A 72,089-nucleotide genomic window follows, 5' to 3' on the forward strand; every position below is an offset into this window, starting at 1 on the left:
ACCTTTCTTTTGGCCTAGCCTCAGTCATTTGGTCTTTCAGAGGTTATGTCCGACATTTTCAGGCAACAGGAGAAGGTCATCTTCTCCCAAGATGAGAACGTGGTCTAGGGCAGTATGACGGATGAGCACAACCTTCTCTTGAAGTTGAAACAGATCTTGGACTAGTTGTTGGCAGTAGCCTTACCAATGCGTAAGTACAAATGCAAGTTCTTACATCAGGAGGTAGAGTACCTAGGATACTCCATCCTCGGAGGCGGTAAAGCCCAAACCTAATCTTGTAAGTGCCATCAAATCTTGTGAGTGGCATCATTAAAGCTACACGTCCAAATTACAAACTTAGACCGTTTATGGGACTAATAGAATGTTATGCAAAGTGTGTCCCTGATTTACTAATATGACTGAGAACCTATGGGTCCTTTTATGCAAGTGGAAGAGGTATGAGTATGGTGAGGCCCAAATTAAGGCATTTGATGACATTAAAGCTGCTATTGCTGGTGCCTGACTGTTATCTCCTTCTGATGTGAGTAAAAGGACTATAGTTGCTGTTGACGCAAGTGCAATTGAAATTGGAGTTGTGCTTTCCAAGTACACAGAGATGGTGAGAAAATCATGGTGTTTGCCTTCCGCTCTCTACAGCTCTGAACATAACTACTCGCACATCGAAAGACAAGCACTTGCTGCTGTCTGGGGTACTGAGTACTTCCACAGTTCTATTTGGGGACTCAACATACTCCATTGGACTGATCATAAGCCGTTATTGAAAGTTTGGAGCCTGTGGTGTCTGCAAAAGTTCTGCAAGACTGGCTAGACAAGTGGCCAGGCTTCAGAGTTTTAATTACTTTGTCTTATATGTATCTGAATGATGGAATCCCGTAGCTGACTTGTTTGTCTCGCTTACCTGATGTCAGTAAGACTGGGGCAGAGTTGGAGTGTAAGGAAGTTACTGCCAGTGTTAGTGATGTCATGGAAGGCCTCATGGGAGGTATGGAAAGCTGTCACGATGAAGGGTGAGGTACTGAAGGTGGTGGTAAGTGTTAGGAGAAAGGAAGCTGGAAGAGAGAGTACTGTGCCCGAGTGTGCAGTGCCTTATTTTAAAGTTATGGTTACATTTACATGATGAAGTGATTTTGTGCTTATGCCTCCTTTCAAGTGAGGGCGAAACGCTTGAGACAGACCAATGAGGGACATTTGAGGAAACATCTAAAGGAAAGCTTCTGGTAGCCATGTCAAGATGATCTGATGGAGAGATGGGTTTTGATTGTCTGGTATGCAAACAACAGGAGAAAACATTGAAAGTGGGCCTCAGATCTCCTGTAGACTTTTTTCAAACTGTGATCCTGGAGCACCTAGGGTGAACGATTATTTACATTTTATCGGGCGGTCGAGTTTTTTCCAAATCATTTATGTCATGCAGTTGTTGTGGATGTGCAGTTCAAGTTGTTTGAAGTTGTGTATCTTTTTTTTTGCAGAGTGTTATTCCCTGCATTCATTGTTACCAAAAATGGGACCCAATATACTTTGTTTCAAATGCGAAATGTATCAGATCATTGTGGGATCAAAAATATCAGAACAACCTTTTATAGTACCTAATCTAATGGCCAAGAGAAGAGGATGAATAGGCTGATGAAAGGCACATTGGAAGTGGTTGTAAAGGCTGGTTTGCATGCGAAGAATACCATTGGTGATAAGATTTGAGCCTATCACACTGCTGTCCATGAGTTATCAAGGAAGGGCCCTTATCAGTTGGTCCGAGGCTGCACTGCTGAATAAAAAATGGTTCCAGGTTTGTTGAGGTGTTTTTATCTCAAGTAAACACGAGGCCCAACGGGTGTTGGTCAACCACCCAGAAATAGCTCCATAATAAGGATTGTGTAAAAGTCAAGCCAGGTATGGTTTAAAGAGGCTTCTCAAGGTTTAGAGGTCCATTTAAGGTGTAGTCTCTTCCTGTTGATTACCTGGAACTGGAGAATGAATTAAGCTGGGAAAGGAAGCAGGTGACTCTTTATCAGATAGGGGGGGGGGTGTCGCAAAGAAATAGGGGGGTAGTGTGTGATATTTATGTCTGATGTGTGGTGCAGGGAGGGCAAGGGATGTGGCTAGTGGGAATATTCAATATAACAAAATGTTTGGTCATCTCATGATACTGCTGATGATGTTCCTTCTGTGGGAAAGAAGGAGATGTGAGAGTTCTGTAGCACTCACTGGATTGTCCCAGGATTCTACAACCTCCTCGCTGATGGGAGGATTACTTGTTGAATTGAATAGTTGGGAATTTCTCTCTTCTTCTCCTAATGTTGTTTCACTTTGATTCTCCTTTTTTATTTCTTATTTTTATTTTATGTTTTATTATTTAAATGGGGTGATGTGTTGTAAGCTGTTGGAATGTCTTTATATTCCACATTCTCTGTATCCTTGGTGGGCATGTTCTAGGTGAGATAGTTACATAGAGCTGCTTGCCCTTAAGGACCACCACAGCGTTATGTTCTTAATAAAGCTGCTTACTTTATAACTGTGGGTTCCTCCTGTATCTACAACAAAGAGCAGGGAGTAAAGCAAGAAATGTTTCACCAAGGTGGGGCAAAGTGTAGGTAAAAATTAAAACTACTAATAAACAAATTCTTAAAAATATTTTTATGATTAATATTAATGTAAACACCTTTTAGCTATTTTACATGAGGAACACAATAACACAATACTACAGAACTATTATCTTAATGTTGAGTTCTATATTTAATTAATGTAACTATATTAAATTAAGTTAAAATACTTTTTAAAGGTTTATTGCAAAAAAATCCCATCTAAAAATGTTTGTATTTACTTACTGTGTATTAGAAATTACAAGTTATATATTGAATTAATTGAAATGAATGGATTTAAGTTTTAAATTAAAGTTATATTTATTTTTAAATTCAAAAAGGCTATTCAAATACTTTATCATTAAATATATATTTGTAATTTACCATCATTTCCTGTGGGAATCTATTGTAAGTCCCTCCCTCCGTTATTTTCTATGGGAGGGTGTTGCAGTATCAGTGGTTGGCCATTTGTGGTGCTGGACTTAACTACTGCCCCTTTTTAGTTGTAGCAACATGCACTCGTAAATCCAGCTTCACCTCCTGTTTCAAGTGGGTAGAGGCATGTAAGTCTTCACTTTTAAGTGACTTTACAATTGTAAATGGTGAATAGCCAACATTAGTAAAGTTACTCCAAAGAGCAAGAGTAAACTTACATGTGTAAATTAATCCAAAGTTCAAGTTACCTTGTGACTCGGCCCCTTTCTGTATTGTTTAGAAGGAACATGGAAACAAATCCAAGTATTTTAGCAGAATAGCTATGTTTCAAAAGAAGGGATTTTTGTAGGATCAGAATGCAGCAATGAGCTTATTTAAAGAAGGTCTAAACATCTTAGAACAAAAATACTTTTTCTTATAAAAGAACATTTACTGTACCTTGCAGTTCTACACGCTGTAAAAGGTACAATATTTAATCGTACAATAGATTGCCCTAAGGTAAAAGAAATGCATTCACATTCAAACATGGTCATCATGCATGCTCCGTTTAACTATCGCAGCTTTGGCATATTTATTCCTCTTCACTGTTGGAAATCTATTGGCTAAACTCACATTCAATTTGTAGCTTGTACCAAAATATTTGTCATGGAAAATGAAGTATGCTAAAATATGATAAGATGAGAGGGCCATAACAGCAGAGTACATGGGTTTCAAGACAGGTATATATTGTGCTGTGGTTGGAAACAATAAGAAATTCTGGTTGGGGGAGGTGAAACCGTACTCAAGCAGAACCCACAATTCTTGTCAGGGTGAGTTACAAGCAGACCCCAAATTAACTTGAGCTCAACCCTGTAGTAGATTGTCACAGAGCTATCAGGCTTAACTCAGAAGCAATGTGTAATGTATTTGTGTGAAACTTCAAACAGTTACACAATGAAAATACACCGCAAAAGGATCCCACACCAGATTAGAAAAATATTCATTTTTAATAAATGAAACAAGACCAAAACAACATAAAAACAATCAGTAGAACCAGAGATATATGAGTTTAAAGATTTCAGTAAATATAGTGTCAAAGATCACAAAGCACTAACTGTGGAAATCTGGTCATGCCAGACCAAAATAAAATTACAGGTCAAGGCTACAGGAACCAAGCTAGGCCTGTTGAACAAGAGTACCTTAAATCATGGTTGTGGAGGATTGCGAAGTTCTGAATCGAGGATGCGTCGTGAAGCCGAGGTGATGGGTTGGTTTCAAGGAGCTGCAATGCGAGGTCCTGCATTGTTGAGGAGAATCCTGTTGATGAGGGCTTGCAATGTGAAGTCCAGCATCAAAGATGCGTTGTCCAGTCAAGGTGGTGCGTCATTTTTTAAAAGCTGCAAGGCTGCGATTTGAGGACCTGCGTCATTGCTGAGGCTGACGCCAATGAGGGATTTGTGAGGTGAGGGTCTGCTTTGACGAAGCTTCCCTCAGCAGCAGGTCCAATACAGTCTGCAGAGTCCTTGTGCTGGGAGAACACTCACAGCAGAAGCAATGCATCAGTTCTGAAGATGAATGGTCGATCAGCAAAGACGATGTGCCGGTTCTGCAGGAGATGCGCTTTGCTAAAGAGGAGATTAGTCAGTTCTGCTGAATCCACAGATGAGCTGGCAGAGCACCTGCAGGCCGTCTTCCATGGGTCCCGGACTGGGATGGCACCACTTGGCAGGGTAAAACAGAGATGGCAGAGTCCAGGTGCTAGTTTCAAGGTTGTTGAAGCTTTCTCTTGCTGAGGCTCTTGTCGGGGGCCAGCCAACTAGCTCTTGAAGTCACTTTAGGGTCCTGGGTTCAACAGATGCAGGCCCAGTCTCCTTCTCAGCCAGAGGGAAGCACAGCAGAGCCACAGTCCAACTGAGTGACCATAAAGAAGTGGGGAGCACAGGAACCGATTTATACTATTGGCTTACATGTGCAAAAAATATATTTGATTGTAACTCACAAAAATGAATTGTGTGAAGTTAAATATATTAAAGTAACTGCCAGATATCACATATCTTTGTGCACAACTCTGAGTGTGTTTATTTTTGTATTATGCATTTGGGGATGTTTAATAGTGCAAAACTATAAAAATACATTTAGGCAATCACAAATGGACAAAATGAATTTTTACAAACAAATTGATATATAATCACAAAAAAACATATATGTATTCTGTGGTCATTTCATGCCTGTTCCAACCACAGTTTTAGGAAATTATGGATGGTATTTATGAATTGACTCGGGGTGGGCAGAACTCGCGGAGTTTCATCTCCGCAATATTCTGTAGAGTTCCACCCACCCCTAATTCGCTACCATTTCCATCTGCAAAAACACTGCGCTCGTTTTCATGTTTCTGAGAGTAAACTGAATTAGCAAAACCCTAACAAAACGTGTTTGAAGAATGATGTTTGTGATCCCAATATGAAGTTTCATCACCTATAAAATGCTCCCTTGATAGATTAACAATAAAGTGAATTCCAATATAAGCACTTGCAATGAGTCTTGTTGCCCTGTGCAGAACTTCCCTCTCACAGTAGTAAACCCCCGCTCCCTTTGCACCGGGAGAATGCATATAATGAAAGCGGAGCTGCCAAAAGTATTATATTAGCCGGACCAACAGATATTTTCCCCAAATCAAGGTGCTTCGTTCCCAATGTGAACATGCACTTACACACACTTTTCGCCCCTTACGTTCACATATGTTTTCATGAGCCTCTCAAGTGATTCACATGGAAAGCTTTCCAAATCCCCACCACATTTACATGCATGTGCTGGATTCCTCTTGCAACGTGCAGTGCTTAATTTGAGCAGTTGCTTTCAGGTGCTCAGCACTGGCACTTCTTTTACAGGGCCGGGGCTACAATTTCTGACCCTGCAGGTGGTGGTCTCAATATTAATTGTTCAAATTCAAAATAAAAAGAATAACAAACATTGCATGGTGACTGGCTTGTAAACGTTCATAGACAGGCCAGCATACCCCTGTCCAGGCAGGCATGATTGTGTTTCACCATGTAAGTGATGACGGAATCATGCCAATCACAAATCCAAGAAGTCATCGACAAACTATGGCTTACATTCTATTCCCTGAGTCTGCTGCACCCTGCCACTGCCTGAGCCTAATTATCCCATTGGATAATTGTAACTGGGGGCTGGCTCATGACGGAGTTGAGGCAAGGAAGCTGCGAGAGGGCATTTGGAACTTGGAAGTGAGGGCTCTTGAGGAAGAATAAATGAAAGTAAGTGTGGACTTTCTACTTGCTGTCTAGCCAGAGTAGCATATTCTGCAGCCCTGCATTGCTGCTAACCTCAACATGCTCGATGCGGCTGTGGCCCAACACAACTTTTGTGCGCCATGACATCACCTGTAGAATCTGTGCGCTGCACCCCAGCATGGTAATTTCTGAGCATGCGTGATTCCAGTAGGCACCACACCCATACTTACCGGCATCAGCAGCATTATGGCTGGGGCAATGCCTGTGCTGTAGCAGGCACGGTCACCGCAAACCGAGCAGTGGATGCCGATGCCGTTGCCATCCCTGGACCTACTAATTACAGTCAGCAGTAGTAGTGACATCACCTGCTGTGCTCGAGCAGCCACCTGTTCTGCAAATAACCCAGGTATATACTGCACTGATTAATATATGCAAAAAAGCATTTTCATTTGGTGTACATTTTGTTTTTGCACACAGTGTAGGTAAGAAAGTAAAGCACATCTCATCTTCCTCTTCTTTAGGAAAGACAATAGGAAAACTCAGAGTTCAAAATAGCAGGGACATGTACAGGCTGACAACAGGGGTCACAGGCAGCAGCAGTGTTATAGATGAGAGAGAGAGCAGGAGTAAAGAAGAGAAAGAAACAACAGGAGAGGAGTGAGATAAGACAAAACTGAGTAGAAGAAAAGGAGAGCAAATCAGATACAAAGATAAAGCAGCCATGATGTGAAGAAGAGAGCATTCGGAAGAGAGAAGATAGAATGAAAGGACGTAGAGGACAGGACAGAGGAAAAAAGGAGACAAATGATAAAAGGGAGACACAGCTAATCACTGCTAGAGGGGTGATCGTAAAGAGCCAAGATCGAGGAGAGAGGGAGCAGAGCAAAGACTTAGGGGACAGACAACAGATCAAGGTTAGAAGATAGAGACTGAGGCAGTGAGAGTGTTGAAAGTGGGGCTCACCGGAGGAAAAAGTGAGCTGTGGCCTCCTTGGCAAACGTTTCAGCACCTGCACTTCTTTTTTTACAAATTAAGCACTGGCAACGTGTGTTCCTGGGCAGATCGCTCTGTCGCATAGCTCTGTTCCCCGTCTCCCTAGAGCTGTCACTCTAAGAAGAGGGGTTACAGCTTAGGGGTTGGAATAGCTATAGAGTTGTGGACATTAACATTCCAGTTATAACTCTGCACTCTGTTCCCCTTCAATAAGAACATTGAAGCACTTACAAAAAGCAGTGCGCTCCTACAGATGTTGACAATAAGGTTATGTTATACTTACTGAGGATGTATCCAGAACATGGGGAGCAGACAAATTATAAAAATAAAAAATAAGACTATGAACCGTAAGGACCCCCAAAAATATCTCTAGAAGCAGTGCAGATTGTTAACAAAATCACTGGGCATCTTCAAGATTAAGGGCTATATAAGCAATGTAATATAATGCATCAGGGGGGGACAGCTTAGCATGCGCAGAAGGCATCTGGAGACTGAGCTGACAATTTCATATGTACAATAGGTCCAAAGGAGTGCCTTTGCAGCAACATGGACCAAATTACGTTTACAAAGCTTAGGCTTGCACAGATAAACGGTCAAAAAAAGAAAACCACTAACAGGTGCAAAAAGATGAGGGCTGGTGTAAATTACGTTTCTGCGCTGGGCTATTGGAGCAAATGTTGAAGCAATTACACTGCCCCAGGGCAAATATATGTAACATCTTTCTTAACACTTTGTTTAACCAGGTAGATACGACTTGCTTGGAGACTAGGCAAGAAAAATATATTTTTGGTGAAACTACATTCAACTTCACTGTGCGCACCGCACACTGATCTTGCTCTTCTCTTCAAAGCCATTTCCCAGGAAATTCTAAACTGGTATCAACAAGACAAAGCCATGTAAAATCAAGGGCATCGTGCTGTAGTGTGCGCACAAGAAATGTGGTGTCAGCATAGCCAAAGCGTTTTTGCCCAGACATTCATAGACAAGCTGACTGTCACAGTTGGCATAGTGAACACACAAGCGCAGTAGACTCAAGGCGCTTAAAAAAGCAGGCCCTTGGTAGTATTACTGAACTGGACTGCTGGGATAGACCTCGGGAGGGCAGTGGGGTAAGTAAGGGGTGAAAGCGCTATATAAAACTGCAGGAAGAGATTTGTGAGCAGGACATGGTGCCTTGAAGTTCACTCATTCAGGAATGGGAAGCCAGTGCAGGGATGCTACTCCCTAGGTAATGTGCTCTCGCTGAGAGTCGCAGAAGTAGTGTACCATTAGCTACAGCATTTTCAATTAGTCTGTCTAGGAAGGTTTGGAATGGGTCTAAAATTACTGGCATGCAAACCTTGAACACACAGATATGTGTACTTAGACTTAGGGGGCCCTCTTAGTTGCAGATTGGTTTAAGGAGTGCCCTCCTCTGATCTGGGTTAAGTAAACTCAAAACTGCTGCTGTAACTAGTCATAGCCTATGCGGTCAGTCTCTAGAACTTATTCGCCAAGCTGGGCGCAACGCTGAAACTTGCGTAGTCGGAAACTGCTCCACATGCCTGTGGCATAGGCTCCATGTCCAATCCCATCACGCAGCCTTGCACTCCCAAAACCGCACTCACATAACCCAGAGCATCCCTCCTGCCCAGCAACCAGATGTAATACGGAATAGAACTGAGTATGTGAAAGTAGATGGGTGTTTCTTTAGAATCCAGTCACATCACTACAATGAGTATGATGGACACAACCGATTTGAAGACGAGAAAGAGGCTTAAAGCGCAAAGTTCTGGTGTGACATAATGACTTTACTGATCATGAAGGCGGTGGGTGCCGTGAAGTCTGCTACGCCACGGTGTTACTGTAAGACGGTGGGAGCAAATTTATTCCCAATACTTTTGAAAAGGGTTTTCAGTTGCATCTACTACTTGTAAGGAGGTTAGTGACCAACCTTTTTCGGGCTTGTGGGAATCCAGACAAACCAACGAACAGTAGAGTTTGAGGCTTCGACGCTCATTCACTTCTAAAGATTATTCATGATCAAACCTCACACCTTGGAGAGCCTGAGGGCCCACTGTCTCTTAATCACCAGCCTAATTCTGTCATCAATCGGTGCTCTCCACCTTCTCTTGTCCTGATGAAGACCCCAGGCTAAGGAACCAATAAGCTTTATTCCACATAGGGGTCGAAATGTCAACGGTCCTTCACTGTTTTTCAAGCATAGTCAACAGAGATTAACTATCTGTGTCTACATAATGCTATATTTATTGTGTATTTATTTGCCTTTACTAGGCTGGATAGGTTTCAGCTAATTTTGATGTATATTTTGCACGTTGCCTTTCTTTTCCTTTTGGCTTAAAAACATCCTATGGATGCTGCCCATCTCCACCCAAAAAACCGTAGTCAATGCCCTCATCACATCTCGGCTTGACTACGGGAACATCTTATACCTGGGTGCAAATAAAGCAGTCATACGGCGGTTACAGCTTGTCCAGAATTCAGCTGCCAGGCTTCTATGCAAAATTCCAAAAACCGCCAGTGTTTCATCTCACCTGCGTGATCTGCACTGGCTCAGGGTAGAAAACCGGATCAGATTTAAAGCCCTGAGCTATATGTTCAAGATAAAAGCAGGCACTGCACCTAAATACCTGCAAGCATTAGTTCATCCCTACACTCCCAAAAGAAACCTACGGTCACAATCAGCAGCCAACTTCTGTGTGCCTAGGTTCAAACTTTCTAGAATGGGAGGCAGATCCTTTTCACATATGGGTCCGACCCTTTGGAATGCACTCCCGCCCCACATTCGCAAGGAGGTCAGTTACTCTAGGTTCAGGAAAAACATTAAAACCTGGCTGTTCGAACAATAAACAAGAACGACCACGCCCAACCCTTATCACTCTTCTGTGCTGTGTCTCGGCGCCGGGAAACCCTTTTTGGGTAGCTGTTTGCGCCTTACAAGTTTAAAAAATAAAATAAATAAAATTTCCTACAACCCTCACAAGCACACATTCCCTCCTGAGCACTCCATCCCCCTTCTTCGATCACCGTTTCTACCAAATTTACAGACAATCATGCTGTCCTCTATAATTATGAGATGATTCGAGAATAAATTGCATTTATTTGATCTGTCATGGTAATATCTGAATGATTCAATTTCATATCACGAAAAATGTATCTCCACTGTTTCTCTAGAATTGCAGGCTTCATCAGGACTGACTGTTCACAACTACTAAAAAAACAAATATACTGCATAAAATGATTACCACCATCCTCTCTTACATTCCTACTCCACACAAACATAAGAAACCTAAAGCCATTAGTGCCTTAAAAGAAATCCGTGCTGTCTTCATGCACCTATGTAGCACCATTCACAGTGCCTTCAGGTTTAACATAAAGTCATAGAGTTGCTCATTGCGTTATTGTACTGTTTTAGTGTGCACCCGTGTTTTCTGGTCAGTCAGAAGGGCTCCAAGGATATATATTCCTTGTTGCATCTCACATGTTAGAAATTGGGTCCCTGTTTGGCAGAGGTACACACCCTGTCCTGGTAGGGACCACACTCCTAGTCAGGGTAAGCTAGATATGCACTAAAAGATAATCTGTGCTCACCCTCTGGAAACTTGGGGCAGAGCAGTCGGGCTTATCTAAAGAGGCAATATGTAAAGCATTTGCACAACACACACACACACACACACAGTAACACAACGTAAACATAACAAAAATACTACACACAAGTTTACAAAAAAAAGAATAATGTTATGAATAAAGCAAAACCAAAACAACAAAAATCCAATAAGTACAACTGGAGGTATGAATGTCAAAGTATATAAGTAGTGCTTAGAGTCAAATAGCACTTAGGCGTTACTTGAAGTCGTGCTGGACCTGGGTAAATTCAAAGTTCAGGCCAACCGCAATGGAAGGCAGGCCGGTTACAGAACCCATGTAGAGCCTGCTAAAAAAGTACCTGTCAGCGATGAAGCTTCGATGCATCAGTTCTGATTCACGCAGTCGGGTCCCGCGTCATCGTCAAACCCCTGATGATGCAGGCACTGTGTCACCTTTGTACTTTGCAGTTGGGTCCTGCATAGTCATCGAGCCATTGCAGGGATGTCCTCGGATTAGCAATGCATTGGTGTTGAAGGGCACTGCGTCGGTTTTGTTTGGCGCAGAGTCGTTACTCTGTCTTTTCTGATGGATTTGGACAGCAGAAATCACCTTTCAAGGGCTCTAGACTGGATTGGCACCACAGCTGGCAAAGTCCAAGTGCTGTTACAGAGTTGAAGGAAGTCTTTGATGGCCCTGACACTTCAGAACAGGGGCCAAGCCAGCAAGCCCTTGGTGTCACTCTGGGTTCAAGTGAGATGGGTCCAGTCCTTGTCCTCAGCAGGGCAGAGATCAGCAGGCAGCTTAGCAAAGCAGAAAGCAGTTCCTTCAGAGTAGCAGTCAGACAGAATGACAATTCTTGTTGCACACCAGTTCTTACTCCTGGCAGAGTTTTCACATGTCCAGTATTGTACTGTCTTGGCAGGGTCAGAGCCCTGTACTTATACCCAGTTGTGCCTTCGAAGTGGGGGTGACTTCAGCGCAAGCCCTTGAAGTGCATAGGACTCCCTTTCATCCCAGCCGTGGCTCTAGACTATCCTTGGGGTAATCAGCCCTTTGTGTGGAAAAAAGGACACTGCCTATTCAGCTGTAAACAAATGCCACAATGTTTAGGGGGGAGGCATATGCACTTTAGCACTGTTCAGCAGTGGTAAAGTGCTTAGAGCCTAATGTCAACAAAAAGTGGAGGTAAGTAGGCAAAAGGTTTGGGGAAGACCCCCCTAAGGATGACAGGTCTAACACCACACAAGGAAAAAGTGACATCTTCATGCACTGAAGCCACCTCTTACAAAAAGTCAACAGATTTGACATAAATGCAGGGTGATGCACATTACATTGATATGCTTCTTAGTGCACACATTTGTTGGTGGTAAATAACAACTGTGAAAATTCCACCCTCCCCTAGGGGTTTTGTTTGTGCACAAATGTTCTAGCCCTTACATCCGTCCAAAAAACATCTCACGTTAACTCTCACATCCAAGCATTGGAGTAGTAATACCACTGAAGGATGGCCCACTAAATTTAAAAAGTAGTCAGAAAGAAATCCCTTGGATTCAGATATAGCGCGTGAAAAACTTTGATTTTATCCTACTGATACTGAGAAACCTTCATGACGCAAGGTTCAAACTGAGAGCGCACACCTTGATCTGACCTCCAAGAGGCTGACGAGTGACATCAGGAAGACCAGACATAAGAGGGTCTCCGATTATCCAATATCTACACTCTATCTTCACTACCTGGCAAAAATTTCTATCAAACAGTCATCGTAGGTGGCTGTCACAATTCTAGAGAGATGCTGGTCTTATGAGAAGGGAGTGGAGGTAAACCCACCTGACAGCTTGAAGAAATAGGAAAGTGGAGATTTTTAACGCTTGAGGTTATGATTATCTAAGACGTGGCCTAGGAGAACAGCGCAGTGCTGGTGTTAGAACAATCATATGGGTTTTGAATGAAGTTGTGTGAGAGTAAAAACGGATAGCTGTCTGCTGGTCTTTCTGACCACTTGATGGAGGAGTAAACCCTGTTATTTGTAAAGTCCTGAAGAAGGTGGTCGTACATATTCTTTGTGTACCACCGAAACGTGTTGACGCTGTATTAAATAAGGAATCCAACAAGGAGGAAACATAAGGATAGGAGCAGGGCTCTTTCCTGGTTTTTAACCCGGAGTGACATTATTGGACCTTTAAAGACAACAGTATTTCTCTGTGTGTCAATAGGGTTTCCTCATGTATAGTGAATTTTATGTGTTTATGTTTTGTTGATGTATTTTTATGTTATTCACTTTCGCATTGAACACTTATGCTAAAGTTTTTAATTGTGTAATTTGGAATTGAATGAACCTTGATTTGAGGAGTGTGAGGAACGTTCCTCTGGATTTTTTTTAAACTGAAATTTGAATTTTCTTTAATAATATCATCGTTTTTCACGCGCTATATCTGAATCCAAGGGATTTCTTTCTGACTACTTTTTAAATTTAGTGGGCCATCCTTCAGTGGTATTACTACTCCAATGCGTGGGTGTAAAAGTTAACGTGAGATGTTTTTTGGACGGATGTAAGGGCTAGAACATTTGTGCACAAACAAAACCCCTAGGGGAGTGTGGTTTTTTCACTGTAAATGTGCTTGGTCCCCTAGGACAGTTGAGCCACCTCTTTTTTGTCTTACACGTAAATTGTCGCATGCTGGGTTACATTCCAAATAGTAACAAATATGTTCAAGGAATTTCCTTAGACAAAGGGCAAAAAGTATTCTTCCCCAATTTGTTAATACTCATTTAACATTTTAAAGAGAAGGTGCTGAAGAACCGGGTTTTAGAACCCAGCGGCGCCAGGGGCACGCCCAAAGTCTTCGGGTTCACCTGTCTTAGAATACAGAGACACGGGATACTTCTGAGTGGCGTCAAAGATCAAATTTATTGGCTGCAGCCAGTAACAGAAGTCCTAGAAATCATCACAGTATGAGTTCTCAGGTGACTGCTCAACTTTACAAAGCAAGTCATCCCTTTTTATGCCAAACATTATGCTTCAGGCAAACATTCCTTGTTTACAGTTTAACCAATCACATGTTTCCACAATGAAAGTATTGCATGACGACAAATCCATTTTACAGTTGTCCGGCCCATAATCAATCATTGAACACACCCAACATTCTTCTTTAGACAAGCCGGACAAACCCATAATAAAAAGGACCACAACCCATATCGTAAATAGACCATAAAAGAAGGAACAGAAACAGATAGAAGTAGGATAACGCATGTTTGTGTGCAGTAAAACTTTATGATGTCCTGTGCTCTGATCCTTAATCTTGATCAGCTAAAGGGCAGGAACTGGTTTAACAAGGTCAGCTTCAGGCAACAGGGTCAGTTCACTCAGGTCAAACAGGAGTCAGCACGAACTCGAGCTAAGGTGTACATGTCCTTAAAAGACTAGTTCAGCCACAGTCATCGGCCTATGTGAGGGCAACCACAAAATGGCTGCCATACACAAAATGGAACCCACGGGTTCAGAATTCACAGAACCTCAGACCCTCCTTTTGCCCTTACATAGGCAATCACTCAGTCTGTATCTGAATCGATGTCAATATTCATCAGATCATTTAGGTGCTGCTGGAGCATCATTCTATCTCTCTGTACTTCTCTTGAGACAGGCGGTCTCCTTACACACGTAGTAGCACAAAGGCCACATATGGCAGGACCACACTGTACACAAAGACAACACAAAAAAAGAATCGCTAAAGCCGTACCAATGACCATCAGAATCTTCCATCCCCAAGTGGATAACAGCCCCCAAAACCATCCAGTCAACGACCAATCTCCTTTGTCCACATGTATAGACTCGGAGATCTTATGCAGTCTGGAAATGGCCTCGTATACTGTAGGAGCATTATCTGGAATGAAAACGCAGCAACTCGATTGGATCACTTTACATACTCCACCTCGATCTGCAAGTATGGCATCTAAAACCATACGGTTCTGTAACGTCATAAGGCGATCCGCTTGAAGCTCAGCAGTCAAATTACTAAGGGCACCAGCAGTTTCATTTACGGAGGACTCAACCACTCTTGTCAATTGGCGTATGTTCCTACTGTTAACCATAGGTCCCCAAAACGGCAGGAAACCCTTAAAGAAGTCTCCCACTTCTTGTCCAGCGGTATCTTCCTGATCGAAGACACCTCTAACAACTCTCGTTCTGTGGTAATCTGCAGCAGCAGTGTACGTAGGGGGCAACAAATACGCCACATAACATGTGCCCGAAAAATCAGGGGGCAACCATGTATATGCTCTGTTGAAGCAGACAAAATACGTGCCCTTAACTGCTAAAAACGGTGGGGAAGATTGCGACGCAAAAATGTACGTCTGAGTACATACACTCTTCCCTAACTGAGCTCTCGGATTCTTGCCATTACCTTGCAAACAAAAATGACCTTGGTGGGGTACGATCCAAATCGGAGGTGACCTCTTCCGTCTCTGCTTCTCACCCAGACTAATACTATATCCGGTTGCATTCCAACCAACATATGCTAGTAACTCATCCTTGGGAATAGTCCTATACGTTTCGATATCGCTACTCATATTCGTAATTTCCTTCACCAAGGCTTTATTACTTGAGTTATCTCTCATGGAACGCAGGGGATAGACTTCGATGGCATAAATAAACATCGTTTGGAAAGCCCATAGAGACCCATTCTGACTAAACGGTAGAACCAAATAGGGAATACCTCTATCCGTAGTATGCGGCATAACAATTAGTGGTGTTCACTACCAACTGGTGTTGATGCAGAAGCTGTACAAAAGAATTATTCACAAATTCCGACCTTCTAATCTGCTCGTTTTCAGGTAAGATATGAAAAGAATGCAAAGAAGTAGTAGTAGGAAAAGACATAGGTTGGGAGGTGGGTGCAGATGTCAATTGGGTAGTAAAAACAATCCAACCCACCAATGCTAACGTCATGCTTAAAAACATCAGAACACATGTTATTAGAAAACATTTGCTATGCATTAATTTACACAGTTTCATTTTAAAGTTCATTTCCTCGGCAGCTCTCTCCATCACAAAAGACTCCATCCTCTAACTGTGCTGTTCGCGGTAGTTGGTTTTCTTCCGCTAAGGAATGCGTCTGTCAGTCCAGGGAACGCCCTAGGACCAACCAGAACCGTCGACCTTGTGTCTACACATCTGCAATCCCAAGTCTTTATACCGCGACCCTACAGCTGAGCTCGGATGGCAGCTCGAAAAAGAAAAATAGGCCAAAACAGTTTCCTTGATGAGAGAGTGCTGTTCTCCAAAAACAAAAGGAAAAATTATGATTCTATTTGTTCATTGTTGTAAATTATAACGGCCTTTACCAGGCACTGTCTGATCTTTGAACAGAAGTTCAGGCTCAGTGGTGTCCAATCTCTGATGCGGAGGTATAGCTGCTTGCAAAATGTCGTCGTCCTCTCATTCAGACTTTGTCCATACTAGATGTGCATCGCTAAACGGCATGAACTTCGACACCCGTTCTGTCTCTGAGTCACCAATACCTTCACGGGTCCACTGGTCGTACGGCAGAGGTAAAGGCACCCTCTTACAATGTACGCCGTGGACCCAATTCCGCTTCCCGAAGACCTTCACCGAGGTTCTTGTCGACAGGAGCACCTGGTGGGGGCCGGACCAGCGGGGCTGCTCGTTTTTGGTCCGCTGAAAGTTTTTCACGAGGACCCAGTCACCGGGATTGATGGTGTGACCTGGGTCCACAGATGCTGGTGGCAAGTTATCGTGAACCTGTTGATGCAAGACACGCAATTTAGCCGTCATGTCATACAAATAGTCCACCAACACAGGATACTCGATGTCACTAAACTTCACTGGCCTCGGCACTCCCCACACATTCGCCGGGCGTCCAAAAACTATTTCATACGGACTAAGTCCGATTCGGGAATGCACTGTAGTTCTAGTTGACAAAAGTGCCAACGGCAAAGCATCGGGCCATTGGAGACCAGAACTCGCCCGAATTTTGGCTAACTTTAGCTTCAAAGTGCCATTGTAGCATTCCACTAATCCAGCTGATTGGGGATGATTTGCAGCATGGAACTTCTGTTTGATGCCCAAACCCTCACACACTCTCTTCATAATCTTCCCCACAAACTCACTTCCATTATCACTCCACACCATCCTTGGCAATCTAAACCTAGGGAAATATTCTTTGAGCAAGACTTTAGCTGTGGACGAGGCAGTATTATCTTTTAGGGGGTATGCCTCTACCCATCTAGAAAAGGCACAAACAACTACGAGGACGTATTTCAGGTTGTTGCATCTTTCCATGTGGATAAAATCCAATTGCAGAACCTCGAACGGATACGTCGGAGGCGCAAAGTGACCAGCTTGAGTTGGAGTTCCCTTACCTGGATTATACATCAAACACACCATACAATTCTTAACCACATTCTCAGCACATTTAGGAATTCCAGCATTCTGCCATACTGGAGCCAACAACGTACAAATCCCTTTCGCACTAATGTGAGACAACCCATGTGCCATCGTAACCACCGCAAGCACATACGCATCCGGCAACATCCATCTTTGGTGTTCTGATAACTCAACCCAACAACCAGTCAAATCCAATCTACCCGTAGTTTCTCTCCACACACTCTTTTCATTTTCAGTGGCTTCAGCCTGGATTGATTTCACACTCTCAATCGTATCTTCACACATTCCAACTGCACCAATCCATCTCGCAGGGCCTGCAACATACATTTGACTCATCACATTTTTCACTGTTTCTTTCGCATATTCATCCGCAAATGCATTACCACGACCAACATCATTTGTAACCTTCCGGTGAGCACTACACTTTACAATCGCAACTTGCTTCGGCAAAGTAAGTGACTCAAGAAGCTCATTCACCAACTGCCCATGTTGAATCTTAGTCCCATGGGATGTGAAAAATCCCCTTTCTTTCCACAAGCGTCCAAAACTGTGTGCAACCCCAAACGCGTACTGGCTATCGGTATACACATTCACTCTCTTTCCCTCAGACAGAATACACGCTCTCGTTAATGCAATCAATTCCGCTGCTTGTGCCGAATTATAGCTCACTCGTGCAGTTTCAACAATCGTGCATAATGTCGTAACGGCATATGCTGCAGTCGTATCACCATTCGGGAGCTTGTAGCATGACCCATCAACCCATAGCGTACCATCGGGATCCAAAAGAGGAGTGTCTTTCAGATCAACTCTACCCTTCATTTCCTCTTCCGTCCTCAAAAAACAATCATGCTGTTCCTGACCATCTGTATCCACAGAAATCGGCAACAATGTTGCTGGATTCAATACAATACATCGCTTGATGTGCACATGACTAGCCAAAAGCGTCAACTCATAACCCGACAACCTCGCACTAGTAAGGTGCTGAGTCTTGGTTCGATTTAATAAAGTATCCACTGCATGTGGAACCATCACAACCAACGTATTATCCATCACCAATCCAGCAGACTGTCGGATGGAAACAGCCGCTGCCGCTGTAGCTCTTAAACAGCTTGGCAACGCTCTAGCTACCGGATCTAAAGTTGACGAGAAATACGCACATGGACGCTGCTTATCACCAAACTGTTGAGTCAAAACTGACAATGCACAACCCTCTCTCTCGTGAACATAGAGTGTAAAAGGCTTACTGTAGTCAGGAGTACCCAACACTGGAGCAGAACACAACGCATCACGCAATTCAGAAAAACTTTTCTGACAATCGTCAGACCACGGAAGAGGATTCGGTGTATCTTTACAAGTCAAAGCCAAAAGAGGTTTCGTCAATAGAGAGAAATTTGGAATCCACTGTCTACAATACGACGTGATACCCAAGAAAGCACGCACTTCTCTCTGTGTGCTTGGTACAGTCATTTGCGCAATCGCTTGAATTCGTTCTGGGGTCAACCTTCTTCCCTCCTTTGACAAGAGATGACCTACGTAGGTCACTTCTTGGCGACAATACTGCAACTTAGAAGGTGACAATTTATGATGCAAGTCCGACAAATGTTGCAACAAAGAAAGAGTAGCTTCTTTACAAGTTTTCTCATCATTAGCGGCCACTAACAGATCATCCACATACTGTATAAGAGCAGCACCTGCAGGTAACACAAGAGTATCAAGCTGAGTTTTCAAAGCCTGACTATAAATGGTGGGACTTTCACAATAACCTTGGGGAGCTCTCTTAAACTGGAAGCTTCGGCCTCCTAAAGAGAAGCCAAAAATATCTCTCCTCTCCTCAGCAATTGGAATACTGAAGAAAGCATTTTTCAAGTCTATGACTGAAAACCAGGCAGCAGAAGCAGGAATCAAAGTCAACAAAGCAGTAATATCCGGAACAACTGGAAACTGTGGCACAACAATCTTGTTAACCTCTCTAAGATAGATCACAAACCTGTAAACAGGTGGCTGAGAAGAGTCAGTGCATTTCAGGACAGGCAAAACAGGACTGTTACACACATTACCTCTCGTTTCTTCAATCACACCTTTCTCAATCAAATCATAGATAATCACTAAAAGCGCTCTTTCACCATCACTCGAAATCCGATATTGGGGAATACGTGGCAATTTAACATTCGATTTGAGCGTAACAGCATAGGGTGGAAACTCCAAAAGACCCACATCATTAGGAAACAGCAATACTCTCGCACGCAAACAAGGTATAACATAGGTAACATAAATTGTAAGCAAAACAGTAAAAGTCCATGAAAGCAGTAGCAGATGTCCATGTGTATCTTAAGCTAAGGTAGTTTAATTGAGTCCACAATCAGCCGACACGTGTTTCGTCGTGTGGGTGTAATCAACACGACTCTTCAGGGCTGAGAAAAAACACAATAAAATCGGTCTAGAATTGTTCATAATGTACAGCACAATACAGTATAAAACGATAGTGCCTCAAGGTGACTCGCTTCTCCACCTTTGAAGTGCCGTTATCACCCATGGAATTGGAAGGCATAGATGTGACTCGTGTAATAGAGTGACTCTCATAAAAACAAGGGGAAAAAATCCCCACCTCATATATAAATCTAGACATAATTCAAGAAAACATTAGGACAATGTAAAGTAGAATGTAGAGATGTGTTCTCTAGGAGCCTGTGCCGTACATAAGATAACAAATCCAACATCTTGAAGGTCTCACTACATAGTGCTGAAGTTATGCTCGTGAGGTGAAGTGATAAAAAAGGAAAGTCACCGCATGCAAGATTACGGTGCACCTAATGTGCAGAAAGCAAATAGCTCGAGGGTAAAAGGTGCCTACCTGTGGCACAATCTACCAGTATCAAAATCCGACAGTGTAGAATCATACGGCGTCTGAGTTAAGGTAAAGGAAAAAAAATGAAAGTTCAAGAGTCTCAGCGAGTGTAAAGCTGATCCAATAATTACATTCTCAAGGAGAAGCAAACAGCAAAGGATAAAGTGCTTACCATCAGAACCTATTGTGGTTCATGAGGTCAGTGTATACTCCAGAAGTAAATGTAGAAATTCTCGACAAAGAATAACACGGGTAAGTGAGTATTCTAATAGTCACGCTGTGTGGAAAGAAAACCGCGTGTTAGATTCTAAACACGTGGTCACAAGCAGAGCGAGTGTCAAATACGACTGTCATATCATGTAGAATAGAATAAAAAAATATAATAAAAAGTACCTTAATACGTGTACGTATCAAACTTGTACCGGGAGGGGATCCACAACCCCGTATCCGAAGTTTGCAGTCTACAAAACAAAGCGGGAAACCAAAAACGGTTAGGACAGCAATATGTATAAGCTGTCTGTGTCTTAGGGTCGTCTGGCTAAACGATCCTGTATATGCAAGCGAGGGAAAGGCACCTGTTAGGTGCAAGTTAGCACTCACCAGATCTGTGGCATACCTCCTCCTGTGTTTCCCGGTCACCGTGCTCCAAGTTACGGACACGTGACGGGATCCAGGAAGTGCTATTAAAGCGAATCATTCTCCGAAGACTAGAACATCCGTTGCTCGGCAAAAACAACAGGAGTTGCCATGTTGGAAACTCGGGGTGAGGACAGTTCACAGTGCGGCCATTAGTGCTCTGTAGATGAAAGCACTTAAAGTGTCCTTTTGGGCAATTAAAAGTATCAGAGCAAGATTATTGGAACAATTAAAATATCAGAGCGATTTATTAGAGCGAAAAGGTTGGTGTGTCCGTAGGTTTGAAATCGGCTGTAGATATCTCATTTAGTGGACTTGTAACATACGTGTGACCAAGCTCTCAGGGTAATAGAACGTTGGTTGGAATTGAAAGAATAAAAAACCACGCTAATGGTTATAAAGAATTTTTTGAATGTATTATACTCTATTTTCAGGATATAGTAATGGATGCGTAAGAATCCCGGAATTCTGGTTCTCGAGATGCATTAAAGACGTGCCTAATGTTATAGTGAGATAGTTGATGATCATGAGGTTACAAAAGATCAATAAGTGTGTAAAGCCTTCACCCTAGTGCATACAGTAACATGGAGCAACGAAGTAGTATGGGTGTACTCAATACTAAACAATGTCTATGATTAAACATTTGTCGCGTCAGTCAGAAAGGTATTCTAATACAAGAAATATGTCACTCTCTATTGTACCACCTAAAGTCGGAATTATGGGTACATAAGTACATTACAATCTCATTTCATTCATTTAAAATAAGTTACACAGCAAACTCTATAGGAAACCCACTTCATGTAACGCTATTCTACATGCCTCTAGCTCTCATCCACATCACCAGATACAGTCAATCCCTTATGGTGAATACCTGAGGGCTAGACGCAATTGCTGTGAACAGACCGAGTTTGAAGATTGCATGACTAATATCACAAGCAGATTTCTGAGAAGAGGTTACCCTAAGAAAACCTTAATTGAGGCTGAGAAAAGAATTAAACGGACCAAAAGGCCAGATTGTTTTAAGAAACGCACGGAGGCGAAACCCTCCAAACAACAAGTCAGACTCATCACAGAATTCAATGCAATACACCAAATGACAAGAAAGAGTCTCAACAAGCATTGGAATATCCTTACAGCAGATCCCTTTCTCAAAGAAATTTTACCAACTAGACCAGCAATCACATACAGAAAGGGACACACCTTGAGAAATAAACTGAGTCCTACTGTTCCTCTCAAGGCTACAGCCCCAAATTGGCTATCAACACGCAGCTTAGGTTTCTTTCGCTGTGGTTTTTGTTCCATGTGTAGATGGGCAAACATGGGACCAGAACCTTCAAGGGCTTTGATGGTACTGTTTACAACATAAAGCAGAACATTACGTGTTCAACCAAATTCGTTGTTTACATTATTGAATGTCATTGTGGCAAATATTATGTTGGCAGTACCATCAGGTCGTTAAAAGACAGACTTGCAGAACACATGCGGGCTATACAAAGAAGAGACCCCAAATACCCAGTGGCTTTGCACATTGCGGAGTGTCAACCATTAGAGGATGACATCAAAGTGCGTTTCTTTGGTATAGATGTGATCCCACTGAACATAAGAGTTGGCAACAGAGAACTTACACTGAGACGTAAAGAAGCGATGTGGATCATGCGCTTACAGTGCGTGGAACACGGGCTTAATTACGATCAGGAACTACAATTCTTTTTGGGAGACTGAAAGTGTTTTTTCACTTAGTGGTGCACCATTGTCAACTGTTGCTGTTTACTACTTTTGCTATTTGTACCTGTGATACTCTCTGATTAGGTTTTACCGTTTTTTTAAAAATGAATGAAATGAGATTGTAATGTACTTATGTACCCATAATTCCGACTTTAGGTGGTACAATAGAGAGTGACATATTTCTTGTATTAGAATACCTTTCTGACTGACGCGACAAATGTTTAATCATAGACATTGTTTAGTATTGAGTACACCCACACTACTTCGTTGCTCCATGTTACTGTATGCACTAGGGTGAAGGCTTTACACACTTATTGATCTTTTGTAACCTCATGATCATCAACTATCTCACTATAACAGTAGGCACGTCTTTAATGCATCTCGAGAACCAGAATTCCGGGATTCTTACGCATCTATTACGATATCCTGAGAATAGAGTATAATACATTCAAAAAATTCTTTATAACCATTAGCGTGGTTTTTTATTCTTTCAATTCCAACCAACGTTCTATTACCCAGAGAGCTTGGTCACACGTATGTTACAAGTCCACTAAATGAGATATCTACAGCCGATTTCAAACCTACGGACACACCAACCTTTTCGCTCTAATAATTCGCTCTGATATTTTAATTGTTCCAATAATCTTGCTCTGATACTTTTAATTGCCCAAAAGGACACTTTAAGTGCTTTCATCTACAGAGCACTAATGGCCGCACTGTGAACTGTCCTCACCCCGAGTTTCCAACATGGCAACTCCTGTTGGGACTTTTTGCCGAGCAACGGATGTTCTAGTCTTCGGAGAATGATTCACTTTAATAGCACTTCCTGGATCCGGTCACGTGTCCGTAACTTGGAGCACGGCGACCGGGAAACACAGGAGGAGGGATGCCACAGATCTGGTGAGTGCTAACTTGCTCCTAACAGATGCCTTTCCCTCGCTTGCATATACAGGATCGTTTAGCCAGACGACCCTAAGACACAGACAGCTTATACATATTGCTGTCCTAACCGTTTTCGGTTTCCCGCTTTGTTTTGTAGACTGCAAACTTCGGATACGGGGTTGTGGATCCCCTCCCGGTACCAGTTTGATACGTACACGTATTAAGGTACTTTTTATTATATTTTTTTATTCTATTCAACATGATATGACAGTCGTATTTGACACTCGCTCTGCTTGTGACCACGTGTTTAGAATCTAACACGCGGTTTTCTTTCCACACAGCGTGACTATTAGAATACTCACTTACCCGTGTTATTCTTTGTCGAGAATTTCTACATTTACTTCTGGAGTATACACTGACCTCATGAACCACAATAGGTTCTGATGGTAAGCACTTTATCCTTTGCTGTTTGCTTCTCCTTGAGAATGTAATTATTGGATCAGCTTTACACTCGCTGAGACTCTTGAACTTTCATTTTTTTTCCTTTACCTTAACTCAGACGCCGTATGATTCTACACTGTCGGATTTTGATACTGGTAGATTGTGCCACAGGTAGGCACCTTTTACCCTCGAGCCATTTGCTTTCTGCACATTAGGTGCACCGTAATCTTGCATGCGGTGACTTTCCTTTTTTATCACTTCACCTCACGAGCATAACTTCAGCACTATGTAGTGAGACCTTCAAGATGTTGGATTTGTTATCTTATGTACGGCTCAGGCTCCTAGAGAACACATCTCTCCATTCTACTTTACATTGTGCTAATGTTTTCTTGAATTATGTCTAGATTTATATATGAGGTGGGGATTTTTTCCCCTTGTTTTTATGAGAGTCACTCTATTACACGAGTCACATCTATGCCTTCCAATTCCATGGGTGATAACGGCACTTCAAAGGTGGAGAAGCGAGTCACCTTGAGGCACTATCGTTTTATACTGTATTGTGCTGTACATTATGAACAATTCTAGACCGATTTTATTGTGTTTTTTCTCAGCCCTGAAGAGTCGTGTTAATTACACCCACACGACGAAACATGTGTCGGCTGATTGTGGACTCAATTAAACTACCTTCGCTTAAGATACACATGGACATCTGCTACTTCTTTCATTGACTTTTACTGTTTTGCTTACAATTTATGTTACCTATGTTATACCTTGTTTGCGTGCGAGAGTATTGCTGTTTCCTATTTGTGAGAGCCGTTTGACTCTCTCTTTGGACGGTTAAGGGTTTCTCCGTCCACTCTTACGCACCTTCCTTATCTTTAGATCCAGACACCCAAACAGTCACACTGGATAGCGCGCCTACCCTTTCTGAGAATCTCGTGAAAACCTTGGCTGCTGTTTGTATGACCCACATCATTAGGACCAGTAGCCCAAAGAGTATCAGGGAGAGAACGCAATTCCAGTGGAAGTCGATCTTTAGATAAATACATTGGATAGATCACTTTCTTACCCAATGTAAGATGTACTCCCGAAGGGAAACAATACAATGTTGCATGCAATCTTTTTAACAAATCCAAACGCAGCAAATTCTCACCACAACCTGTCGTTAGAATAAGGGGTGCTAGAAACTGGATTACGTACCGGGGCGCCAGAAAATCCTATCGAAACATTCGTTAAGCCAGACAAAGGTGCGCCAGGGAGTTTAAAGTGCATGATAGAACTCTTTGCTGCACCAGTATCCAAAACAAAAGGCGCTACCACAACTGATGTAACTACTGCAACATAAGTCCCACTCTGATCTACTGGAACCGACACTACTCCCTCTCTTTGTCCATGGCTGTCCTAGCAACCATCATAGTCAGCATTCTCACTCTCAACATAATAGTCATCAGCATAGTACTGAGTCGACTGACCAGACGCAAGTTTCTGTTGATCAAAACAATTCATAGAATTCTGCGGGGGAAAGGAACGTTCGTTCTGGGGAAACGCACCACGTCCTCTACCCCTTGACACTTGCTGGAAACCACCACGACCTCTCGGGCCAGTATACCACTCGCGCGTTGTCGTAAAACAGGGCACTCATTTTTATAATGACCTTCCTCCCTACAATACGCACACTGATTTAAACCCAAAGGTGGTCTTGGAGGAAAATACCCAACGTTCTGTTGCGGTCTCTGAAATGGTGGAGGTTGCTGAAACTGTGGGCGTTGCTGCAATTCTTGCTGATTCGAGCGAGGCGGATACGCCTGCTGCAAAAGGACCTTTGTCTTCAAGTCTTTAGTCTTCTTCTCTACTCTATCTTTCTCATCCTTATCCCTATTCTCGTAGGACTGTGCAGTCGCCAATATCTGGGCCGACGAAGAAACAGCCCACGAACTCTCAGAGTCCTTCAACTTGTTACATAGTTCAGGAAATAAGTTAAAGACAAACTTATCTACGAACAATCTTTGGCCACCTTCTGTACTCATGTCCTGACCACTATGATCTATGAATGTTTCTTCAAACCTAGTGAAGAAATCTGACACACTTTCATCTTTCTTCTGTTTACATGCTGCTAACTTGTCCCAATTCACTCGTAAAGCCGGCATCATTGTCTTCATAAGGTTGATAATTCTGCCAGGTAAATCTGCAACTAGAGGCTCAGGCTTAGCTCCACCAACCTGTCTACCATCCGCAGCAGTAATATTAGCCCATGTATCACCTAACTCTGGCGCATGATCCTCATGACGAATCTTTGCCCATAAAGGTTGAGGAACTACGTTACCCAACAGCATGTCTATGTCGGCTAAATTCATGATGCATGCGTCAACTGTCTGGGACAATTCTTTGTAATAGCCAGCTGGATTCTTACGGGGATCAGGTAAAGACTGTTTAAGGGCCAAAACTTCTACTCTCTTCCATGGCACATGTACCCATACTCTCTGAAAAGGAGGCAGGACAGGCGGATTAGCGTTTGCGTCCCCTTCTCTCCAAGCTGGGGGAACCACTCTCATTGGATATTGTCGCACCTTTCTCCTAACTGCGGAATCAGGCTCAAATAGTCGCTGAGAAGGGAAATCACTTCTACACGCAAGTACCATTGCAACTGCTTTCTCAATTCCGGGACCTACTATCGTCCCTTTCGCAAACTCGGACTGTATATTTAGCAACTCCACTGGGACTGAACCCAAATCATTATCTTCCCATTCCTCACGAAGGAAAGTACACATTTCATCAAACACATATCTTTGCTTGGGTGCTTCCCACTGCAGGAAAACATCCATAACTGACTCTAAATTATACCTCGAAACATTCTAAATCCATCTGCGAGCCTAAAGATCTAACACTGCCTGCTCTTCGGGACCAGGTAGCTGACTACGCATTTGTTTACGTGCAGAAACAGGGGTCATACTCAATGACCCAAAGATAGGAGACAAAAGACCAGTAACAGTATCAGTCATTCGTTGTCGAGCAGAAGGAGAAGCTGTCATAAGGACAGGAGACAAAGTATTTTGAGGTGATAGAAGCGTAGGATTAGTAGCAAGAGAAGTTGAAGGTACAGGAGAATAAGGCAAAGTAGTTCCAAAACCGATAGCAAAGTCTGCGGCCCCAGAGGAGGCTGCGCCGTAGGAGGAAGAACCAGCTGAGGAGGAGCCGGTGGCTGAACAGCAACAAGAGGTTGAGCAACTGGAGGTTGCGGAGGTGCCGTAGCACTCTGTGCATAAGGGGGTGGTAATCTCAACAAATGTGACATCAAAGGATCCTTCTCAGGGTCCTTCGTTGCATTCTCAAGAAGAGATGGCAAAGCTGGATAACATTTATCAATAGCCATATTATGTTGCCTATCTGACACCTCAATTGCTTTATCTTCTTCGTTTTCTTTAAACTGCCTAGCAGCTTGCATTATTGATACATCCTTTTCTCTTTTATCTCTTTTAGCTTGTTTAATTTCTCGTTGTCTGGCCTCTTTACGCCAAAGGCGAAAGGAGTCAAACATTGCCGGCCGGGCTTTCTTCCTAAATAATTTAGTTTCCAAATTGTCTAAAATCTCTGTATCAAAGCTACCATGTTGGGGCCATTGTAAGACACCATCTTTTCTAGTGTAGCGGACCCATACTTCATTAAACGTAATGGGAACCACGCCGTGTTTAGAATAGAGCTCATAAGTCGGAGTTCCAACTGGAGGTATCGGACATGAATCCTCCAATCTGGAATCCCTGTTACAACCACAACAGAATATCTTCTTAATTTTGCTAAGACTAGGCATCTTTGCTCACTAATCTAGCTTCAAACTTCAAGGGATTATCTACAACGATAGTCTCGCAAATATACGAGTCCCTCGGCTTTGGAAATTGCAATTTTCAAATCAAAACTAAGGACCAAACAAACTAAGAACCAAAGAACCAAAAACTAAGGACTGGGAGCGACCCACTTATACTTAACTGAGGTATCAGTCACGCCACCAGAAGACCCGTCTATCGTCTCTCCATACAAAGCATCACAAATGGGTCCAAGACAGGGCGACAGTCAGGGCAGCAGTCCTTCGTAGCTGTCAGGAAAGCGGGAAGCCTCGCAGCAAAGACCGTCAGTCCACGTTCGACATGCCGGGGTCGATGAAGTGGTGGCCGTCCTCCAGAATTTCCTCACGAAGCTCCACACGATCTTCAGGCTTGGACCGGTACCGCTGAAGTCGCCCCACTTTGGAAGCGCCAACTGAAGAACCGGGTTTTAGAACCCAGCGGCGCCAGGGGCACGCCCAAAGTCTTCGGGTTCACCTGTCTTAGAATACAGAGACACAGGATACTTCTGAGTGGCGTCAAAGATCAAATTTATTGGCTGCAGCCAGTAACAGAAGTCCTAGAAATCATCACGGTATGAGTTCTCAGGAGACTGCTCAACTTTACAAAGCAAGTCATCCCTTTTTATGCCAAACATTATGCTTCAGGCAAAAATTCCTTGCTTACAGTTTAACCAATCACATGTTTCCACAATGAAAGTATTGCATGACGACAAACCCATTTTACAGTTGTCCGGCCCATAATCAATCATTGAACAAACCCAACATTCTTCTTTAGACAAGCCGGACAAACCCATAATAAAAAGGACCACAACCCATATCGTAAATAGACCATAAAAGAAGGAACAGAAACAGATAGAAGTAGGATAAAGCATGTTTGTGTGCAGTAAAACTTTATGATGTCCTGTGCTCTGATCCTTAATCTTGATCAGCTAAAGGGCAGGAACTGGTTCAACAAGCTCAGCTTCAGGCAACAGGGTCAGTTCACTCAGGTCAAACAGGAGTCAGCACGAACTCGAGCTAAGGTGTACATGTCCTTAAAAGACTAGTTCAGCCACAGTCATCGGCCTATGTGAGGGCAACCACAAAATGGCTGCCATACACAAAATGGAACCCACGGGTTCAGAATTCACAGAACCTCAGTGCAATCAAACTCTTTCCATATGTAGTGTTCACCCAGTCATCTACAAAAACAAAGATACAGTTTGTAGCCTAAAGCATTTTATCTGTACGCCTTTCACCCATGCTTGTGTCTCTATGTGTCCTATTCTAACCAGTAACAACTTTTCTCTTGTCATTGGCCGTGTTGAATCAAAACACCTGGTTAGTCCTATGGGTATTGCACATAAAGTTTGCGCATTAGAGTGAAGCTTAATAAGCAGTAAATTTACAAAGTGAGTGTGCTCTATGCGATGTAAATACTCGTGTGTGGGAGCTCAATGCATGGTGTTTGCTGAACCGGCACGGATGGTTCCCAACAGCTCGACCGCACCACTGTCAGTCTAACGCGTACTACCATTGTGGCCTGCCTTTAAAAGACACGCGCAAGTCATTGGATTTATATACACATATTAGCACTGTGGTGGGCATGCGGTGGCCATCTTAAACTAGATGTTAATGTATGGCTAATGTGTTATGAACAATTAATGATCTTGAAATCAAACAACCTGAGGGTTGTACCCGAGGGACAGTGTACTTGAAAAGAATGACAAATGAAAAGGCTTACTAAATGATAAAAGATAAGAAATATAAGATATAAAACACTGGCGTATTCATAGTCCTGCCGTAAAGGGCACACACCCTATTGCATCATGATAGCAAGCTGTGCATACTGCGGGCGTCTTTTAGTGGTCAAATTATATTAATGTTGTTATTGCACAGTATATAAAATCGCATTTCAAAGCATTATTGGAAGCAGCCATCTGCACCTGAATGTTAATGTGTGTCTTATGTTGTAAATACAAATCCTGCTGTTTTAGTCAGAAGCTTGTCTGGAATCTTCTGGAACCCAGTGTGACAACTATTGCACATTTTAAATGATGTGCTGTCATACACAAATGCATAACTGGTACTTAAAGAAGGAAATACATGTTTCCTATATATGTAGACTCACCAGTGTTGAAAGGGCAGCACCTTTTCACTCACTACAGGATAGGCTTTCTTTTGCCTTGTTGCACTACAAACTACCCTGACCATTCCAAATAATTAGCAGTATGAATCATTGATGTTTAGTGTTGCACCAATGGAGCCCCATGGGTACGGCTGCTGCTTCTGGAACGGTGTTGCAAAATATGGGATTTCTCCGATTGGACTGTGTTAGACCTGTCAGCACTTTGGGTGGTCCCTCCTATTATTTATTTATTTTTGTCCCCTTTCTGCCTTCCAATTTCTTTCATTTTTATGTCCACTGAGTTTTTTTTATGGTGTTGTCCTTGGGGCTAGGTGTTACTGGGCCTCAAACCCCCCCTTTTCCCTGACAATGGTGCCTTTCTGACTGGATCCACAGGACCCACAAAATGGTGGCTTACAACTGCCACCTGCCTGGTTACCTCAGGATCCAGGGCCATAGGACAATATGAGGGTTTCCAGAACCTTCTGGACTTCTCTGAACATTCTAGGGACAGCCTATAAAAGGTGGAATGTTGGGCAGCCATTTTGTGTCGTGTGGAGAGGAGTGTTCTTAGCTGGAGTGGAGGCTGTGGAGCGAGGAGATTAGTGCGCTGAGAGGGGATCTGATTGCCTCGAGGGGCTGCTGTCCCTACTCCTGATGCTGTCCCTCTCCCATTGACCTGACCTAGCAAGAACAGACATAAGTAATACTTTTAACGAAGAAACCGAGTGAAACTGATTCAGGTAGAGCAGACAGAAGAAGGACTGCGGAAGACGAGGTGAGGGGGTCCGAGTCTGCCTCCTGCCTGTGGCCAAGACTCTTGCAGAGTGCCCTTGCCTTGCTGTCCCCCCCTCTTCCCTGGCACAACCTAATTTTCGAGACATTCTGCCTGGGATAGTTCATTATAAAGAGGAACTTACCAGCGACCCGACTGTAGACCCCAGATCTCCCTCGGCTCCCTGCATTGGTTTGGCCTAGCCTAGCTGTCTCTGATCCGTGGGAGCTCCTGTGGCCGGTAGAGGCATGGAGCTCGTGAAACGGAGCCAGCCGCGGCCGCCTGTCAAGCCTCCAATTGTTGGTACGGGAGGCAGGAGTGGATATCGGGCCCGCTCGAGGGCCGGTGCCTGGTGGGAGAGCCTGTGGGGAAGGTGGCGCCGCCTGGAGAGGGGTGCTCTGTTGCGATGATTCGTTCGTGAGGCGGAGGAAGCCTGGGCAGGGCCCCACCCCGGCGCTGACTAGAGGAGCACCCGGGAGGAAGTGAGGCGTGACTGGAGTGACTGAGGGAGGAGTCCGCTCTTCCTGCAGAGTGAGGGGAGGAAACTGTCATAAGTAAGCAGCTTGCCCCGGTGAAGGACGGGTCCCGCCTCCATAGGCCTGCAGTCATCGTACTTCAGCTGAGATCCTCGAGTGGGATTCCTTGGCTTCTCAGCTGTCTGACATCGGCTGGGTGGACAAAGCAGCGCTCAGGAGTAGAGTAAGCTGGGAGTTTGACTGAGGGGGCTGGGGGGAGGAAAGTGGGCTCACAACTCCCTCTACTAGGCCTGGTAAATCTCGGGGCTCCCTGCCCTTGATAGTAGACAGATTGGCTGGGCGTAGAGGCTATATATTTGACAGAACTGTCAAAAGAGATTTCTCCTTTACCTCTAGCAGAGTTCAGTGAATTAAGGGTCAGCATTTGTACTTTCCATACCTAACCAAGCTAACGAGGAATAACCAATTTAATACAATACATTCACGAGGGCAGTAATGTAACTCATCTGTTTAAAATGCATGTACCAAGACCCATCTTTTATTCCATATATGTTTAAGCTACATGAAAAGGAATCCAATTACAACTGAAAATATGAGTGATATGTTTTAAAGATAATTAGCTTCTATTTTCAATTTTGACATCAGCTAATTGTTGGTTTATGCACGGCCTAATTATCGCTAATATAATTTGGAATGGATGATCACAAGACTTGTCTTTAGTTATTATTACATGTAATCAAAAGAAAGTCTAGAATTGAAATGTAGTCTGTGCTGTAATAAAACTATTGATTAATGTTATGATTTTAAGTAACATTTCTTAGTATTCCACGATTTATTGCTGAGTTTTAACCGCAGAGTATTAAATGTGGATTGATGAGCTACTAAGAAAAACGCAATTGAAAGCAAACCTTAAGAAGAAAAGATAAACTTTTCTACTTTTATAGAAAAACTGGTGTAGTGTCATTTTTGAGTGGATGGACGCTGGGCTCCTGTGAGAGTGTGATGCAAGCTTAACACTTTTGGCCTTTGGATTAGTCCTTCCCCCTCTGTGTCAGGCTACCCTATGTGGTCTGGTGATCCCAGGTCCAACATAATTGGTGTTCAGCGGTGGGATAGAGCTTGTGCTTGCGTCCACTTAGCAGTAGCCTAGTGTGCTCCACAGACCTACACCTGGAGTTTTCTCCTAGCGGACTCCCTAATTAATAATTTTTGCTTTTCCAAATTCTCTCCTGGTGGTGGGTGGAGGTAGCTTTTGATTACCCCTTTCTTAACTTCTTCCAAGTGGCTGCCCCTGACTCTAATTGGCAAAATGAATTTGATCTTGAAGAATTGGAGACCTATACTGTGGCCCAACTCAGGGAATTTTGCCAAAGTATGGGAGTGTTTTTCAAGCGTGGTGCTAAAAAGGGAGAACTCCAAACCAGCTTGAGAGCGTGGGTGGCAGCTCACCCAAATGGGAGGGAGGAGGAGGAAGAAGGGGATCGGGACACTGTCATCGGAGTGGATGGACTGTACCAACCTGAAGTGGGGAACCTACTAACGGGTCCTAGGACACTTTCAAGGGGGGGCAGCAGTGTCTCTGGCAGAAGCTTGACTGAAGCCGAATTAGCTGACAGGAGAGAGAAAAGACAGCTGAAGTGGGAGCTAGCTAGGCTGGAAAAGGAGAGCGAGGAGAAGAGGATGGCTCATGAGTTGAGTCTCAGAGAGTTAGACCTCAAGGCCCTGCAATTAGGGACTCCCAGTGCTCCTGTTGGTGGCAGCGAATCTAAATATATAACCAGGGAACCCAGACCCTATTTGCCAAAGGACATAGTCGCCAGCTACAGCGCAGGGGATGACATTGCCAAGTGGCTGGCTGCCTATGAGGTTTCCTTAAGAGCCCATGGGATACTGGAAAAACACTGGAGGGGTAGCTTGTATAAATACATGCCTCCTGCAGGAAGGGATACACTTTTGGCCTTAGAGCAGGGAGAGCAGACCCACTACCCCACCATGAAAGTGGCGCTGATTAAAAAGTTTGGGCTGACTCCAGAAAAATACAGACAGAAATTTAGGAGCAGCCATAAACTAAGCACACAGAATTGGGTGGATTTTCTGGATTATGCAAAGAAGGCACTAGAGGGTTGGGTGCAAGGCAGCGAGGTGGGGGACTACGAGGGATTGTATGACCTTATCCTCAAGGAGCACCTACTCGAGAAATGTTTTCCCGAGCTGTGACAACACCTGGTGGACAGCAAGCTGACCAGCCCCCGGAAGCTTGCTGAGGAGGCGGACATCTGGGCTAGTACCCGGGTGTCCTCAAAGGGGACTGGAGGGGATTCCCAAAGGACCGGACAGGGTGCCCCCCAGAAGAAAGAGGGGGATATAAAAAGAGGGAGTTCTCAAAAGGCCCCCAAAACAATTTCCAGGGAAAAGGAACAGGATTCATTCCCAAGGCTAACCCGCCAAGAAACCCTCATCCTGACCATAGTCAGCAGCCAAGGGTTGTCCGCTGCTATGAGTGTGGTGGGGTTGGGCACTATTAAGGTGATGTTAAGTGCCCAAAGAGACCACCCCCTCCCACTGGAGGAAAAGCCCCAGGAGTAGCTAGAGTAGTGCTCGGGGAGGAGTTGCCCTTAGATAAAGGGGGGGAGTGGGCGGGTGTCACCTTAGTGTCCCTGGGAGATCGGGAGATGGTTCCTAAGATCCAGGTGCCCTCAAATACTACCAAGTATGGGCAGTGGGTCACCATCAATGGCCAAAGAGGGGAAGCTCTGAGAGATACAGGAGCCAGTATGACTATGGTAAGAAGTCATCTGGTGTCTCCAGAGCAGGTGATTCCACATGTACTCCACCCCGCCGCGATGGCTGATGGCAGAATGGGCCACTACCCAGTGGCCGAGGTTCCATTTGAGTGGGAAGGGGTTGCAGGTCTACTTCGAGTTGCCGTAAACCCTGCCGTGCCCGTCGATTGTCTGTTGGGGAATGATATGGAGCACAATGCTTGGAAGGAGGTGGAATACTGGACTCATTCTGAGATGCTGGGTACACCTGCCTGGGCCTGTACTAGCACAAGGTCCGCGACTACGCGGAGGGGGAGTTTGCTTGGGTTGGAGCCTGGAACAAAGGCCCAGCCGGCTGCAAGAAAGGGAAAGATTCGGGGACAGGAGAAGCCTGCCTCGGCATCCACGCCCCATGAGACAGATAGGCCACCTGCGGTGGTGGACCAGGAGTCCGCGGAGGTGGATGTTGTCTCCCTGGAGAACCTACCTATCCCTGCTGAGTGGCATGTGGAAGGAGGGCCTACCAGGGAGGAGTTTTGTAAGGGCCAGAAGGAGTGCCCTACCCTTGAGGGACTGAGGCGACAGGCCGAAGCCCAGGCAGCAGGGAACGTTACTGGGAATTACCATATTTACTGGGAGGATGGACTCCTCTACAGTGAACCTAAGGCACGTGTGCACGGTTCATCACGGGCCTTGGTTGTCCCTCAACGTTACCGAGCCTTTCTTTTAGAATTGGCTCATGAGATACCCTTGGCAGGACACTTAGGACAGGACAAGACCTTTGCCCGGCTTGTCCCCCACTTTTATTGGCTTCAGATGAAGGTGGCGTCCGACACTTACTGCCGGACATGTGTGTCTTGCCAAGCCAGTGGAAAAACAGGGGTGAAGCTGAAAGCTCCCCTGGAACCACTTCCTGTCGTTAGCACCCCCTTTGAAAGGGTGGGTATCGACATTGTGGGGCCATTGGATCCACCAACTACAGCTGGTCACAGGTTCATCCTGGTTCTGGTGGACCACGCCACACGATACCCAGAGGCAATTCTTCTGAGGATCATTACTGCACCTGCAGTGGCGAGGGCCCTGATGGGGATCTTTACCCGAGTGGGCTTCCCCAAGGAAGTTGTGTCCGACAGGGGGACCAACTTCATGTCAGCTTACATGCGGGTTATGTGGAAGGAGTGTGGGGTTACCTACCGGTTCACCACTCCTTACCACCCACAGACCAATGGTCTAGTAGAAAGGTTCAACAAAACCTTGAAAGGCATGATTAGAAGTCTGCCTGAGAGCCTGCGGAGGAAATGGGACGTCCTCCTACCCTGTCTGTTGTTTTCCTACAGGGAAGTTCCACAGAAAGGAGTGGGCTTCAGCCCCTTCGAGCTTCTGTATGGGCACCCTGTGCGTGGACCTCTCAGCCTGGTGAAAGACGGATGGGAAAAGACTTCTAGGAAACTTCCCCAGGATAGGGTGAGCTACATGCTGGCCTTCCGGAGCCAAATGGCTAAGTTGTGGAAGCAGGCTTCTGACAACTTGGAAGCCAGCCAAGCAGTGATAAAGGAGTGGTATGACCACAATGCTCACCCTGTGGAGTTGGAGCCTGGCCAGAAAGTGTGGGTGATGGAACCTGGAGAGCTTAGTGCCCTCCAGGATCGCTGGACAGGCCCCTTTGAGGTGATGGAGAAGAAGGGTAAGGCCACTTACTTAGTGGATCTGAAGACACCCCGGCAGCCCCTGCGGGTGCTCCATGCTAATCGCCTCAAACCCCACCATGAGAGGCCCGAGGTCATCTTGATGATGGTGACTGATGGAGCAGAGGAAGCGGAAAGTGAACCTCTCCCTGATCTATTTTCGTCTCAAGAAAAGGATGGGTCGGTGGAGGGAGTGATTCTCTCCCCATCCCTAACTCCTGAACAGCGGGAGGACTGCCGCCAGGTCCTGGAGCAGTACTCCTCGCTGTTCTCCCTTATCCCGGGAAGGACCCACCTGTGTACCCATGATGTGGACACAGGAGACAGCCCACCAGTGAAGTCTAAGACCTTCCGGCTGTCAGATAAGGTGAAGGCCAGCATCCACAGTGAAGTCACTAAAATGCTGGAGCTAGGAGTAATTGAACCTTCGAGTAGCCCCTGGTCCAGTCCGGTGGTTCTGGTACCAAAAGCTGCCCCACCGGGCACCACTCCAGAACTAAGGTTCTGGGGGGATTACCGGGGACTGAATTCAGTGACCAAAACTGATGCACATCCGATCCCTAGGGCGGATGAACTTATTGACCGTCTGGGAGCTGCCCAATACTTGAGTACCTTTGACCTCACTTCAGGGTACTGGCAGATCTCCCTTACAGATGGAGTCAAGGAAAGGTCAGCCTTCTCCTCGCCTGAGGGCCACTACCAGTTCTGCGTAATGCCCTTTGGGTTCAAGAACGCCCCTGCCACCTTTCAGCGGCTGGTGAATATGCATGGGCGGATCTAGCGGATCTCGCGTACGCGAACTTGCGGATTTACGGATTCGCAATCCGCGAGCTCTAGCGGATTTGCGGATTTTCCCGTTTTTTGTGTTTGCGCGTGTTCGCGCCGATTTTGGGACAAGTTCGCAATTGCGAACTTACTTTTCGGCTCGCAACGGCCGCGACTATGTTGTTTCTATGTCTGGTTTATCATCACAGGTTCACAGCACCCTCTGTTTCACCACTGCCACCCTCTGGGACACCCATGCCACCCTCTGGTACATCCTCACTGCCACCCATTAGGTTTATTTATCACTGTAGATTATGGTGGTTGAAAAAAGCAAGCACACCTGCCCTTCTTCAACTGCCATCAATTAATTTGTGTTTCATTAATGTGTCAGTAATTTTGAAAGTTCCAGTCTGGCTGGCACCTGCTTCCTTCCTTATCTGTAATTTGCTTTTTGTTGCAGTGAAATTTTTTTTTCACAGGACCTTTATGGTCTACTTGTAGCTATTCTATGAGCCTGCTGTTTGGGTCATAGCAGGGTCATAGAATAGTTGCAAACTCTGGAGGGGCCCATCAGGAAGCACTACCTTGAATGTTACAAATGTTAAGTTTGAACTTTTGCACCTGCTCATTGCTTTCAGTTTAGCTAAAATCGTTTTTTTCTGCAATTTCGCGCGTTTTTTGGGGCGCGAATCCGTGCGAGATCGATTTCGGAAGCCGCGAATACGTGCGAATACAAAATTGTTTTTTTTGCGACGTGTATGTTCGCGTGATCTTGCGCGTGTTCGCGAGGCGCTTCTAGCTATACGTTTGCCAAGTTACCCTATCGGTCGTACACGGGCGCGGCCATCTTGTTTGCGTGACTTATTCCGTTTCCGGCCGCTATGTGTAATCTCGCAAAGTGTGCTGCTCGCTAGTACAATTTCGCGCGTACTCGCAAGGAAAATTTCGCGCGAACTTACCCACGCGGTCGTGAACGGGCGCGGCCATCTTGTTTCTCATTCATTGCTATGGTTCTGGGCATGCTTTCTCTATCCTCTCTCAATCTCTGCCATCCTTTGCTTGTTTGAAGTTTTTTTGATCTAATTTTACTTATTATCTATCCCTCTATTTTTCTAGCTCTATATTTTTGTGTTTTCTGCAGCTTTTAGTTACTTTTAAACTACTTTTTTAAACTCTTTTCTTTTCTTCTTCACTATTCTATTTCTTGTTTATCATTTAACTCTATTTCTGCCCAGACCATGGTAAAGGGAGCCGGGAAGCACCCTGAGAAGGGGAAGGGTCCCGCACCCCGTGCCCGGCTCCCGTGCGGGCGTTTAAGGGGGGAGCAAGTGGTCCCGCGGGAGATCTTCAGCGCGGAGGAAGTGGCGGCACTGATCTTCCACGTCCAGCGCCGCCTCCCCAAGACGATCCTGGGAGGCGGCAAGATCGCGACTGGCTATGGCATCCGGGAGCGTCGCAAGCGGTGGGAGAAGGTGTGCCGGGCCATGTACAAGATCTCTGGGGTCCGGCGCACATATAACCAGGCCACCCACCGCTGGACCGATGTCATGGACCGGGAGCGGGACTTGCTGGACGCGCTCGGCGTAGAGGTCCCCGGGCTTGGTGAGTAGTAGTAGTAGTACATTTACTACTCTGTTTTATCCTGCTCTGTTATTTGCAAATCTTTGTTCTTTACCAAGAGCAATAATGCTGCCGATTACATTGAGGTAAATTATATTTCAAAATCTTCTATGCATTTCAGGTGCACTGCTCTCCTTCTCAGTAGCCTTGCTTGCTACTATGCTTCTTTGTTTTGTATGTTGTGTTCAGAAGCATTTCATTGGCCTGAGAAATTATGTATGAGTGTAGTGTAAAGATAAGAACTGCGTAATGCTAGACAGTAAGGGTCATATTTTCAATTACCGGCGCATCCCTGCAAAGTAGCAGGGATGCGGCAGTAATTGTGTGCCATGCCACCATCACCCATTGGCCCAAAACGTCACAGAAGCCTTACGCATCTGTGCCGTAAAGGCAGCGCATTGCTGGAGTTGCGTGCCAACGATGGCGCAGCTCCAGCAATGCTCTGGGGTACCCTATCTCCCCAATGCTGCATCAAGCCGTACGTCGGCTTCAAGCGCGCAGGGTTTGAGTCATGCATCATTGTCCTAAAAGTGACTGATTGACATCTTGTAGATTTCCCTCAGCCACTTTTAGGATTCGTTCCTGCGCAGGTACGTCCTCCCTTGCGCCGGAACGCCCCCTGATGGCGCAGGGCTTTACAACGTGATGCATCGCCCATATGCCCATATGTGTTTTTTTTTAATATATACGCCGCACCAACACCATGGCGAGTCTTTTGTTCTGCCGCTGCGTCACAAAAGGCACGCAACAATGGAGGAAAATGAGCCGCAACTTCCGCAAGGGACTTCTAAATAAGCCCCAACAGACTGAAGTCCAGTCCTTCCTTTAGACACATGGCTATAAGAAGAAATAGTGGCGGTGGTGGCGGGTGGATTGATAGTTTGAGTATTCACTGATCTGCAAGCAGGATGGACTTTGTCTGTCACTTCGCGTGCTGCGCACTGCTGCCTGCAGTGCCAGGCCTAGGCAAACCTCTTTAGTAGTCTGTTTATTGAGTTACATAGGAACTTTCTAAGTCAACGTTCCGCAAATCAGGCAATACGAATAACGTAGTATACCACATGAGATAGATCCCGTGGAATAGTTGTCTATCTATTTGCTATTTTTCCAAAATATTTTGTTATTGTTCTTTTGAAATGTTTGATTTGGTTGAAAAATCTCATCCATGTTTTCTGGTTTTTCTTTCTTTCATGTTGTACATCAGCTCCCCCCAAGGGCAAGAGGACACAGGAGGAGGGTGCTGAGGATGCAGGCCAGGATCGGGCAGGCGAGGGCTCCTTTGCTGGCCCCAGTAAGTTTACATTTTAATAAACAGTACCTATTTTTTCCTAGCGTTCCTCATTCGATTTTTTCTAAATCGTCTTTGATCTTCTTGTAGACTGGATATAAATTCTTATCCTGCCTCGAATATGACTCCCTGTGGTATTACTAGACTATTCTTATTAGTCTGTCTGTGTAGCTAACTAAGATTGGACATTTGGCAATTCCATTGGACTCCCATTCTATTCAGCAATAGCTCTATGCACTGTCTCCTTACTGACTAGATAGTGTGGCAGAGTCATTCAGCTCCCGAAGTCACCGATTATTGATCCCCAATGATCTCTAGATTATCGTACGCAGGACAAGAGAGTACGGAGTCACAGCACAGTCAAGAAGTGTCAGAGGCACTCATGCTTGCAAAAATTCCAAAACCTTTAGCTCATCCACTCTAGTCTGGAGGAACAAAAACCATAGAGTCTATTTAAGTTTAAAAGCTTTATTAAAAGTAAACACATTTATTAAAATCTACTTTGTCATAAAACTATTTAACTGAAAACGGAAAAGTGGTTAGTGCTGACGATTAATTGGACACATTTCTTGTGGTCGAGCCGAGCTCTCACCTGGTTTGAACTTGATCCTGGTCGTGTTCTTAGGAGTCAAGCTTCTGTCTGTTAGGAGAAAAAGTGGTGCGTGTTAAAAATCAAAAGCAAGCATTCATCAGTTGTGCATAAAAGTGCAGCAAGACAACAGCCTTCCCTGGAAAATGGGACATTTTTACTTTGGAGTAGACAGTCACAAATTATTACATTGTATTCAGTTTTTTTAACATTTCTCCTAGACCAAATATTATATAGTAGTGAGTGGTGTATTCTAACATTCTTAAATGTACTTTGTAGGTGTAACATCTGGTGACGGGGCCAGCGCGGAGGTGGCTGTGTTGGGCGAGGACTCGGCGGACTCTGGGGAGGAGGCGGTGCAAGAGCCGGCGGACGGTCCTGTGGGGGTTCAAACGGTGGTGGCGGAAACAGGTAAGCTATATATTCCTTACTTATTGAGATTGAAGACTGCATAGTGTGCTTTCTGCACGGGTGTATTACAAATCAACCAGGTAGTAGCCTCCTCGAAATGTACTTCGACTTAGCTGTGAAGTTTTTGGTGAGAAGAATCCCAATAAGTTCTTAGACGAACGTGATGGATGGGATGAACGAAAAGCGAAAGAAGGGTGTAAGTAAGTGGGACGCGAACTTGTATGATGGCTGGCAAAGAAGAACGATATGTGTTTGCTTGGCCCCCGAGGTGGCTGGGAAGGAAAGAATATGGTATGGTGCATGGCTGGGTCAATGATGAAGCAAGGATGGGTGGAAGGACAGCAGCCTGGGTGGGTGAAACAGAAACTGTATGTGTGCGTATACTTTGACTGAATGGATGCCTGGAGCATGGTATTCTCTGACTCTTAGATAGCACATGTGTATCTAGAGAGAGTAGATGGTCGCCAGGTGAAGTAAGTGTTACCTTGAAGAGCATGTACCACCGCACCCGCACGTCCGTTCCAGTGCAGGGAAGGCAAGGAAAAGAAATTGTAAATGTGTCCAATACTACCATGAATAGTAGCAGTACTTTGTATTGCGTTTGCAATCACAGCATATATCTGGTTATTACGGTGGACACTCCGTACCTCTCTTAATAACTTTAGTTTACTTGTAGTACGTCATTCATGTGTGGGTGTATCACTGTTCACTCAATATTAAGCAAAGCACCTAAAGTCATCTCATATGTCATCAAATACGTCCCATGTGAAGTGATAGATAATCAAATTAGTTAGCTTCTTCATTTTCCTTTTCTAGTACTCATTTGCACTGTAGGGTGAAAGGTAAATTAATTAAGCAGTAGCCCTTGTAACAGAGTATTCTCAGTGCCACCCGTAATAGAAAAGTAATAGCTTCACCACCTGCATGTACTGTACCGGTACAGTAACGCAAGTCTGTCTCACTCATCATGGTGTGCAACTTTTTTTCTCGGGTGCAAGTTCACTGTGCTGTCCATGTCATTCTGCCGGCTTGCATAAGATAACGTACCAATTTCCCTAAACAAGAGAGAAGAAGAAGAATAAGACTGGTGTACTGTCATAGTCGACTGTAATGGAAGTCCATAGTGGTCGTAGAATTTGTTCATTAAACTACCACTAATGTTAGTGCAAGGATGCAGAAGTGGGAGGTTACATAGATACTGTCCTCAATAGTTATGTACTGTGCTTTCAATTTGCTACTTGTACTCTGTGACCCAACTTTCGGCTCAATCACTTTGTGTTATTAATAAGGAGCATTGGTTACAGACTATGTCTTTCTTTCTTCATATAGTTGCTCCTTCCAAATCAACAACACGGAGGGAGCAGGCTAGATTGGCCCGGCAACGGAGGCTGGAGGCCACTGTCGCCGAATATCGGCGGCTGGTGGCCCTGGAGGAGGAGGAGGACACGCAGTCGAGCGGGGCAACAACGACATCCTCGACTGTGACCACTGCATCCTCCTCCGTGACTAAGCCAGCGGGACCGAGCCGGGCTAAGAAAGACGACCGCCACCGCCAAGCAACCGAAATACCAGCTGCCCCCCACAGGAGCTGCAAGGAACGCCAACGCCGCCTACGAGTCCGCATGTCCAACCTGGAGCAGGAGGTCCTGAAGTATAAGAACTTGGTTAAGGGCCTCCGCTCCGAGCTTGCCACCCTCCGCAAGGAGTATGATGCCCATGCCGCATCATGCACCAGCACCAGCACCCTCCAGTAGTGGAGTGTCCCTTGCCCTTTTTTTATAGACTTTTGGGGGGTGGGATTTGGGAGTTGGGATCGTTTTGGGACGTTTCAAAGACAATCGTTGGGGTTAGGGTGGGTGAGGGAGATTATTTTGTTAGGGCTAAATAAATATATTTTTAAACTTTATCTGACCATACCTGTTTTTTACTGCTTTTCAGTCTGGTGGGTGGGGGGCGGGGGTGTAACAGTAACTTTGTTTTCCTGAACAGTCGTAGGACTTTAGTAGTACAACCGTCAATCTCTTGTCTACTCCGAAATAATACTCCATTATACTACCTCCCACCAAACGCTTATCTTACCTGTAATTTGTGTTAGAAATTAGTGCTAGGCCCAGGGCTGGCTCCAGGTGAAATGGGGATTAACGTTGTCAATCCTGGGCGGGTGACATTTCCTCATTGCGGTGGTACTAGTGGTGTGACACAGTGGCAGTTGCATGCCTATGGAAAAAAAGAAAACGAAACCTTGTTTGTCCTCCTTACTGTAGCATTACAACGGTTACGGTACGATCGAGAAAATAGCAGGTGACAGTACACTAGAACAGTGCCATAATGTAGCCTAACAAATGGTAAAGTATTTGCTTGCAAGTATAACTAGTACTTGCGTTGAATTTATTTGACATTGGCTACTACTACTAGAAGATATAGTACTGAAGCTGAGTAAGTCTAGAAGATATCCTCGTATTCCTTCACCAGCCTGTTGCTATGACCTTATCCTCCCCAGCAAGTGTGTGGAATTATTGATGTCATTTTAGTCAGACATCAAGCAAAACAACACAGCCCGGGGGAAGAGGGTTAGGGTTTGTAAAATGGATGGGAATGGGGGTTTCTTTTTGGGTAGGTTTTGTTGAGAGAAGAAAAAAAAAGCAGAGCATGGACAAACAATAATTGAAGATACAGACAATCTTTGGTTACAAACTAAAGGTAAGCACATGCAGTCACACTCATAGAATAAAAGACAACAATGGATACTGTATCTGTATTGCGTATGTTGTTGGAGTTGTCCTGTTGAATTTGGTAAGTAAGTTGCATGCAGCAAACAATTCCTCTTATTGGCGGCACTCCTCCATTCCAGCTGACGCTTCGTCCATCAATGTGGCTGGTGACCACTGACAGAAGACACCCTGTCCACTGCCTGCCTGGCGGATGTTGACTGAAACCCGGCCTGTAATTATTGAACGGAAAACAGGAAGTGCTATTACAATACCACTGATAAATAAATAAAAGGTATGTACGCTGTGTGGTTCACAAAGTGACACTTTGATTTCCCTAATAGACAGTACAATATTTTTGAAATTGCGTGCTCTGTCTGAGTCACCTTTTTAAGGATCAATAAGTATGGCCAAAATATTATAGCGGATCTTTCCCCTCAAGGTAGGTGTACTGTAAACTGTGTTTTAGAACAAAATTTGACCTTCCCAGCAATGCTCCCACCAAGACCCTTACTAAAGCCAGTCGCAAAAATGTAGAAGAACCCCAATCAGATCTCCAAAAACGATGCCTAGCAGAAAAATGGTTACAAAACGTACTTTGAAAGTAACAGTAGGCCCAAATACAGACCGTGGATTGTATTCAAACCACTTGCAAGCAAGCAAAAGTATCCATAGCCAGCATCGCTCCAACAGTGCTCTACAACAACAGAACTGCGTTGCAATAGAACCCCCCGAAATACATGCAATCCTGCTGCTAGGGCTAACCCTAACGAACCCTAACTTACAAAAAGTGCCAAAACTGGTGTTTCCTTATGGATTTTGTCCAACAAACTTCTAGCCGGTATTAGACCTTCCCAGGAATGCCCCAGGCAAGACCCGCCAACCCACCCGCAAAAAAACACCCGACAACACCCCCAAACAGCGAAAAAGCTAAATCTCATACTTACAATGTCTCTCGGCCTTCGGTCCAAACGCGGCGCTGTGCAGCTAGGTCATCATCATCATCAATCATCATAACTCCTGTTTTCCACCACGGATTTCCTGAAAAGCAAATGCAATCAAGATTAGACTGTCGCAGCAGTGCTTCGACAGAGACCCCGGCCGCAACCCACCCACGAACAGCAGGAAGCCCCCCAAAACGCTACATTGAGCAAGATGTCAGAAGAAATAGCAAAAAAAAAGGCTGTTCCTTATGGATTTTGTCCAAAACACTTCTATCCGGTATTAGACCTTCCCAGGAATGCCCCAGGCAAGACCCGCCAACCCACCCGCAAAAAAACACCCGACAACACCCCCAAACAGCGAAAAAGCTAAATCTCATACTTACAATATCTCTCGGCCTTCGGTCCAAATGCGGCGCTGTTCAGCTAGGTCATCATCATCAATCATCATAACTCCTGTTTTCCACCACGGATTTCCTGAAAAGCAAATGCAATCAAGATTAGACTGTCGCAGGCTCGCAGCAGTGCTTCGACAGACACCAAAAATTACCCACAAACACCCGGAACCCCGCCAAAGAGCACCTCAAAGGCAAGCAAGTCAGCAAAAACGGCAAGAAATTTCCACCTCATATTTGGTACAAAACACTTTTGTCCATTATTAGAGCTTCACAGCAATGGGCCCAAATCCGTCAACTCACCCGCAAAGAAGTACAACACCCCCACAAGTGCTGAGTCTTTCTTCATTGGGCGTAATCCAGCACTCTGCTTGGAGGGAAATCGCAGTCTGGAGGAGGAGGATAGAGGAGCATGTTCTTCAGAACTTGTGAACCTGAGGAATGTAGACTGCGGCACCTTCAAATCAATAAGCAAACAAGTGAAGACAGTTCTGATGATGGTCTTGTTTTTGGGATTAGGTGATTAAAGTTTGAATTAAATTAACTGTGCAAAACAAAGAAAGAGAGACACAAAGCACACAGGAATAAAAGTGAAAAGGACGAAAAAGAAAGTTCTTGATTGATTGTCTCATTTTCAGGGCTCGGTGTCAGGGAATAAGAACAAGATTTTGTCATCATACTCTGCGAATTCAGGCTGGATGAGGTCAGTGCCACCGAACAGAGAACAAATCCCCTCATCTACGTTGCCGTCCTCCTCGTCTTCATGCGGCGTGCTTTCTCGTACTTTGTAATCTGGTGGTATGAGGTGCTGATTCATCTTGATCATTGTCAGCCGCTCCACATTTTTGGGCGAGAGGCGGCTCCGTTTGGGAGTTACAATGCCACCAGCAGCACTGAAAACACGTTCAGAAGACACACTTGCGAGTGGGCAAGACAAATAGTTTACAGCCAGGTTGAAGAGCTGTGGCCACAATTGTTTTTTGCCATGCCAATACTGCAATGGCTCATCATTAAGAAAGACCTCTGTTGAGTCATTCAGATAGTCCTGCACCATCGACTCAAGGTCATCAACGGTTCCTCCACTTTGCTTACTTTTTGCTGTGGCTGTGATATTTTTTCGAGAACCATACCCAAGCAAACTTAGCCAATCCTCTACAACAGCCACTGTTTTTGTTGTGTGTGGTGCAGATGATCCAGTTGCCGGTGTCTTTAACGGCTGAGAGGTCACTTGTGCCCCAGCCACAGGTGCAGAAGTGGATTCTTGTGACTGGGGATGGCCTGCTGATGCTGATGCGGATGTACTGGCTTCTCCTTCAATAACCTGCCGTTCTTTTTCATACCTCTTGGCTGACCAGGCTAACCAATGTTTGTACTTTTGAACATCTGCATCAGCAAAAGGAAAGAATGCTTCGCCTGCCAGCGCCTTTTTGTAGCGTGGATCCAGAATAGTAGCACAAATGTAATGCTGATCTGACTTGATCTTTTCAAGACGTTCATCACCACGTAGGCGCTCTAATAATTTCTCAGACAAAATAAAATGGTCTTTTTTTTTTCATCTTTTTCAAACCTAGAAGACACCGCCATCAGTTGGTGCTCCAGCATGCACAACAATGGGATAGCTTTTCCCAAATTCCAGTCCTCCTGGCTGACTGCACGCGTGAAGAACTCAAAAGGACGAAGCATGTCTGTCAGGCTTTTAACTATGTCCCATTGCGCCGCACTCATCCGCAGGTCCTCCTTCTGAGATGTACCCTCTGTGAAGAAATAGTGATCGAGTACCGTATACTGCTCATACAGACGCTCAAGCATGTAGAAGGTTGAGTTCCAACGTGTTGCCACCTCCTGGATGAGTGCTTTCACTGGCATTCCACGTATAAATAGCAGTCTCCGCAGATGCTTCCGGGCCTTAAAAGAATGGCTGAAATGGTTGCACATTTTGCGGCAGGTGGCCATTACCTCGAACGCTGTACTCTGTTTATCCATCAAGAATTTTTGAACTACCAGGTTGATACAGTGCGCCAAACACGGCACTCTAACATGGTCACCCTTCAACATGGCCTTAACTACATTGGCGCCATTATCCGTGGAAACATAACCAATCTTGAGTTTTAGGGGGGATAGCATTTTCAACACCTTTTTGTTAAACTCTTCCAAAAGGTTTTCTGCTGTGTGACTTTTCTCCAAGCCAAACATGGCTAGTGTTGCATGTTTCCGAGCAGCTTTGAAAACTTTGTCCGGGTCAACACCTGCGTTTAGCTTTGCTATAACACCTGAAAAAGAGACCCAGTGTGCAGTGATGCACATGTAATCAGCACCTGCGCCACTGGTCCACATGTCTGTTGTCAGATGTATTGTGTGAACAGCACTCTTCTGCAAAGCTGCCCCAATCGCCTCCAGCACATCTTCATGTAGTGCTGGAACCGCAACTCTGGCAAAATAGAACCGGCTCGGAACCTTCCATTTAGGGCAGAGCGTTGCCACTAATTCAAGAAAACCTACCGCTTCTACAAAAGAAAAAGGTAGAAGGTCCACAGCTAGCATTTTAGCCAGCTTAGTGTTATACAGACGCGTCAGTGGGTGGTTGCGTTCATATGGCACGTCTGAAGTAAGCATTGTTCTAATGTTGCCCTGGACCAAGCATTTACGGGCTGATAATGACTTCGTTGACCCAATTTTGCTCGCTGGTGAACTTTTGTGCGTTGGTGTCTCACTCGCTCCAACACTCTTAGTGTGCCTCACATTGGGTGTGCTGCTGACAGGGGTACTGGGTGTAAGGGAAGTGTTTGACACGTCTTCTTCCTGCTCGTCATCATCAGATGAAACATCAACGTTTCCTTGAATTTGGCCTTTCTTGATCGCATCTAGGTGCGCAAACCATTTGACAGTGTGCTGTCTCCTAAGATGACCTCTCTGGCCTCCGGTACCATAGTTGGTACCTGGCTTACCACGACTAACTGCTTGCTTACAAATGGTACAAATGGCAAACTTTGGATTTTTTGGACAAACAGTAAAGAAGTCCCAAACTGGGGACTTGAAGTGTCTGTGGGACATGGAGGAGGCGGCGATACTGGTGGTGGTGGTCATGAAGCTAATGCCAGATGAAGTGGAGGATCTGGATTGCCCAACTTTTGTACGTTTTGCACTTTCACCGCCACTAATTAAGGTCGAGGTTGACGGAGGTCTCTTCTTGCCAGAAAGAAATATGGAAGCGGGACGAGTTGGTGTACTACTTAACTCCAATGATTGTGGTGTTTCCACTGCCTCCTCATCGACAACATTATCATCATCATCACACTCAGCAGCTCTTCGGGCTAGGGTCAAAATGTCTGTTTGCTGCATGCCCGCTGGGGCTGCAGTGACCTTTATGATGACTGGGTCGTCGTTGGCAGAGTCTTCATCAGCAGCAGTATCCGCCCATTCTTGTTGAGACTCATCACACTCCATAACTCTGAGACTTTGGACGAGCTTCCTTTTACGCTTAACTACCTTTGTCGGATCATGGTGTGCCTCACTCTCAGACGGCTGTGGTGCTGGTTCCCAAGTTTGATCCGTATCATCAGAAGGAGGTGTGCTTGAAGAAGATGTAGACACCACCCTTGATCTCTTCCTTGCTAGGGGTGTGGAAGACAATGAAGGATCATCAGGAGGAGTGGCTTCCTCAAATGATACCTCGCCTTGATTGTCGATTTCCTGATGTGCCCCTACTTCGGGAGGAACAACTATTGTGGGCACTTGTGACCCTCCATGCACCTCTGCTTGCGCATCTCCTTGCGCTGCCTCTCCTTCCACATGTACTTGGGCTTGTACTTGCACATGTGATTGTTGTTGCGGCTGTGGTTGTTCAACACTCGTCAGATGAGCTACAACAACCTGTGTTGATTGAGGGACATTGCTGCTGCTTTCTTGCGATGAGCCAACATCACTGGTCGATGGTGATTGAACAACTATACTGGCTGCCTCTGCAGCACTCAAGGGCTTGGACTTAAGTTGGCGTGGTGGTGGTGGTGGCACTGAGCCCAATGGAGCGGGGGTGCTGCTGCCAGCTTGGTCCCCAGCAGATCCCGCTGCTGCTGCTGCAGGCATACTTTTTTTTTTACTCCCAAAAAAAGGGGCGGGCAGCACACCAGTGTCCTTGGTAACTTGCTTCTTCTGCTCCTTACTGGCACCTTTCTTGCTAGAGGAGCTACGGGTTACTTTTTTGGGGGCCATCTTCTTCAGAGCAGGTCAGCACGGCAGCAGTTGCACGAGTTGCAGAGGGTTCTGTGTCCAGACGTGACGTCGCGTGACGTTATGCTGCACACACACACCGCTGCAGGACTTCTTCCTGGCACTGGTGGTTCTCTTGAGTCTTTTTGTGCACCTAAAAGCAATGGAAGACAGAGGAACATCAGTTCAGTTATACACCCCAAAAAATCGACAAAGCACAGAAAAATGAGCACAATCCCATGCCATCCATGATGTTTACATTGAAGACACCCCACAGAAAGACTAGGGAGTGGGACATGCAAGTATGCAACACTCAGTCACTACCCCTGGGCATAATGGATGAAAAGTAGGCAAAATAAGTGCAGGCCTCAGACACTGCCTCTCCTCAAAATGGCCCCTCCCTTACACCCCAAGCACATGTTGCCTGTACCAGCCAGCACTCAAGATGGCCACCACCACCACCCACATGGCCAGTCCACATCAACAGTACACCCCCAAAAAACAGAAAAACAGCCAGAAATCACCACAATCCAATGCCATCCATGATGTTTACATTAAAGAGAGTGAGACCACACCACAGGCACACTCAGTCCATGCACCACCACCCCTGGGCAAAAGGCCACACCAGCAGCCCCCCAAAAACGACAAAAAACAATAAAATCAGCACAATCCCAGCCCATCCATGGCCTCAATGGTGTTTAAATTCAAGAAGACACCCCTCAGAAACACTAGGCCCATGCACACTCACTACCCCTGGGCATAATGGATGAAAAGTAGGCAAAATAAGTGCAGGCCTCAGACACTGCCTCTCCTCAAAATGGCCCCTCCCTTACACCCCAAGCACATGTTGCCTGTACCAGCCAGCACTCAAGATGGCCACCACCACCACCCACATGGCCAGTCCACATCAACAGTACACCCCCAAAAAACAGAAAAACAGCCAGAAATCACCACAATCCAATGCCATCCATGATGTTTACATTAAAGAGAGTGAGACCACACCACAGGCACACTCAGTCCATGCACCACCACCCCTGGGCAAAAGGCCACACCAGCAGCCCCCCAAAAATGACAAAAAACAATAAAATCAGCACAATCCCAGCCCATCCATGGCCTCAATGGTGTTTAAATTCAAGAAGACACCCCTCAGAAACACTAGGCCCATGCACACTCACTACCCCTGGGCATAATGGATGAAAAGTAGGCAAAATAAGTGCAGGCCTCAGACACTGCCTCTCCTCAAAATGGCCCCTCCCTTACACCCCAAGCACATGTTGCCTGTACCAGCCAGCACTCAAGATGGCCACCACCACCACCCACATGGCCAGTCCACATCAACAGTACACCCCCAAAAAACAGAAAAACAGCCAGAAATCACCACAATCCAATGCCATCCATGATGTTTACATTAAAGAGAGTGAGACCACACCACAGGCACACTCAGTCCATGCACCACCACCCCTGGGCAAAAGGCCACACCAGCACCCCCCCAAAAACGACAAAAAACAATAAAATCAGCACAATCCCAGCCCATCCATGGCCTCAATTATGTTTAAATTCAAGAAGACACCCCACAGAAAGACTAGGCCCATGCAACACTCACCACCCCTGGCCAAAGGGCCCCACCAGCAGGCCCAAAAAAACGACAAAAAACAATAAAATCAGCACAATCCCAGCCCATCCATGGCCTCAATGGTGTTTAAATTCAAGAAGACACCCCTCAGAAACACTAGGCCCATGCAACACTCACTACCCCTGGGCATAATGGATGAAAAGTAGGCAAAATAAGTGCAGGCCTCAGACACTGCCTCTCCTCAAAATGGCCCCTCCCTTACACCCCAAGCACATGTTGCCTGTACCAGCCAGCACTCAAGATGGCCACCACCACCACCCACATGGCCAGTCCACATCAACAGTATACCCCCAAAAAACAGAAAAACAGCCAGAAATCACCACAATCCAATGCCATCCATGATGTTTACATTAAAGAGAGTGAGACCACACCACAGGCACACTCAGTCCAGGCACCACCACCCCTGGGCAAAAGGCCACACCAGCACCCCCCCAAAAACGACAAAAAACAATAAAATCAGCACAATCCCAGCCCATCCATGGCCTCAATGGTGTTTAAATTCAAGAAGACACCCCTCAGAAACACTAGGCCCATGCAACACTCACTACCCCTGGGCATAATGGATGAAAAGTAGGCAAAATAAGTGCAGGCCTCAGACACTGCCTCTCCTCAAAATGGCCCCTCCCTTACACCCCAAGCACATGTTGCCTGTACCAGCCAGCACTCAAGATGGCCACCATCACCACCCACATGGCCAGTCCACATCAACAGTACACCCCCAAAAAACAGAAAAACAGCCAGAAATCACCACAATCCAATGCCATCCATGATGTTTACATTAAAGAGAGTGAGACCACACCACAGGCACACTCAGTCCATGCACCACCACCCCTGGGCAAAAGGCCACACCAGCACCCCCCCAAAAACGACAAAAAACAATAAAATCAGCACAATCCCAGCCCATCCATGGCCTTAATTATGTTTAAATTCAAGAAGACACCCCACAGAAAGACTAGGCCCATGCAACACTCACCACCCCTGGGCAAAGGGCCACACCAGCAGGCCCAAAAAAAGGACAAAAATCAGCACAATCCCAGCCCATCCATGGCCTCAATGGTGTTTAAATTCAACAAAACATTTGTATCATGCACCCCTAACCAACCCTGGTCCTACTGGATACTGTGGCTACCCACAATATAATTTATTTAATGTTCTGAAAAAGTTCCAAAATTTTACTTGCAGCAACTGTAATGCCCCAAACAAACTTACTTGTGAAAGTTGATTTCTAATCCAAAAGTGATCCAAAGACAGTCAAAAAGGCCTCAAATCCAAATATCCAGCAGCACCCACAAAAAGTAATCCTTCCAGCTCCAGATCCAAATGAAAGTGACCAGGAGATGGACAAAGCACTGGGAGGAGCCTGCTGGACAGGAACAGGAAGTTGGAGACTGTGGGGCACTTCCTTCCTCCCCCCCCCCCCCAAAATGGACTCCTTGCAAAAAAAAAGGCCATGCAAATGTCAACCTGAGGAGTGATTCTGATAAAAATCATAATTTTCTGAAGGTTTATCCTGTTTGCTGGTGATTTTCTTGTGCGAAATTGCAAAATCTCTATTTCGCAAGTGCGAGATTGTTCCTTTCCGCCGCAACTACGTGGTCGCAATTGCGAACTCTCGCAAGGTGTGCTGTGCAAGGTGGCAAGCCGCGAGTACGTATTCGCGGGCGCTAAACTCCCGCGGGAACACGCAGCAAGATCTAAAATGGCGCGTCACTCGCAAAGAAAAACAACTCGGCAAACGCTAAATGACGGAAAGTGAACGCCGTGCACCACGCCGCGCGCCGCAACCAAGCAAAAAATCCGCCGCGAGCGGATTCACGGATTTTCGACAAATTCGCGAGCGTTCGCGGATTGCGAATTTGCCGAAAATCCGAAAAATCCGTGAGCGGAGCGGATTTTACGCCCATGCTTACTGGTGAACCAGGTCCTCTCAGGGATGGAGGCCTTCTCTGCTGCTTATCTGGATGACATTGCCGTCTTTAGCAGCAGTTGGGAGGACCATTTGTGTCACCTACAAGCTGTTCTCCAGGCCCTGAAACAGGCTGGCTTGACAATCAAGGCCAGTAAATGTCAGATCGGGCAGGGGTCGGTGGTGTACCTAGGCCACTACGTGGGCAGGGGAACGGTGCAGCCCCTCCAGGCGAAGATTGAGGCTATCATGGCCTGGGAGCCCCTCAAGACCCAAACCGAGGTCCGAGCCTTCCTGGGCCTCACAGGATACTACCGTCGCTTTGTGAAGGGGTATGGCACTATTGTGGCACCCCTAACTGAGCTCACATCCAAGAAGCAACCTCGACGGGTAGTCTGGACGGAGGCTTGTCAGCAAGCCTTTGAAAAGTTGAAACAAGCAATGTGTGTAGCTCCAGTCCTCAGGGCCACGGATTTTTCCAAGGAATTCATTGTCCAGACAGACGCATCAGAACATGGCACTGGGGCAGTGTTATCGCAACTCAATGAAGAGGGTCTGGATCAACCTGTTGTCTTCCTGTCTAGGAGACTGCTTCCCCGGGAACAGAAGTGGAGTGCAATCGAGCGGGAAGCCTTTGCGGTGGTATGGGCTCTGAAGAAGTTGCGGCCATACTTGTTTGGCTCGCACTTCCTGGTTCAGACCGATCACCGACCCCTTCGTTGGCTGACGCAAATGAAGGGAGAGAATCCCAAGCTGTTGAGATGGTCCATCTCCCTACAGGGAATGGACTTCCGGGTGGAACATCGACCTGGAGTGGACCACGCCAATGCAGACGGTCTCTCCAGGTATTTCCGCCTTAGTGATGAGAACTCCCATGGGGTTGGGTAGCTCTCCCCACTTTCAGCTGGGGGGACGCGTGTTAGACCTGTCAGCCCCTTGGGTGGTCCCTCCTATTATTTATTTATTTTTGTCCCCTTTCTGCCTTCCAATTTCTTTCATTTTTATGTCCACTGAGTTTTTTTATGGTGTTGTCCTTGGGGCTAGGTGTTACTGGGCCTCAAACCCCCCCCTTTTCCCTGACATAGGTGCCTTTCTGACTGGATCCACAGGACCCACAAAATGGTGGCTTACAACTGCCACCTGCCTGGTTACCTCAGGATCTAGGGCCATAGGACAGTATGAGGGTTTCCAGAACCTTCTGGACTTCTCTGGACATTCTAGGGACAGCCTATAAAAGGTGGAATGTTGGGCAGCCATTTTGTGTCGTGTGGAGAGGAGTGTTCTTAGCTGGAGTGGAGGCTGAGGAGCAAGGAGATTAGTGCGCTGAGAGGGGATCTGATTGCCTCGAGGGGCTGCTGTCCCTACTCCTGATGCTGTCCCTCTCCCATTGACCTGACCTAGCAAGAACAGACATAAGTAATACTTTTAACGAAGAAACCGAGTGAAACTGATTCAGGTAGAGTAGACGGAAGAAGGACTGCGGAAGACGAGGTGAGGGGGGTCCGAGTCTACCTCCTGCCTGTGGCCAAGACTCTTGCAGAGTGCCCTTGCCTTGCTGTCCCCCCTCTTCCCTGGCACAACCTAATTTTCGAGACATTCTGCCTGGTATAGTTCATTATAAAGGGGAACTTACCAGCGACCCGACTGTAGACCCCGGATCTCCCTGGGCTCCCTGCATTGGTTTGGCCTAGCCTAGCTGCCTCTGATCCGTGGGAGCTCCTGTGGCCGGTAGAGGCACATAGCTCGTGAAACGGAGCCAGCCGCGGCCGCCTGTCAAGCCTCCAATTGTTGGTCCGGGAGGCGGGAGTGGATATCGGGCCCGCTCGAGGGCCGGTGCCTGCTGGGAGAGCCTGTGGGGAAGGTGGCGCCGCCTGGAGAGGGGTGCTCTGTTGCGGTGATTCGTTCGTGAGGCGGAGGAAGCCTGGGCAGGGCCCCACCCCGGCGCTGACTAGAGGAGCGCCCGGGAGGAAGTGAGGCGTGACTGGAGTGACTGAGGGAGGAGTCCGCTCTTCCTGCAGAGTGAGGGGAGGAAACTGTCATAAGTAAGCAGCTTGCCCCGGTGAAGGACAGGTCCCGCCTCCATAGGCCTGCAGTCATCGTACTTCAGCTGAGATCCTCGAGTGGGATTCCTTGGCTTCTCAGCTGTCTGACATCGGCTGGGTGGACAAAGCAGCGCTCAGGAGTAGAGTAAGCAGGGAGTTCGACTGAGGGGGCTGGGGGGAGGAAAGTGGGCTCACAACTCCCTCTACTAGGCCTGGTAAATCTCGGGGCTCCCTGCCCTTGATAGTAGACAGATTGGCTGGGCGTAGAGGCTATATATTTGACAGAACTGTCAAAAGAGATTTCTCCTTTACCTCTAGGAGAGTTCAGTGAATTAAGGGTCAGCATTTGTACTTTCCATACCTAACCAAGCTAACGAGGAATAACCAATTTAATACAATACATTCATGAGGGCAGTAATGTAACTCATCTGTTTAAAATGCATGTACCAAGACCCATCTTTTATTCCATATATGTTTAAGCTACATGAAAAGGAATCCAATTACAACTGAAAATATGAGTGATATGTTTTAAAGATAATTAGCTTCTATTTTCAATTTTGACATCAGCTAATTGTTGGTTTATGCACTGCCTAATTATCGCTAATATAATTTGGAATGGATGATCACAAGACTTATCTTTAGTTATTATTACATGTAATCAAAAGAAAGTCTAGAATTGAAATGTAGTCTGTGCTGTAACAAAACTATTGATTAATGTTATGATTAAGTAACATTTCTTAGTATTCCATGATTTATTGCTGAGTTTTAACCGCAGAGTATTACATGTGGATTGATGAGCTACTAAGAAAAACGCAATTGAAAGCAAACCTTAAGAAGAAAAGATAAACTTTTCTACTTTTATAGAAAAACTGGTGTAGTGTCATTTTTGAGTGGATGGACGCTGGGCTACTGTGAGAGTGTGATGCAAGCTTAACACTTTTGGCCTTTGGATTAGTCCTTCCCCCTCTGTGTCAGGCTACCCTATGTGGTCTGGTGATCCCAGGTCCAACATAATTGGTGTTCAGCGGTGGGCTAGAGCTTGTGCTTGCATCCACTTAGCAGTAGCCTAGTGTGCTCCACAGACCTACACCTGGAGTTTTCTCCTAGCGGACTCCCTAATTAATAATTTTTGCTTTTCCAAATTCTCTCCTGGTGGTGGGTGGAGGTAGCTTTTGATTACCCCTTTCTTAACTTCTTCCAAGTGGCTGCCCCTGACTCTAATTGGCAAAATGAATTTGATCTTGAAGAATTGGAGACCTATACTGTGGCCCAACTCAGGGAATTTTGCCAAAGTATGGGAGTGTTTTTCAAGCGTGGTGCTAAAAAGGGAGAACTCCAAACCAGCTTGAGAGCGTGGGTGGCAGCTCACCCAAATGGGAGGGAGGAGGAGGAAGAAGGGGATCGGGACACTGTCATCGGAGTGGATGGACTGTACCAACCTGAAGTGGGGAACCTACTAACGGGTCCTAGGACACTTTCAAGGGGGGGCAGCAGTGTCTCTGGCAGAAGCTTGACTGAAGCCGAATTAGCTGACAGGAGAGAGAAAAGACAGCTGAAGTGGGAGCTAGCTAGGCTGGAAAAGGAGAGCGAGGAGAAGAGGATGGCTCATGAGTTGAGTCTCAGAGAGTTAGACCTCAAGGCCCTGCAAATAGGGACTCCCAGTGCTCCTGTTGGTGGCAGCGAATCCAAATATATAACCAGGGAACCCAGACCCTATTTGCCAAAGGACATAGTCGCCAGCTACAGCGCAGGGGATGACATTGCCAAGTGGCTGGCTGCCTATGATGTTTCCTTAAGAGCCCATGGGATACTGGAAAAACACTGGGGGGGTAGCTTGTATAAATACATGCCTCCTGCAGGAAGGGATACACTTTTGGCCCTAGAGCAGGGAGAGCAGACCCACTACCCCACCATGAAAGTGGCGCTGATTAAAAAGTTTGGGCTGACTCCAGAAAAATACCGACAGAAATTTAGGAGCAGCCATAAACTAAGCACACAGAATTGGGTGGATTTTCTGGATTATGCAAAGAAGGCACTAGAGGGTTAGGTGCAAGGCAGCGAGGTGGGGGACTACGAGGGATTGTATGACCTTATCCTCAAGGAGCACCTACTCGAGAAATGTTTTCCCGAGCTGTGACAACACCTGGTGGACAGCAAGCTGACCAGCCCCCGGAAGCTTGCTGAGGAGGCGGACATCTGGGCTAGTACCCGGGTGTCCTCAAAGGGGACTGGAGGGGATTCCCAAAGGACCGGACAGGGCGCCCCCCAGAAGAAAGAGGGGGGATATAAAAAGAGGGATTTCTCAAAAGGCCCCCAAAACAATTTCCAGGGAAAAGGAACAGGATTCATTCCCAAGGCTAACCCGCCAAGAAACCCTCATCCTGACCATAGTCAGCAGCCAAGGGTTGTCCGCTGCTATGAGTGTGGTGGGGTTGGGCACTATAAAGGTGATGTTAAGTGCCCAAAGAGACCACCCCCTCCCACTGGAAGAAAAGCCCCGGGAGTAGCTAGAGTAGTGCTCGGGGAGGAGTTGCCCTTAGATAAAGGGGGGGAGTGGGCGGGTGTCACCTTAGTGTCCCTGGGAGATCGGGAGATTGTTCCTAAGATCCAGGTGCCCTCAAATACTACCAAGTATGGGCAGTGGGTCTCCATCAATGGCCAAAGAGGGGAAGCTCTGAGAGATACAGGAGCCAGTATGACTATGGTAAGAAGTCATCTGGTTTCTCCAGAGCAGGTGATTCCACATGTACTCGTCTTCAGCGAGGGCCTCGTTCAGGCTGGCACTGCAGGGCTATAAGGCACAGATCAGGTTGGCTAAGGCCGCTTTTCTGGAAACCACCTTGAACCAGGCGCCGAATAAGTCACAAGCCCTGTTTAAAATCGTCAGGGACTTAACCCACCCTATGTGCGTGGCTAACACGGTCCCTGCGTCGCAGGCCTTGTGTGACTCCCTGGCAGATGCTTTTGAGGAGAAGACCGCTAAGATCTTGGAAGGTCTAAAAAACTCAGTGCCTCTTGCTCTCGGTGTGGGAGCTCCGGTTAGCCCATCCAGTCGACCCCGGCCGGCTGTATCTGACCCCGGCTTGGGAGCTCCGGACGGGCCACCCAGTCGACCCCAGCCGAGTGACCCAGACCTTAGTTTGGGAGCTCCGGACACTCTTTCCAGTCGACCCTTGCTAAGTGGACATGCCCTTGGCTCGGTGGTTTTGGGCGTTGGAGCCGGTCCAACTTGGCAAAGCAGGCCCGCCTCTAGTCAGGCAGCCTGGGTAGCCCAGGATACCTCGCCCAGTTGGCCCCGGCCGAGTGGTCATGTTCCCAGCCTAGGAGCTCCGGAAGCGGCGCCCAGTCGACCCCAACTAAGACATTTTGCCACCCCCTCTTTTGAGGAGTTCTGCAGTCTGGCACCTACGGTGACCTCAGGCTCTACGCTTGATCCATTGCCTCCCATATTCTGGAAGACATTTCAGGCGGAACTTTTCCAGCCTTTGTATTCCATCTGCCTCCAGTCTTTGGACTCGGCAACGGTCCCTGAATGCTGGAAGCTGGCAGTCTTGTCACCATTGCTTAAGAAACCGACCGTGGACCCCGCCTGTCTTTCCAACTATAGGCCAATCTCCCTGCTCCCTTTTCCTATTAAGATCGTGGAAAAGTGGGTGACCCGCGCTCTTTCAGGCTTCCTGGAAGAAATTGGATGGTTCGATGAGTCGCAGTTTGGTTTCCGCCCTGCGCATGGGACGGAATCCGCACTGGTAACCGTTCTGGACAATCTTCGTTCGCGAGTCGATAGTGGTCGGGCAGCCTTTTTGGTGCTGCTCGACATGTCGGCCGCGTTCGACACGGTTTGCCATCGGACCCTCATCAGGAGGCTCGAGGAGTGCGGGGTCACAGAGAGGGCTAGAGACTGGCTGGTATCCTACCTTAATAACCGGCAGCAGATGGTCACGCTCCCCCCGTTTCGGTCAGAGCTGCGGAAAGTAGGGCAGGGGGTCCCACAGGGCTCGGCCATCAGCCCCATACTCTTCAATCTCTACCTCCGCCCTCTGGTCCAGCTTATAAAATCTTTCGGTATCTCGGCTTTTAATTACGCTGACGATACCCAGCTGGTCTTCTCCCTGGAAGGAAGTAATGCGGTCCCGCTGGAGACATTCCATCGCTGCATGGCAGCTACGGCGGACTGGCTTCGGGCCAACTCCCTACAATTTAACAGCACAAAGACTGAGGTGCTCCACTGCTCCATGGACCGGACTCCGCGGGCACTTCCGTAGAATTTCTGGCCTTCCACATTTCCCGAGACGGTATCGGCTGCGGAGTCAGCTCGTAATTTGGGGGTGATCTTCGGCCCAAATTTGCAGCTGGACATGCATGTCAACAAGACCATCTCTTCATGCATGATGCTGCTACGCATGTTGCGTAAAGTACTGCCCCTTCTCCCTGCACAGGCCAGGCCGGAAGTAGTTCGCGGGACCATACTGAGTCGCTTAGACTATTGCAATGCGCTACTTTTGGAGGCACCAAAAAATCTGCTGGGGAAGTTACAACGGGTGCAGAACATGGCCGCTAAGCTGGCTCTCTCTCGTCCTAACCTGAGCTCCTCCATCCTAGCATTAAGGGATCTACACTGGCTGCCGGTGCACCTGCGCGTAGTGTACAAAGCGGCATGCCTAGTATTTAAGGCGGTACATCGACAGGGCCCAGTGCCATTGCAAAATATGTTTGCCTGGTATTCGGCCCCGCGGCCCCTTCGCTCCTCTTCGGCTCAACTGTTGGTGGTTCCGAGGTTCCAGAGAGTAAGGATGGGTGGCCGCTCATTTAGTGTCGCAGCGGCCAAACTCTGGAACTCCCTGCTACTTCCTTTAAGAAGTTTTAGGGATTACCTTTCGTTCAGGAAAGCCCTAAAAACCCATCTTTTCCCTAGTATTGGCTGAGCAGTGGAAGTGCTGTTGACCGGATCTCAAGCGCCAGGATGCCCTTGAGGCGACAGGACCGCGCTATATAAGTACACAAAATAAATCAAATAAATAAATACTCCACCCCGCCGCGATGGCTGATGGCAGGATGGGCCACTACCCAGTGGCCTAGGTTCCATTTGAGTGGGAAGGGGTTGCAGGTCTACTTCGAGTTGCCGTAAACCCTGCCGTGCCCGTCGATTGTCTGTTGGGGAATGATATGGAGCACAATGCTTGGAAGGAGGTGAAATACCGGACTCATTCTGAGATGCTGGGTACACCTGCCTGGGCCTATGCTAGCACAAGGTCCGCGACTACCCGGAGGGGGAGTTCGCTTGGGTTGGAGCCTGGAACAAAGGCCCAGCCGGCTGCAAGAAAGGGAAAGATTCGGGGACAGGAGAAGCCTGCCTCGGCATCCACGCCCCGTGAGACAGATAGGCCACCTGCGGTGGTGGACCAGGAGTCCGCGGAGGGGGATGTTGTCTCCCTGGAGAACCTACCTATCCCTGCTGAGTGGCATGTGGAAGGAGGGCCTACCAGGGAGGAGTTTTGTAAGGGCCAGAAGGAGTGCCCTACTCTTGAGGGACTGAGGCGACAGGCCAAAGCCCAGGCAGCAGGGAACGTTACTGGGAATTACCATATTTACTGGGAGGATGGACTCCTCTACAGTGAACCTAAGGCACCTGTGCACGGTTCATCACGGGCCTTGGTTGTCCCTCAACGTTACCGAGCCTTTCTTTTAGAATTGGCTCATGAGATACCCTTGGCAGGACACTTAGGACAGGACAAGACCTTTGCCCGGCTTGTCCCCCACTTTTATTGGCCTCAGATGAGGGTGGCGTCCGACACTTACTGCCGGATATGTGTGTCTTGCCAAGCCAGTGGAAAAACAGGGGTGAAGCTGAAAGCTCCCCTGGAACCACTTCCCGTCGTTAGCACCCCCTTTGAAAGGGTGGGCATCGACATTGTGGGGCCATTGGATCCACCAACTACAGCTGGTCACAGGTTCATCCTGGTTCTGGTGGACCACGCCACACGATACCCAAAGGCAATTCCTCTGAGGATCATTACTGCACCTGCAGTGGCGAGGGCCCTGATGGGGATCTTTACCCGAGTGGGCTTCCCCAAGGAAGTTGTGTCCGACAGGGGGACCAACTTCATGTCAGCTTACATGCGGGTTATGTGGAAGGAGTGTGGGGTTACCTACCGGTTCACCACTCCTTACCACCCACAGACCAATGGTCTAGTGGAAAGGTTCAACAAAACCTTGAAAGGCATGATTAGAAGTCTGCCTGAGAGCCTGCAGAGGAAATGGGACGTCCTCCTACCCTGTCTGTTGTTTTCCTACAGGGAAGTTCCACAGAAAGGAGTGGGCTTCAGCCCCTTCGAGCTTCTGTATGGGCACCCTGTGCGTGGACCTCTCAGCCTGGTGAAAGACGGATGGGAAAAGACTCCTAGGAAACTTCCCCAGGATGTGGTGAGCTACATGCTGGCCTTCCGGAGCCAAATGGCTAAGTTGTGGAAGCAGGCTTCTGACAACTTGGAAGCCAGCCAAGCAGTGATGAAGGAGTGGTATGACCACAATGCTCACCCTGTGGAGTTGGAGCCTGGCCAGAAAGTGTGGGTGATGGAACCTGGAGAGCTTAGTGCCCTCCAGGATCGCTGGACAGGCCCCTTTGAGGTGATGGAGAAGAAGGGTAAGGCCACTTACTTAGTGGATCTGAAGACACCCCGGCAGCCCCTGCGGTTGCTCCATGCTAATCGCCTCAAACCCCACCATGAGAGGCCCGAGGTCATCTTGATGATGGTGACTGATGGAGCAGAGGAAGCGGAAAGTGAACCTCTCCCTGATCTATTTTCGTCTCAAGAAAAGGATGGGTCGGTGGAGGGAGTGATTCTCTCCCCATCCCTAACTCCTGAACAGCGGGAGGACTGCCGCCAGGTCCTGGAGCAGTACTCCTCGCTGTTCTCCCTTATCCCGGGAAGGACCCACCTGTGTACCCATGATGTGGACACAGGAGACAGCCCACCAGTGAAGTCTAAGACCTTCCGGCTGTCAGATAAGGTGAAGGCCAGCATCCACAGTGAAGTCACTAAAATGCTGGAGCTAGGAGTAATTGAACCTTCGAGTAGCCCCTGGTCCAGTCCGGTGGTTCTGGTACCAAAAGCTGCCCCACCGGGAACCACTCCAGAACTAAGGTTCTGGGGGGATTACCGGGGACTGAATTCAGTGACTAAAACTGATGCACATCCGATCCCTAGGGCGGATGAACTTATTGACTGTCTGGGAGCTGCCCAATACTTGAGTACCTTTGACCTCACTTCAGGGTACTGGCAGATCTCCCTTACAGATGGAGTCAAGGAAAGGTCAGCCTTCTCCTCGCCTGAGGGCCACTACCAGTTCTGCGTAATGCCCTTTGGGCTCAAGAACGCCCCTGCCACCTTTCAGCGGCTGGTGAACCAGGTTCTCTCAGGGATGGAGGCCTTCTCTGCTGCTTATCTGGATGACATTGCCGTCTTTAGCAGCAGTTGGGAGGACCATTTGTGTCACCTACAAGCTGTTCTCCAGGCCCCGAAACAGGCTGGCTTGACAATCAAGGCCAGTAAATGTCAGATCGGGCAGGGGTCGGTGGTGTACCTAGGCCACTACGTGGGCAGGGGAACGGTGCAGCCCCTCCAGGCGAAGATTGAGGCTATCATGGCCTGGGAGCCCCTCAAGACCCAAACCGAGGTCCGAGCCTTCCTGGGCCTCACAGGATACTACCGTCGCTTTGTGAAGGGGTATGGCACTATTGTGGCACCCCTAACTGAGCTCACATCCAAGAAGCAACCTCGACGGGTAGTCTGGACGGAGGCTTGTCAGCAAGCCTTTGAAAAGTTGAAACAAGCAATGTGTGTAGCTCCAGTCCTCAGGGCCCCGGATTTTTCCAAGGAATTCATTGTCCAGACAAACGCATCAGAGCATGGCATTGGGGCAGTGTTATCGCAACTCAATGAAGAAGGTCTGGATCAACCTGTTGTCTTCCTGTCTAGGAGACTGCTTCCCCGGGAACAGAAGTGGAGTGCAATCGAGCGGGAGGCCTTTGCGGTGGTATGGGCTCTGAAGAAGTTACGGCCATACTTGTTTGGCTCGCACTTCCTGGTTCAGACCGATCACCGACCCCTTCGTTGGCTGATGCAAATGAAGGGAGAGAATCCCAAGCTGTTGAGATGGTCCAACTCCCTACAGGGAATGGACTTCCGGGTGGAACATCGACCTGGAGTGGACCACGCCAATGCAGACGGTCTCTCCAGGTATTTCCGCCTTAGTGATGAGAACTCCCATGGGGTTGGGTAGCTCTCCCCACTTTCAGCTGGGGGGACGCATGTTAGACCTGTCAGCCCTTTGGGTGGTCCCTCCTATTATTTATTTATTTTTGTCCCCTTTCTGCCTTCCAATTTCTTTCATTTTTATGTCCACTGAGTTTTTTTTATGGTGTTGTCCTTGGGGCTAGGTGTTACTGGGCCTCAAACCCCCCCTTTTCCCTGACATAGGTGCCTTTCTGACTGGATCCACAGGATCCACAAAATGGTGGCTTACAACTGCCACCTGCCTGGTTACCTCAGGATCCAGGGCCATAGGACAGTATGAGGGTTTCCAGAAACTTCTGGACTTCTCTGGACATTCTAGGGACAGCCTATAAAAGGTGGAATGTTGGGCAGCCATTTTGTGTCGTGTGGAGAGGAGTGTTCTTAGCTGGAGTGGAGGCTGTGGAGCGAGGAGATTAGTGCGCTGAGAGGGGATCTGATTGCCTCGAGGGGCTGCTGTCCCTACTCCTGATGCTGTCCCTCTCCCATTGACCTGACCTAGCAAGAACAGACATAAGTAATACTTTTAACGAAGAAACCGAGTGAAACTGATTCAGGTAGAGCAGACGGAAGAAGGACTGCGGAAGACGAGGTGAGGGGGTCCGAGTCTACCTCCTGCCTGTGGCCAAGACTCTTGCAGAGTGCCCTTGCCTTGCTGTCCCCCCTCTTCCCTGGCACAACCTAATTTTCGAGACATTCTGCCTGGGATAGTTCATTATAAAGAGGAACTTACCAGCGACCCGACTGTAGACCTCGGATCTCCCCGGGCTCCCTGCATTGGTTTGGCCTAGCCTAGCTGCCTCTGATCCGTGGGAGCTCCTGTGGCCGGTAGAGGCACATAGCTCATGAAACGGAGCCAGCCGCGGCCGCCTGTCAAGCCTCCAATTGTTGGTCCGGGAGGCGGGAGTGGATATCGGGCCCGCTCGAGGGCCGGTGCCTGGTGGGAGAGCCTGTGGGGAAGGTGGCGCCGCCTGGAGAGGGGTGCTCTGTTGCGGTGATTCGTTCGTGAGGCGGAGGAAGCCTGGGCAGGGCCCCGCCCTGGTGCTGACTAGAAGAGCGCCCGGGAGGAAGTGAGGTGTGACTGGAGTGACTGAGGGAGGAGTCCGCTCTTCCTGCAGAGTGAGGGGAGGAAACTGTCATAAGTAAGCAGCTTGCCCCGGTGAAGGACGGGTCCCGCCTCCATAGGCCTGCAGTCATCGTACTTCAGCTGGGATCCTCGAGTGGGATTCCTTGGTTTCTCAGCTGTCTGACATCGGCTGGGTGGACAAAGCAGCGCTCAGGAGTAGAGTAAGCTGGGAGTACGACTGAGGGGGCTGGGGGGAGGAAATTGGGCTCACAACTCCCTCTACTAGGCCTGGTAAATCTCGGGGCTCCATGCCCTTGATAGAAGACAGATTGGCTGGGTGTAGAGGCTATATATTTGACAGAACTGTCAAAAGAGATTTCTCCTTTACCTCTAGGAGAGTTCAGTGAATTAAGGGTCAGTATTTGTACTTTTCATACCTAACCAAGCTAACGAGGAATAACCAATTTAAGACAGTACATTCACGAGGGCAGTAATGTAACTCATCTGTTTAAAATGCATGTACCAAGATCCATCTTTTATTCCATATATGTTTAAGCTACATGAAAAGGAATCCAATTACAACTGAACATATGAGTGATATGTTTTAAAGATAATTAGCTTCTATTTTCAATTTTGACATCAGCTAATTGTTGGTTTATGCACTGCCTAATTATCGCTAATATAATTTGGAATGGATGATCACAAGACTTATCTTTAGTTATTATTACATGTAATCAAAAGAAAGTCTAGAATTGAAATGTAGTCTGTGCTGTAACGAAACTATTGATTAATGTTATGATTAAGTAACATTTCTTAGTATTCCATGATTTATTGCTGAGTATTAACCGCAGAGTATTAAATCTGGATTGATGAGCTACTAAGAAAAACGCAATTGAAAGCAAACCTTAAGAAGAAAAGATAAACTTTTCTACTTTTATAGAAAAACTGGTGTAGTGTCATTTTTGAGTGGATGGACGCTGGGCTCCTGTGAGAGTGTGACGCAAGCTTAACACTTTTGGCCTTTGGATTAGTCCTTCCCCCTCTGTGTCAGGCTACCCTATGTGGTCTGGTGATCCCAGGTCCAACAGACTGTCTGCCTGATGTACCTTTTCTTTCCACAGGAAGATTATACAATATATATTTTCCACGTTGCAATTAGAGAATGCAGATTGTGACACATTTATACAGTTCAGTGTTAGACTTTTTGAAGCAGTAGTGAACTTGCAAGCCATGCATTGTTGACATCTACAGTATCCAGTGATGGGAGGTAGCCCTAACAACTGAGGCAGGTCAGCAGGGCGTTGCTCTGTGGCAACAGAGTGGCAGTCCCTTCAGCAGCAGAGCTGTCCTTCCTGGCAGAGTATCCACAGGTCCAGAAGTGTGCTGTAGAGTTGTTGGCCGGGCTCCAATATTTATATGTGGGCCTTCATTTGAAGTGGGAGACTCTTCTAGAGGTTTCCCTTTGAAGTCCCCAGGCATCCTGCCTTCCCTGTCCTGGCTCCAGACTAACTACAGGGGGTATGTAGTCCTGTGTGTGGGGGCATGACTTAACCTTGAAAGTGTAAGTAGGGTTGTGCTCAACTCCACTCTCCAGTTCTGCCAGTGATGCCCTACACTAAGCTCTCTGTTGTGTGTGGCTGTCTAGGAGGAATACACAAAGACCAACTGTCAGTCACACCCAGTTATATGTCCCGGAGACAGGCTACAGACAGTAAATGGCTAAGGCAGGAAAAAGACAACTTTCTAAAAGTGGCATTTTCGAAATTGTAATTCATAATCCAGCTTAACCATAAGAGAGGATTTTTCATTACAATTCCAGAGACACCAAACATGAACTGGTTACTTGTTCCCATATGGAAATGATCACTGAATAAGTGTAATAATGTAACCCCAATGTTATCCTATGGGAGAGGGAGGCCTTGCAGTAGTGAAAAACGAATTTAAGAGTTTTTCACTACTAGGACATGTAAAACTAAAAAGTACATGTCCAACTTTTTAAATACACTGCACCCTATCCTCTGGGCTGTTCAGGGCCTACCCTATGGGTAACATACATGTATTAAAAAGGAAGCTTGGAACCTAGCAAGAGGTTGGTTTTTCCAGGCCGAACTGGCAGTTTAAAATGGCAATGTCAGATCTGATCGATGATTGTTAGCATCCCTCGAGGCACATAAACGTGGAATTCAAATGTGGGTTCAAATAATTCTCATATGCAAAAAAAGTTCAAATTATCGAGTTCATTTATTTCATTTTCATTGTTCCTTAAGTCATCTTATTTAAAAAAACATCAATCCATGATGATATTTAATATGCAACTGATTCACATGTGCTCCTATGCATTTCGGGCGTAGCCCTTCGTCCGGGAGCGTATCTATGAGTAAAGAAACGATAAACACTCATTCAATCTATTTTTTCATAAATTGCTGCATATCAACGATATTGGTAAATAAACAAATCAACAATGATTATTGGTGGTGACGGCATAAGGGTGTGTAAAAAAACCATGCAAGTGGATATGGTGCCCGTGCACAGTGAAAAGATCGTGATATGAAAAAACGCTTACAGAATTGTTGGGTCTGTGTTCTGAAAGATATCTGTACGAGGAAAAGAGGGGGTTAGAATGACATAATGTCCGAACGGGTTTGGCCTGTTTAAAGTTCGAGACTGGCCAGGATACTCACAAGAAAAGATGTCACGAGAAAAATACGGCGGGTGAGTTCGTCTGTTCTCGATGAGATTGCTTCCGGGTACTCGGCGTCTCCACGGAACACAAATCGTGAGATTACGGGTTGCGCTTAAGCTAGCGTGTGTGGAAATAAAAACAGGACTGGAAATAACAGGACGAGTATGTAAAGGTGAACGACAGACTGGTTAAGAGAAGAATTGAACGGTCAGTTCACCGAGCCAAAAAGCGGACTATGTTGGTGTTCGAAAACTGAATGGTGTGTGCGATGAAGTGATGTGTGTACCCATGTTTAGACAATATGAAAAGGGGACAGTGTCAAGCGTTCATCCGGCCAAAAATAACAGCACAAATAAATATCGTGATCATAAGAATGAAAATTTAAATAAAACAATATGTTGATAAATAAAAAACGAGACTTCTTGTTGCATCAGATCAATTGTCCAGAACGTGGCCCCTATGGGTTATCAATTACAGGCAACATGAAAACTCAATGCGATCATTTAATCCATGGGGTTTTGTCGTATTCAATCTATAAATCCAGTGGTTTTCACGACGTAGTAAGTATTTCCTGTGGTCTCTGCCTTCAATTTTTTGTATTGTTTCGAGTACCATGAATTTTAACTGTGAAATGTTGTGGTTCATTTCAAGAAAATGTGCTGCTACAGATGATTTCATGTTCTTAGTTCTTATATTCGATTTGTGTTCATTTAGGCGTGTTTTCAATTTACGTTCAGTTTTCCCAATGTATGCTTTGCCACAAGGGCATTTGAGCAAGTAAACCACATTGGTGGTGTCACAAGTAGCTGTAACTTTCAAATTAATTTGCTGACCCCTCATAGGGTGTGTAACTTTGTTTCCTGGAATTATGTTATTGCAATTGTTGCAATTTGCACATGGTTGTGTTCCTTTGAAAGTGATGTTAGCTATGTCGCCATTTTTGAGTATTTCACCAAGGTTTTTGCCTCTCGTGTGAGCAAATATGGGTTGATGATCAAATGCACCAATTAACTTCATTCTTTAACATACCAACCACAATTGAAACACGCTGTGCGCTTGTTCACTATACAATGTCAGATCTGAGACATGTTTAAAGTGCTACTTAAGTGGGTGGCACAATCAGTGTTGCAGGCCCCCTATAACATTTGATTTTAGGCCCTCGGCACAGGTATTGCTACTTTGCTAGGGATTTACAAGTAAATTAAGTAAGCCAAATGGGTATGAGCCAATTCTACCATGTTATAAGGAGAGAGCATTTTAGCACTTGTTAGCAGTGGTAAAGTACGCTGAGTCCTAAAGCCAGAAAAATGAGTTCAGAACCAGAGAGGTTGAAGACAAAAAGTTTAGGGATGACCCTGCAGAAAAGGCCAAGTTCAACATGCTCCTAGTAAAGCTTCCTAAGGTGTGAATTAAACATTTTAAAGAGGTCTGCATAGCTGTCATATCTTCATCAAATCGTCTTTTCTTAAAAGAACCACAAGTGTCTTGTCTGTTTCTGTTCAACAGTGTGCCCAACTGTGATTTGAAATTGACTGTGCTACAGAAAGTAACATCATACTAATTTCAACTTTGAATATGTCTTATGACGTTTTATATCAGTGACATCACAGGCAGGGACATCCCTGTAATACTGACACCATAGTCATTTAAATGGGTTAGCATGTCCTTAATTAATAAATAATCTAAGCCTCACTTAATTATCTGATTGAATTACCCACATTTACTTAAATATCACTATACAAATACAGTAATTATACCCAAAGATAGATGTTTTAATCTATTATGCAGTATGAGTACACACTCGCATCCCAATCAAATGGGGCCTCATATAAAGGATTTTAATTATTTTGTGCTTTTTAGTCAGTATTTGGTAACTACTTCAGGCTGTATTTTTACTTTGATGTATCATTAAGCCCTCTCTTTTTAGTTTTTGCTCACCTTCCTCAGCTTTTCTGATTATTCTTACTGAATACTCACATTCAAGGAACTCTGTTGTCATGTTATATTGTTTAAGAAGTGGCTCTTTCATGTATTCTATGTTTATGTTTGTATGTTTTTGTTATGTAGGAAGCAATGAGCTAAATGGCAACCAAGTGAAACTGTGCAAACTTAGATTTAATAATGCAATAACTGTAAATAGTCCACCAAATACTTGACAGCAAAATGTATTGAAGAGGATTAAGACAATGAATAAAACTGTATGAATATATACACATTTAGGAGAGCTGAATAATGTTTTCAGCATCAGCACCACATAGTTGCTATAATCTCTGATGCGTGATTGTTAAAGGAAGTTGGCGCTAGAGAGCCCTGTAGCAAAATGGCTGCACCTCTGTGAGGCTCTGCCGGCCGAAACAAGAATCTGCAATTAATCCTTCTTGATAAGACTTAGAACACACGCCTGCAAATCAGGGGGACTGCTAACTGACCTGAGAACCTCTCGGCGGCCCGCCTTTACTTTATATCCCTGGTGGCAGGCAGAGGCACGTTTTTGCGGCCTACTCTGGAATGGGGTTGGGCTCAGGCCCCCTGAAGTGGTGTGCTGGAGTCAACCTGTTCGCCAAGGCTGCCATCTGGATATTCCTTCTCATGTGGCCCGCTTGTGGTGCTCTGCAGGGCAGGGACCGGAGAGATTTTGCAAGGCCAGAGGCCTGCTGTTGGATCGTTGAGGCGAGAGCCTGGGGAGACTTGCGACTGCTTGTGGGGCCTCACACCCAGATGGTGCGGCTACTGGTGCAGGATTTCATTGTCAGCGGCTGTGGCCTTGGAGAATTGCTGGGGATGGACGGGGCAAAGCAAATAGGGATTGTGCATGTGATAGGCCACTGCTGATAGTGCTGGAGGAGATCAGGCCTCCTGTCAGAGGCTAGTGTGTGGCCTCCCTTGGACTTGTCGATTATGACACTACCTACCTCTAGGGAGACACAACTGATGCTGGGTCCCTCCCTGCTGGGGAGGACCCCCTTTATGATTTCTGAGCCTGAGTGTAGGGAATCTTTTGTGGACTGACCTAGGAAACCGTGTGATGAGAGCTTGGTGGGGGGTGAACCTAATCAGACTAGGGCTGTGAAACACCCTCTCCTCCCTTCTTCACAAGCCCGCTGCTATAAGGATGTGCCACACTATTAAGACATTAGCGTTGCAAACCTCACTCAGTGGCTCTAATCTGTGACTGGGGGCACTGCGCTGGTCTATGGGGCCCATTACTTTGCGGAGTCTTCTCGCCCCCTCAGCTAAATTTCCCTCCCCTTATGATAGTAGCTGAGGTGTGGTGGGACCACATCTCTATGCCCTTTGTCATGGGAGAAATCTAGAGTTTCTGCACTCAACCCAGCTGATTGAGACCATGGCCAAACTAGATCAGAAGCAGACCAAGCTTTTCTTCGATAATAAAAGATGGCTAGGGCGCGTGAGGTAAAGAAAACGTTAAGCAGGTGGGGAAATCCCAGGGGCATCCCGCCTGAGGATATAAAAACCCTTCTCACCTACATGAAACACAGCTTTAAGCTATCAATTCCAAGATCGACTCCCTAATGGCCAGGTTGCACTTTATGAAAGACAGGTTAGATTGATACAATGATTGCATAGTCCAACTGGAGGAACGTGTGTCAGACACTGAAGAAAAGGGGTCTTCACCCAATGAACAGTTAATGCAGATGGAAAGGGTGCTAGCGGTCCTTAAGTCTAAACACCTAGATTTAGAGACACGCTCTAGGTGAAAAAACATCAGAATCACTGGCCTCCCCAAATCTACTGCAATGGACCTATTCAAAGATTACATTCAAATGATGTTCCGCTCTCTGTTTGAGGACTCACTTACTCGCTTTATATTTGTGAAGCACGCCCATCGCATCTTGGGCCCATGGCCTCCTGCAAGGGAGCCTGCCCATCCGATTATTGAATGTCTCCTGAATTACAAAGACCAAGAAAGCATTCTTCTCCTTACTCGAGAATGTGGGGACCTATATTATTCTGCCAACTGCCTATCGATATACCCCGGATTTCACCAATGCTGTCCAGGCTGTGAGATGCAAACTTTTCCTGCCAAGTGGGTGCTCTTGAAAGCAGGCCTCAAAAATGCCTTTATATACCTTGTCAGACTACAGATTATGCTGAATGGCATATCCCACACCTTCAGAGATCCCGAGTAGGCCATTAACTTTTCTCATTGACACACCCGGGCCTCTTCTTCCGAAAGCACCATCAGGGAGGGTGGGAGTGATGTCGCCCTCCTCAATGGCAATGACTGGATTTGTTGTTCTCCTTGGATGATGGCTGATGTTGCGGCCACCCCTCCCTTCTGGATACTTCCCTCTTGCCAACAGCATGTAGTGTTCTTTACCCTCCCTAAAGATACTAATTAACTAGTCCCCTTACTTTCCAGGTCCTTATGTCTATCTTCATGGTTATTTCCCAGACCCTGTCCACTATAAGAGTCTCGGACACCCATCTAAACATAGATGAGGTGTTTGCTGACCTCTCTGGCCCTTTAATGGATGGATCCTACTTTATACTGCCACGTTTGGTATTTGCAGATCAGTTGTAATCTTGTTGGAGTATTTGGTTGCTTTTGAGGTGGAGGGTGGGATTGCTTTTCTCAACAGAGTTTTGGATGTTGTAGTGGGAGGGGGTGTGACAGGACTGGGAATTCTGATGGCCTCCTATGCTTACCTACCTCACATCCCCACAGTAACATTGACGAATGCTATATTACACTACACCACTATTATAAGAATGTATACTCCATGTAGCACATCCATGGATGCAGCAACGTACATTAAATTACCTCAATAAAGCTACTCTTCTAATACATTAAGGGGCTGAGTGATCTGTGCAATGTGAGACAAGTACTCGCTTTCTGACATCGGCACAAGATAGATATTAACCTCCTCCAAGAGGATAATCTGGCGCCCACTTCTCTGTCTTGATGACGGGCTGGGCAGAGTGCTGAAACGGACATCACAACATACTCTGCCTATGTGCCAGGGGTGATAATATGCAAGGGGGTTCTGTGGCATACAGTGGATGTCTCTCTCTAATACTCCAGGTGCCTGCTGGGAGCTGGGAAAGTGCCAGCACCAATCCTGCCCTAAAAACCATCCTCCAAGGGCTCTGGTCTACTACTGCTGCCCATTATGCTGGTAGATAGGTATGGCAGCAATAAGGGACTTCCACTTCTGTTTGTCTTGGCCAAATTTCTACATGGTGCCCCAGGTGTGGTTCAAGGACTTCAGTTCACTCCCAGGTGTTCTTTGGTCTGCCTCCCTTCTAATAGCCTTCTAGGTGCCACTGGAGAGGTGGTGTTGTGATGGAGTATTTTTCTCTTCTTCAATCAATCAATCAATCATAATACTTGTATAGCGCACTACTCACCCGGAAGGGTCTCAAGGCGCTAGGGGGAAGAGGTCCGCTACTGCTCGAACAGCCAGGTCTTGAGTTGTCTCCTGAAGGCGAGATGGTCCTGGGTCAGCCGAAGGTGGATGGGGAGGGAGTTTCATGTCTTGGCCGCCAGGTAGGAGAAGGATCTGCCTCCGGCGGTGGCTCTTCGGATGCGTGGTACGGCGGCGAGGGCGAGGCTAGTGGATCGTAGCTGGCGGGTGGGCGTGTAGAAGGTCAGGCGGTCGTTGAGGTACTTGGGGCCCAGGTCATGGAGAGACTTGTGTGCGTGGGTGAGGAGCCTGAACGTGATCCTCTTATTGACGGGGAGCCAGTGCAGGTCCCTCAGGTGGCCGGAGATGTGGCTGCGTCGGGGGATGTCCAGGATGAGTCGGGCGGAGGCGTTCTGGATGCGTTGGAGTCTTTTCTGTAGCTTGGCTGTGGTTCCGGCGTAGAGGGTGTTTCTGTAGTCCAGTCGGCTGGTGACGAGTGCCTGGGTGACCGTCTTCCTGGTTTCGGTCGGGATCCATCGGAAGATCTTGCGGAGCATGCGAAGGGTGTGAAAGCATGATGAGGAGACGGCGTTGACTTGTCTGGTCATCGAGAGGGAGGAGTCCAGGATGAAGCCCAGGTTGCGTGCGTGGTCTGTTGGTTTGGGGGAGGTGCCCAGGGCGGGGGGCCACCAGGAGTCGTCCCAGGCGGAGGGCGATGGTCCCAGGATGAGGACTTCCGTCTTGTCTGAGTTCAGTTTCAGGCGGCTGTTCTTCAT

The sequence above is a fragment of the Lissotriton helveticus genome, chromosome 6 (genome assembly GCF_964261635.1).
Source record: "Lissotriton helveticus chromosome 6, aLisHel1.1, whole genome shotgun sequence".
Taxonomy (NCBI): Eukaryota; Metazoa; Chordata; class Amphibia; order Caudata; family Salamandridae; genus Lissotriton; species Lissotriton helveticus.